Source organism: Callospermophilus lateralis, chromosome 14, assembly GCF_048772815.1.
Source record: "Callospermophilus lateralis isolate mCalLat2 chromosome 14, mCalLat2.hap1, whole genome shotgun sequence".
NCBI classification, from domain to species: domain Eukaryota; kingdom Metazoa; phylum Chordata; class Mammalia; order Rodentia; family Sciuridae; genus Callospermophilus; species Callospermophilus lateralis.
In genome coordinates, this window is record NC_135318.1 from 80,095,410 (window position 1) to 80,165,464 (window position 70,055).

The following is a 70,055-nucleotide window of genomic DNA, read 5'->3' on the forward strand; positions in this document are numbered from 1 at the left end:
TCACTTTGCACTGCGACTCCACAGCACTGTGAAAGCCGTCCGCAGGTGCTCTGTGTAGTTCTCTGGCCTGTCACCTACACGCCCCGTTGCCTTGGCTGGTCCCCATCTGAGTGTGTCAGGTGTGATCAAGGAGGAGCGCGTGGTGGCTGAGCAGGCGGGCAGAGCCCTGTCGCAATCCGTTCCTCTGATTCACGTGACCTCACTATGTGCGTGGCTTTCTGTGCTCTATGAAGTAACTGCTCCACGTGTCCCCTTGGCCACTAATAGTCCACCTGATTTAAATGTCCTTAATAAACTCGCTCCTCTTGCTGGATGTATGGCACATCTCGAGGTCCTCTGTTGGCGGGTGACATCTTTTACCTTTCTCCTGACCAATAGATGTTACTTAACTTGGGTCCCAAAACCATTACCTTTATCCCACGTGGGAATTTACAACCCCTAATAGATGTCCTTAATTAAAGTACTGTATGAAGTTAAAGATTTAAACATAATTAGCAATAATTAAATCAGCACAAAACACATGTAAATTATGAATTAGTCTGCACTAATTGACGTTTCACATTTAATAATTTCTGACTCTGATTATTGGCATGATTTTCTATTTCCCCAACTGCACGATGACATTTTTCTGCTCTGTTTAACCCTATTTGCTTTAGTGTTGATCTCACTTTGATGTTGTGATATGTATCTGTATGTTAGGATCTAAAGAAGGGCTGTACAGATAAACCCCAAATAACCGTGCTGGCCAGCTTCCACCAAGGGCCTCTGAACTGTCCTGACAATGCCTCTTGCCTGACCTCTCCCTCGGGAGAACCCCCAGACTCAGGCCCTCAATGCCCCTTTCCAGCCAGAGTGGTAGCCAGAGTGGCCCCAGCTCCCAGTAGTAGTCGGGGTTTCCCCTGAGGGGGGATTGAGGGAGATGGAGAAGGGCCTAGGCACCCAGGCAAGAGGCAGTGAGGAGGTCAGGGCAGGGCCAGAACCAAGGCACGTGGACAGGTTCTCCTGGTGAGGTCAACTTCCCACTTTACGAAAGTCCTCATGGACACAAGCCGGGACCCAATCAGAAAGGCACCTCAGTACTCGTGCCCCCAAGCCAGGGATCCAATAGAAAACCTTAATCAGAGGCATGGGCAGCAGGGCACCAGTCAATAACAGTGAGGAGCACGTGGACAGGGCAGGAGACAAGGACAGGAGGGAAGTCCAGAGACCATAAGAACAGGCCCAAGCTCCCCACCAGAGTTCCAGCTCTGGGACCCCTTCTCTTGGGAGAAATCTCTCTCTATCTCTATCTCTGCTGTGTTTCCAATAAAACTGTTGCTGGCTTGCTATCTCTGTGTCCTGTTCCTCAATTCTTTGCTGAAGAGAGACAAGGAACCCAGCATCCAGACAGCAAGAGAAAGCTCCCTCTTGCCCTCTCCCAACACCCTGACTGTTCTGATTCCTAACACTCTTGATTTTTGCCTTCTCTGGGGTGTGGTGTAGTGGAACTGCATAGCACACGGGCATTTGTGTTGTCCCCTCCCACCTGCAGGATTCCCTGGAGCCTTTCCTCTCTGTTGAGGAGGTATCCATTGTACACATCCTCTAGATTTGTTTATCTTTTCATCTGTTGATAGACATTTGGATTTTTCCAGTTTCTGACTATTAAGAAGAAAGTTACACTGGGCGCAGCGGTGAACACATCTAAACTCAATGGTTCAGGGGAAGAAGGCAGGAGGACTGTGAGTTCAAGGCCAGCCTTGGCAACTTAGTGAGGCCCTAAGCAACTTAGAGAGATCCTGTCTCTAAATAAAATTGTTATAGTTAAAGCTTTGTCCCAGGATTTCATAAACTGACTTCCAGACCACTCACGTATAATCGAATCAAGCCTTTATTGAAGCACACCGGTGGCGGCTGACCAGAACATAAAGCTGTTCCCTCGATCAGGCCCGAACAATTGCAAGGGCACTCCTTATAAGCCTGAAAACCGTAAAAGGGATGTTCAGGGGGTCTAGCCAATGCAAGAAAGCCAGGTTACAGAAGCGGGACAGTGCAGTCAAGCAGAGGGAAGCCTAACCAATCACAGTTAGCCCAGTCACCCCAGTTACAGAAACAGAACCCCGTTACCCTAGTTACAGAAACAATACCCCATTAGGTAATTCCGTGTTCTTAAAGGTTTCTATAGCAAAAGGAAAAGAACATCTTGCTCCACTCATGACTCTTCTACTTGGTATGGTTGTTTTACAGGATGAAGTCATAAAACAAAATGGAGTCACATTTGCTCATACTATCACAAAATATAAAAAGGGCTGGGCATGTGGCTCAGTGGTTAAGCACCCCGGGGTTCAATCCCTGGTACTAAAGAAACAAATGAAAAATAACCTCACGGGAAGAGGATGGTGGTGACTTTATTGAAAATGACTGTCACTTGCTGAATCAACCATCTCCTGGTAGGAGTCCCAGAGGGCTAACTGTGGCCTGCACCCAGGAAAGAGCTCCTTCACATTCCTGGGAAGTGTACTAAGCCACACAGCAACATCAAGGTTTGCTGAAGGTTAGGCTGAAAGGTTCACTGCATTTCCAGAGTTTTGCCTGAGCTCAACCGACTCCAACTCAGCAGAGTGACATTGAGAAGATGAAGTGGGGAAAGGTGGCCTTTCGAAAAGCTCATCTGAATTCTGAATCTTCACTGCTGTAAACTCGGTGTTTTCCTTGCCAACATACACAGCATTTTCTGATTCGAGGGCCTCATTGTCTGCACCCTCGCCCTCTCAGAATGTCTAAGCTGCATCAGTGATTCCTGAATAGAGACTGGCATCATGGAGACTTTGTCTTTTGGGGGATGGGAATGGGCAGGCTCTGACACTGGCTGGGCCTCTGGGGATGCAGCAGAGGAAATGTCTGCGGGTCCCCGCAAGAAGGAGTCCTTGGAGGCCCCGTTTCCCTTGGCAGGACCTCAGAGGAAAGCCTGAGGGGCGGCTGGTGGGGCTCCAAACAGGATTCCTGGCCTCAAAAACTATTGTGAGGCCGGGCCAGCTTGGCTACCACCTGGAGAGCAGGAGCCTCAGCACCAGGAAGTAGACCAGGAGTGGTGCAGAAACAGCAGGGGCAGGGGCTCCGGGAAGCCTCGGTGGGGGATCAAGGGCAGTGCTGCCTTTCCCAGAACTGCTGACCTCCAGAAGAGAAGGCTCATTGTTCACAGCTGAGACGCTTCCTGTGTAGGTCTTCACCCAGTTCCTGTTCTGTGACATTGGTAGCCAGCTCCCCACAGCTTGCAGAGGGCCAGGGACCAGGCCGGGGAACAACCCAGGCCCCCCAAATCCAAACACAACATTCTTTTTCTTACCTTGCACACGTGCTTACTCATCAGTGTTCTCTTGGGGACTCCCACAGGTGGGGGTAGGAGAGCAGTTACAGAGGGATGAGGAAAGAACAAGAGAAAGCCAGGCGGGGAGCATCTTGGGGAGAGCAGGCTGTGCCTGCCCTACAGACTCTACGGTGTTCAGGACAGCAGTCCTCAGGCTGCACCTGTATTAGGTGGTTCCATGGTGTGTAAAACAGCAGTCCTCAGGCTGTTCCTGCCCTAGGTGACACCATGGTGTGTGGAACAGCAGTCCTCAGGTTGTGCCTGCCCTGGTGACTCCATGGTGTCTAGGACAGCAGTCCTCAGGCTGTGCCTGCCCAGTGACTCCATGGTATGTGGAACAGCAAACCTCAGGTTGTGCCTGCCCTGGGTAACTCCATGATGTGTAGAACAGCAGTTCTCAGGCTGTGCCTGCCCTAGTGACTCCATGGTGTGTAGGACAGCAGTTCTCAGGCTGGGCCTGCCCTGAGTTACTCCATGGTGTGTAGGACAGCAGTCCTCAGGCTGCACCTGCCCTGGGTGACTCCGTGGTGTGTAGATCAGCAGCTCTCAGGCTGTGCCTGCTCTGAGTGACTCCATGGTGTGTAGGACAGCAGTCCTTAGGCTGCGCCTCCCCTGGTGACTCCATGGTGTGTAGAACAGCAGTTCTCAGGCTGTGCCTGCCCGGGTGACTCCATGGTATGTAGAACAGCAATCCTCAGGCTGCGCCTGCCCTGGTGACTCCATGGTGTGTAGAACAGCAGTCCTCAGGCTGCGCCTGCCCTAGTGACTCCATGGTGTGCAGAATAGCAGCTCTCAGGCTGCGCCTGCCCTAGTGACTCCATGGTGTGTGGAACAGTAGTTCTCAGGCTGTGTCTGCCCTGAGTGACTCCTTGTTGTGTAGGACAGCAGTCCTCAGGCTGTGCCTGCCCTGAGTGACTCCATGGTGTGTAGAACAGCAGCTCTCAGGCTGTGGCAGCCCTGTTTACTCCATGGTGTGTAGGATAGCAGTTCTCAGGCTGTTCCTGCCCTGAGTGACTCCATGGTGTGCAGAACAGCAGTCCTCAGGCTGTACCTGCCCTGGGTGACTCCGTGGTGTGTAGAACAGCAGTCCTCAGGCTGTACCTGCCCTGGGTGACTCCGTGGTGTGTAGAACAGCAGCTCTCAGGCTGTGCCTGCCCTGAGTGACTCCATGGTGTGCAGAACAGCAGTCCTCAGGCTGTGCCTGCCCTGGGTGACTCCATGGTGTGCAGAACAGCAGTCCTCAGGCTGTGCCTGCCCTAAGTGACTCCTTGGTGGGGAGAACAGCAGCTCTCAAGGCTTTTCCCCATACTCCTAAATTACTCCAAGGTATATAAAAAAGCTTTTTTCCACTCTGCCTAACCCTGAGTTCCCCATTTTGTAAAGCGGAGGTTTGCCATAAACTAGTCCATTTTAAATGCAAGCCTCAATGTAGGACGACTGTTTGTACAAATAACCACCATTTCCTAAGGACAGCTTTAAGGAACAAACTGGTCAATGACTTACATGTGCCAATGACTTACATGTGCCAGTTTATCAAACCGATTCAGGAACACCTGGACATTCCAGATGATATCAGGAACACCAGACAGGGAGGCTTATCAACATTACCTCAGACCCGTAAAAGGAGGAGCCCCCAAGCCTGGGCACGGCAGCACCCTGACCCCAGCACCTGGTCACTCATCATGAACCTTCCCCAGGAAAACTGCCACGGGGACAAATCTCCCCTTTCCTGTCCTATCAGGAGGCAGCAGAGCACAGGTTCTCCTGCCATAGCGACCACACGGCCCACTCCAACCTGACACCCTGAGTGGACACACCAAGCTGAAGCTCTGCAACTGAAATTGCCACCCACCGTGACTCTGCCCCTGCCTTGCTCGGGCTCAGCGTGCTGTAGCTCTGCAGCCATCGTAACCCTTCTTGATCTTTCTGTGACCTATGAACCTGGACATCATTATGTGAAGGCTGGTGTGTCACTCACGTGTATCAGGTTTAAAATCAAGGTTGGGATAAACGAGTCTGTGATTGCCTACTAGTGAGTGCAGGTGACCCACGGTCTGATTCAGGACTCAGACAAGCTTTTCCAAGGTGCCCTTTCCACAGTGTACAGCCTTGTTCTCTTCAGCATGGAGGAAGTCAGTCTTCAACTCCAGCCCAACGTGTGCGGCAGAGACTCTCCTGGCTTTCAGAGGGGAAGAGACGACTCCCTGTGTTCACAGAGTTTGGGCAAAGAAGGGCAGGAGGGGGACAGGGGAAGAGGGCAGGAGAGGTTTTGCTTCATCCTCTTAGAGATGACCCAAGGTGCTGGGGATGGAAGCCAAGAAAGTGGGGAGGCAGAGGCTGCAGGCAACCGGGGCCCCAGAAGAAAGAGGGGCATTGCAAAGGCCACACGCATGCTGGACAGTGTAGTCACTCATGCGAAACTGTGTCTAACAGTGTCACCCACAGGATCTTGTGTCCCGACAAAGTGGGCTTCAAGTAGGTAGGCACCAGGGCCACCCACTGGCTGCACCGTGGGGCCCCTTACACATGGTGTGCTCCAGGCCCTGGCGCCACCCAGATGCCTTGGCCATTGGGATTCCAGTCACGTGGCTCCATCTAGATTCAAAATGCCAGTGAGGCTCAGCTCACACACCTGCACTCCTGTCCCCACAGTTCCAGGGTAGCATCTCAGCACCCAGGGGTGGGGTCCTTCCCAGTCAGGAGAGCAGCCCCGTCTGTACCTGTGAGAACCGGGTAGCAGTGCGGCCCTCAGCCCGGCCTCTCTGAGCTTGGCAGTGCAGGCAGACGGCCTCTGGTCCCCGGCTGCTCCACCTCCGGCACAGCCTTCCTCCTCACCTCCACAACACAGCCAGGCAGCCACTCAGAGTGACAGCCACCAGGGATGACATCGACACCAGCCACCTGAGTGAGGCGACTCGCAGGATAGGGCATGGTGCCCAACAAGACTACCCCTCCCTGTGAGCCACATGCCGGGGCCTCCAGACATCTGTGCTGCTCATCACTGGCTACAGATTCAGGGTCCCCACCACCTGCTGCTCCGTTTTCTAGACCAACTCAGAACTCAGGCAAGTACTTGGTAATTTCAGTTTTATCATAGAAGACAAGATCAAGGTCAAATGAAGAGGGCGTGGGGGGCCTGGGGAGGGTCCTGAAGAAGGCACAGCACCTCCCAGCACAGGGATGCGCCCACGACTGGCTCAGGTGTGGTCAGGAACTTTGGCCACCCTACCTTAAGGCTGAATCACATGGCTGCACCCCCACCCCTGCAGTCTCAGGACTGCAGCCCCCACCCAGGAGTGTTGTGGCCACCAGGGGTCCCCTTGTTTATCTGAATGGAGCACTGGTCCTGGGGTCCTCAGTGAGAGGGGAGACTGGACACTCAGGGAACCCAGGACAAAGGCCAGACAGTGCTGTCAGCTGGCTATCACAGGCTGAGCCGCCGTGGGGAGGGTGCCTTGGTCCCCACCTTGTTCCTAGTGACAGATGCTGCGTGTGGTGGCTTCTGGGTGTGTGCAGTACCAGCTAGTCCGGAGAACCCTGCACAGAGAGGGTGGGAAGGCAGGCGAGCAGGTCTCCTCACAGGTTGCCCACCCAGGGTTGGGGATTTTTTGTTTTTTTACACAATAACTTTATTTTATTTGTTTATTTTTTTATGTGGTTTTGGGGATCGAACCCAGTGCCTCACGCATGCTGGGCAAGCGCTCTACCACCGAGCCACAACCCCAACCCCTGGAGTCTGGGGATTAAAAAAGGAAATAAAATTTGATTAGATAGTTATAAAATGTCCCTGCTGTTTCCAAACAACCACTTGCTCTTGGGCATGAGACCCACTCCCTGTTAGCTCCAGTCCTCAAACCGCGTGTCCCCTGGAACTTCTGCTGCCAGAGGTGCGTGTCTCTGGATGGTCACAATCCACACTCAGCATGGACACAGGGTCATCTGACCCCTCGCCTACAGGGTCATCTGACCCCTCGCCTGCCCGCTAGCCTCTGCCCTTTGATCCTGGTTTCAGCTGGTAGCACTGGAGGCCGCTCCTCCTTAAAGACTGAGGCACTTCATGCTGGTGGGTGGGTCTGCTGTCCCCGGGCCCTTCCCCCAGGACATGAGAGGAAGCTCCTCTGCCCCATAGTGCGGGCAGTGAGTGGCCTTGAGATTTGAGAGTGAAGACTGGGGCTGAAGGAATCATGGGGATAATGTGGAGCCTGCTGACCCATTAGTGAGCCAGGCGCTGGCCAGAGACCGACCAGAGGAAAGCAGGAGGGGGACTCGGGCTGGGGGGGTGCCGTGTGGGCTGGGCAGGCCGCTTCCCTTTTCCCAGCCATGTGCCTGCCCCTGAGGCTGCCCCGCTGGAGGGAAGAACCCTCTGCCCTGGGTCTGCTGCCCTAAGGCGGGGCTCCGGAGGTGGGGGTCCACTTAGGAGATAATGGGGGACCTGCTGAGAGTGAGTGAGCTTTGAGAAGCAATTTGAAAGCCAGGCACTGTGAGAGGTGGTGCCAGACCACGACAAATGAAGCGTTGAGTGTCTGTTCACAGGGTGCAGAGGCCGTGAGAGGCCAGGAGGTGGGAGTGCTCCAGCCTCGGGGTTAAGCCCTTTGGTTGGGAGACAAGAGCTCTGATGGCAGGCGGGAGCGGGGGACAGCAGCCAGACTGTGGGGCCAGAGGCCATCATCCTAGGACGAGGCATAGGTAAGTCTACTGCCACCCTCAGCAGGCCCTCATTGAGGGCCAGAAAAGAATCCTCTTCCCTCCCCACCCCCGGGGGGCTTTCAGTCCCCTGCCCTGCCCCAGGCTCAGCTGTGCACAGGGAGGGAGCTACTGGAGGGTTCTGGCCAGGGGCTTGTCCTTGGACACTCCTCCATTCAGCCTTCAGCAGGAGGACTTCCCTGGCACAGTGCCAAGGCCCTTCCCCTTAGGACAGAGATGTCAGGCCAGCAAAGTGTACCCAAGGAGGACCCAAGGACCCAAGGACCAAAGGCACCCAAGGAGGACCCTGAGCTTTCCCATGTGCTCCTATGCCGTGCACACCCATGTCCCCCTTTGCATGCCCTGCTGGTCACTAGCAGGTCCAAGGCTGCTCATCCAAGGACTTCAGCTGCAGACCCAGGATGAGGACATGGCCACTCCTCCTCTGGCCTTGCCACAGACGGGGAAGTCCCACCCTTGCCGACCTTTGACCCATACCATGTCTCCAGCATCTACTATATTTAAAAATAAATATCATTAAGAATTAGGGCCAAATGCCCACGTGTGACCCACAAAGCACTTTTCATGCTCAGGAACCCACTGCATGCTGAGGGCCTCCCAGAGTGGGGCTCGGTGGAGCTGGGATGGGAAACAGAATCCACTGTGAGCAGAGCAGCACGCAGGGTGCTGGTGGAGGGCAGCAGGTGCACTTGAAGCCAGGGCTAAGTAGTCATCGGGAGGGGAGAGGATCCCTGTCACAGTTACAACCAGGGCCCAGCAGGACACCGATCAGGATGGGACGGGAATGTGAAGGAGAAGGATTGGTAAGAGGACTTGGCTGTACTGGACCCCTGGGCGTGGTCATCAGAACTGTGAGGGACAGAGTCCACAGTGAGAAGTGCATGGAACCAGGGTGGCCGCTGCCAGCCCTGCTGTCTTGGCTGGGGTCTTGGGGAGGGAGAGTGCGCCCGCCCCAGTGGTGTTTGATACTGCACTCTTCCCAGCAGAAAGCAGGTGGCCTGAATGGGGACGTCAAGGAGGGCTTACAGAAGGGCCTGTTTGTAGAGAGTGGCCTGAGGGAGCCTACAGGGACGGGAAACACAGGAGTCCGCAGCAACAGCCACCGCAGAGCCATCAGCACTCCTGGACTTGAACTCCAGCAGGAAGAGGATGAGGCACCACTGAGGGGCCCGGAGGCTGGTGGCCACAGCAACAGACCCCGTGGGTCTCCTCCAGGGCCTCTCACTGCATGTCCAAATACCAAATACCAGAGGGCGGGTGTGCAGGCAAAGGGGCCTGCGGACACCCCCTCTTTCATGGAGCTCTGCCAGGCACAGGGTGACCCAGCTGCCATGTGATCAGCATCAGGGTGTTCTTACTTCTAAAGCCAGTTCTACCTGGTGGACCGGATGACTGATGTTGGCCTCTAGTTTTAGAAGTGCCAGTAAAATAGGTCAGGGGGCCTGCTTCCGGCCCATGGTTGGTGTCTAGTTACTGTTTACTTTCATGCCTGGCACTGGATACCTGCTACTCCGGTCCAGAGATGCCTCAGTCACCCCAGCCAGGCAGGGTGTTGACCACAGGGCTTCCAGCTTCCCGGGTGGGACCATGAGAGCTTCCTGGAGTTTACACCACGGCCTGCCTGGACACTTCAGCAAGCTATGCCTGCAGAGGACATCTGGGGCAGACCTTTCCAGCTGAACTTCTCTCCACCCGCCAGGGTTCCCACGTGGTCCCCCTTGACCCTGCAGAAGTCATGGGCCCTCAGGCCTCGCCCCGGGGAGTTCTGTTGCACCCACACAGTGTTCATTTTCCTTGAAGTTGAATTTTTAATTTTTTTTGTGTTGAAACATTTAGAAACTGGACAAATTCACCCCCAGATTCCAACTCCTGGGTTTGCTTGGGAGCTCTGACGACCTGGAAACCCAAGGTGCTGAGAGGCTGCGACAGCACCGGCAGAGGTGGAGCACAGGCAGCCCCTTCCCTGGGGCTGCAGCTGCCCACCTCCTGCTTCCTACCCCCTTGTGCCCCTCGCTGTGCCCTTGGTCTTAAAGATGACTCCTTTATTGTATGAGCTGAGCCGACAGCCGTTTCCTCCCCGGACGCTGCAGACACTATCTCCTCTCTCCCAGGAGGCCTTGGGTGGCTGCTGCTTCTCTGCTTGTCTCCTTACTCCGGCTGCCTCGAAGGTCTTTTCTTTTTTTAATATTTTTTAGATGTCAATGGACCTTCATCTTACTTATTTATTTTTATGTGGTACTGAGGATGGAACCCAGGGCCTCACACGGGCTAGGCAGGCACTCACCACTGAGCCCCACCCCAGCCTCTGTTGTGAGATTCGTCTGCTCACTTTCTGCCTGTGAACTGCTGTCTGCCCTCATCTGAAGACTGTGTCTTTCATCAGTTCTGGAAAAAGTCTTCTGTCATGGCTTCCTCAGTTCTTGCCTCTATATCATTTGCTCTATTTTTTGTTTCTTTCTAAAAGTCTGGTCAGGCATGTGCAAGCTTTTTCCTTACTCATTCTGACCCACCTCCCAGCTGCTGAACCACACACCCGGGCCTGCTACTCCCCACCAAGAAGCCATGGCGGAGCCAGAGCAGTGGAGAGCAGCCGGGGCGGGCTGGGGCATGAGTGAGGAAAGGACAAGGCTGCAGGGAACCAGCCAAGCAGGCGCAGGCCTGGGTTCAGTGAGCCAGGCCAGGCAACCCAGGGTAGCCAACCTGGTGCACTGCAGTGGCCCAGCCCAGGCTCAGGGTTAGCCCTGACCCTCTCGGCATCTGCAGTCCACCAACCTCAACCTCCTGCATCCTGGTGAGCGTTGAGAGGTGGGGCAGGCCTGAAAGTTCAGGCTTAAGAACTAACCAAGTGCTGAGCCCTGCTGTAAACCCCAGGCTAGTGCACTCAGCCCGCAGCCCTTAGGCCCCTCTTGCCCTAGGAGAGCTGTCTCTCTTCTTCTCATGTGACTAGATTCTACTGTTTTACTCACTCTTCCTACTCTGTAAATTTGACACTTCGAATTTGTGAGACAAGAACCCAGAAAGAAGTTGCCAGTGAGTTGCTGAGGTCTGTTGTAATACAGAGGGGGCACAGCCCGCCCTCAGGGGCTGCAGCATGTTACCCTGTGGTCGGGAGGAGAGTTGGCCTTTGCCAGCTACAGCCTCAGAGCTGGGGCAGGCAGGCATCCCCTGCCTTGGTTAACTGCTAATGCGGCCTAGCAAGTCCAGACACAGGCTTTCCTGACTGCAGAGGCCTGCAGCTTACGCAGAACCCACCTGCCAGTAGGAGGGGAGAAGCTCTGGTTTCAATCCTATCCTCGGTATCTATTTGTCTCATTTCTATTCTCTGCAGTACTAGTCTCAGTACTGCATTTGGGGTAATTTCTCTGTCTCTCTGCTTCTCATCCTGGGTACTGAGTCCCTGTAGGTGGCCCCCTGCTTTTCTTATCCCCCTGTTATACTTTTGACATCTGTCTTTCTAGAATCACCATGAACAACCTCACTTTTTCACTCTCCTGACTCCATTCTCTGAGCCTTTATTCTATTATTTATGCTGGCTCTCCTATATAGGGGCTTCCCCTTATGAATACTGTGAAGTTTTAAATTGCAAATTCAGATTCCTTGGAACCTGGGATGGACTATCCTAGGCTTAGGTCCAGAAAGCTTGCCCCTGGAGGTGATTTGCTCTTTGCAGGTGCCCAGGGGAACTACCAACCTGGACTACTTTAAAGTAATGTTCAGCTTGAAAGGTTTTGAGTTCCAGAGGTGGTATGAATTTCAGCGCCAAGCCTGCAGGAGAGTGGCCTTGGGTTAGGGGAAATTTACAGGGGAAACTTTTGGTTTGGTTTTGGTTCCACTTTGAGCTCACAGGGGGCATCTCCACGCAAGCTGCCATCTATGGTGCACTTCCCCTGTTTCCTTGAGGATCAAGGTCCCAATGCCACCTCTGGAGTTCCTGCCCTTTGGGGCTCTGGGTGTGCGCTGAGATCTCCAGTCCCCCCAGTGCTGGCTGCCAGGCTGTCTCTCCTGCCTCAGAGCTTCTTCCCACCCTTCAGCTCAGCCCTACTATGTAACATGGAACTTTTAACAATTTCCCCAGCATCTTAGAGATTTTGACTCAGCAGATTTTTCCAGAATCTAGTCCACCATGTTGCCACCAGCACGGCGCTCACATTCCTATCTTCATTCCCAACAGTCTCTCAAGAGTTCTTTGCTCATTCTGTTTCCTCTTCCTCCTTTGCATGTCCGTGTCTTCTGCATTTGCTGAATTCTACTGTAGCAGGCAGGGTTCCAAGATGGCTCTCACATTCCTGGCCGGTGCACACACACTTTCTCCCGCTCTTTCAAGTGCTAACCTAGATATTGCTATGAAGGAAGTCTGCAGATGTAATTAAGATCCTAAATCAGTCGACTGCAGAGGAAAAGATTATCTGCCTGGTCTCAGCTAATCATGTGAGGATGTTGAGCCGAGTCTTGTCTAACAGGTGGTGAAGGGAAAGCCATAAACCATGCTGCCTGGTGAAAAAGCAAACATCCACACCTCGAACTTCCTTTGGGGCCACACGACAAGGAAATATGTATGGGCAGCTCCCAGGAGCCAAGGGCCCTCTGCCAACAGCTAGCAAGGAAATGAGGGAAGAAATCTGAGGAAATTGACTCTTCCCAAGACCAGTGAGCTTGAATGAAGACCCCAGGGCCCAGATGAGAACCCCAGCCCAGGCCACCATCTTGGTTTCAGTCCCTCCAGACCCTACAGAGTCCAGTTGCACCCACAGACCTGGTCTGTGAGATAGCGCTTTTGTGTTGTTTTAATTTAGATTTGTGGTAATTTGTGACACAACAGTAGAAAGTGAATACAACCCCAAAATAAACTCCCTTGGAATCACCCTCAGAAGCCTCCTGGAGCCCTGGGCAGGTGCCTGTGCCCTGCCCTGCTGCCGATCTTGGTCAACAGTCCTTCCCTCTGTCTGGCTGAGTTCCTGGGCTGGCTATTCTGTTTTAAAGTGTCTTCTCTTCAGTGAGGCCATTTGGACCTGTCAGTAGATGGGCTCTGGGGTCCCGACTTTGTGACCTCTTAGCTGTGTGACCTTGGGCAAGTTATTCCACCCTCTAAGCATCTGAGTCTCAACTTCCTTACTGTAAGATGCAGGGATAAGAGGACTGTGCCTCAAAGGGGTGCAGAGAAGACAAAATGAAATGACTTAAGGGAGCTAAAGAGCTGGGATAACAGGCACAGAACAAACCTTCCTGCAATGCACATCCGGGTGAGGGAATGATCCTCCACCACCCTCGAAGCCTGCCCAAATCCGGGGACATTGTCTGTGCTTGCAGAAGGATCACATTCCTGCGTCCCTGCGGCTGTGCCCAACCCCAACCTGTGCTCAACCCCAGCCTCCCACTGCCACAAGCCTGCCCTGCTCTGTCTGCTCCCCTCCTGCTTCAGGTGGCTGCTCGCAGGAAACATTCCCAGAAAAGCCTCAAGGGGCCACTTCCTCTGTTCCCCAGGAAGCAGACAGTCTGCTGTGTCTGCAGCTGGGCTCCGGTCCCTGGGGGCCTGAGCAACGGTCAGCAGCTCAGGAGGAGCCAGACGGCACAGAGGGTGCAGTGCCACCACAAAAGACATCAAAGCACCTCAGCAGGCCCCCGCGGAACCCACAGGGAGGCCTGCAGGGGCCAGGGCCCTGTATGCAGCCCCTCTGACTGCCTTGGCACCCTGCCCCCTCACTCCCTCTTCCTGGGGCCTCCAGCACCACCCCTCCTGCTCTGAAGGTCCCAGGCCCTGAGGGAGGCTCAGCTTCTCCTGGCGTGGGTGTAGGCAGGGAGCTTTTGGTAGGCAAAGAGAATAAGGCCATCTGGAAGCCTGGGGCATCAGTAGTTTGTAGCAAGAATTCCCTCATTTTATTTATTGTTAAAAACAACATTGTAACAACATTGAAGAAGCTTTTTTGAAAAGGGGGAATGAACACCCCATTCCTAGTTCCCCCACCCCAACACCCCACCGTGGGTGTCATTTCTCCAAGTTCCCTCCCAATTGGGGGCTGCAAAAGAGAAGGTGGCATGCCATCTGTGTCCTCCCCTTTATTCTTTTCACTGAGTGTCACATCCCAAGCCTTTGCCGTGTTGCCCGAGATCTTCATACTGCCCTCTTTTTCTTTCAACTGCAAAATTCCAGCCAATTGCATTGAGGCATAATTAAGAATTCCTTAATCCATGGCATCTGGCTCCTGGCTTTGATGTCCAAGGTGGGGTCTTGGCAAAGCTGTAAGTAGTTTGTTTGGGGGGCCACCTGCATCCCTTTCCCATTTTTATTCCCTGCTAGGCACTGTAACCTAGGAGTTCTCTTGCCCTACCCTGACCCTCAGAACCTGCTTCTTGAGATTGTGCCCTCAGGAAGGTGCTGTTTAAAAAGTGACAGTAGAGGTTCTATTTGTTCATCATGTAACAGTGATGCGTGATTCTCCAGGTAGGCACTGATGGGGGCCCAGCAAGCCTGCAGTGGGGAAAGCAGGACTCTCAGGATTGTGGTTATAGGGGGTGGGGTGGGGGGGGGTGGAGGTGGGGAGGTAGGGGTGAAGGTGGGGGTGTGGGGTGGGGAGAGGTGGGGTGGAGGTGGGGGTGGAGGTGGAGGTGGGGGGTGGGTTAGAGGTGGGGGTGGAGGTGGAGGTGGAGGTGGAGATGGGGGTGGAGGTGGAGGTGAAGGTGGGGGGGTGCGCTGGCCACTCCCCACTGAGTCTCAACTTTCTTACTGGAAGATGTGGAGTGTACTCACAAACCCCGAGGAAAGCCACAGCACAGTGGGCATGCACCCTGTCCCATGAATCCCCCCAGGAAGCAGGCACGTGTGGCCCTCTGCTGTGTCCCACTGCCCCCAAGGAGCATGAGAAGAATGTCCAAACCTCTCCATGGGTCCTCAGTGCAGCAGGGCATGTGCAGCCCTATGCTGGACAATGCTCATGTTTCCAACTTGTAAACAATGAAACACTACAGATCAACTCTGCTCTAGTATGCCAGTCAAGCTCAGAGTGCCCACTGGGTCCCCCTGAGCCCAGTCTCAGATCTGCACTGCCATGATGACAGCTGAATGTGAATCCCAGGGATCCTGAGGTCTACTGCACTGGTCTAGGTAGAATACAGGTGAACAGGTACACAGGGCCTCACATGCACCTGAAGCTCTCTGGTTTAACCCATTATCTCCTATAACTGGAATGCATAGAGGCTGTAGGAACTGTAGGACTGGTTTGATCTAGCAACTCAAAAATGTCTTAAAGGAAAAGGTTTCTTTCAAATCTCTCTCCTCTGCTCCCAGCTTCCTTCCTTCCTGGGGTTAGGTCCTCTTTTAGACTGTATGGTTTGGCTAGAAAGTGGCCCCCAAAGTTCCTGTGTTTCTGCAGGAATATTCAGAGGTAAAATGATTAGATTATGAGAGCTGTAACCTAATCAGTTAGTCTTCATTTAAATGAATGGATAGTAACTCTAGGTAGGACGGGCGTGGCTGGAGGAGCAGGTCTCTGGGGGTGTGCCCTGGAAGGGTGTATCTTCCCGGTGGCCCCTTCCCTGCCCCAGTCCTCTCTGCTTTCTGGTCCCACCATGAGCTGAGCAGCTTTCCTCCATGGGGTCCTTCACCATGATGTGCTGCCTCACCTTGGACCCAGAGCAAGTCAACTGTCTGTGGACTGAGACCTCTTACACTGTGAGCCCCAAATAAATCTTCCTCCTCTAAGTTATTCTTTTCAGGTGTTTTGTTCACAGTGATGCAAAAGCTAACTAAAGCAGAAATTGGTCCCAGGAGTGGGATCATTGCTGTGATTAACCTGACCATGTGGTCCAGGAACTTTTGGAACGGGTTTGTGGGAAGAATTCTGAAAAGATTAGAGACACAGACTGGGAAAAGCTTTAGAATATTGTAAGCAGAGTATAATAGATGATTCTGGTGGGAGCTCGAGAACCAGGATACTCATAGGAATGTGGACTGTGCTCATGAGGTTTCAGAGGGAAATGGTTGCTACCAGGAATTGAACTCATGTTATATTCTGGTAAAGAACTTGGTTATATTTCACCCATGTTCTGAGACTGTGGGACTGAATTTAAAGGTAGTGGACTAATAAATCTGGTGGGGGATATTTCAGGGCAGCACAGCCTTTGGTCAGTGGCATGGATAATGCTGGCAGCTTTTAGTAAGGTTTACTGTGACAATTAGGAGCAGAAAACAAATCTAAAGGATTTTTAAAAACTTGCAGTTTGGCCAGAACAGTGCATGAAAAGCTGGGGCCAATGAAAGTGTGCTTTTTGAAGAGACTACAGACCCTAAAGAGATGCTAAGTAGTTTGCACAGAGAAAACAGGAAATATGGTTTGAGAGCATCCCAGGAATTTACAAGATCACACTCACTGAAGGCTCAAGGGTGTAGAAGGAAAGTTCCTTTGAGAAGAGATCACAGAAGACCCTGCTTGCCTAGGGAGGCCTAGGAGTTGTTTTACTCATCATGCTGAGTTGCACAGGTATGCAGAGACCACTGCAGCCAGGGTTCCAGGGGGTCCAGGTATTGCACAGGCTGGTAGCAGACCTTGGACTCCTCCACATAGTGCTGGTTCAGCTGCCCCTGAGAGGGTGACATGTGAAGCTGTGAAGGTGAGATGCCAGTAATGTGGGTGTCTGCTGAGAAAAGCTCCTGGCTGCAGAGAGGGCCAGGCTGAGAGAGAGCCCACGTGCACTGCAATGAGCAAGGCCAGTAGTGTGGGCTGCTTAAACCCTATGGAGAGCACATCACGTGGCCATGTGTTCTAGGTGCTGTATAAGGAGCTACAGACAGAGTTCTGTAGTGGATAGTTCTCAGTGTGTTTCAGGCTAGCTTTGGTCCCATTCTTTCTTCCTGTGCCCTTATACCTCCCTTTTGGATAGCAATGTTCACTCTATGTCACTGTATATTGGATATATGGAACTTGTTTTCTACAGGTGCTCACAGTTTGCTTTGACTCTCAGAGGAGACTGGACTTGAACTGGATCTGTGGGCAATGCTGCAACTGTTAAAATTATGGGGCCCTTGGAGATGAACTAATGCATTTTGTATTGTGAAATGGACATGAGCTTTTGGGGGCCAGGGATAGGATGCTGTGGTTTGCATATGAGATGTCCCCTAAAGTTTCTATTAATGCAGGAATATTCAGAGCTGAAGTGATTGGACTATGAGAGCTGTAACCTAATTAGTCCATCCTAGTTTGAATGAACCACCTGGTAGCGTAGGCAGGTGTGGTGTCACTGGAGGTGGGTCTCTGGGGGCATGTCCAGGAAGTGTGCATCTTCCTTGTCTCTCCGCTCCCTAGCTGGCACAATTAGAGCAGCTCTCCTGCCCATGTGCCATGACATGCTGCTTCACCTGAGGCCCACAGCAATGGACTGAGACCTCTGAAACCTGAGTGTCCAATAAACCTTCCCTCTTCTAAGTTGTTTGTATTGGGTATTTTGGTCACAGTGACAAAACATAGTTCCTGTGGCTACCTTATCAGCAGCTCCAGAGCCCACTTACTGCCTGATTCCTCTCTAGCAGGAAGTGGAAGCATCTCTCATCCTCTAGCAAATCAGACCTGAGATTTCCTTTGATTGGGTTAGTCTGGCTCCTGTGGTCACACAGATGGCACTCTTTCTGTCACTTGGACAGTGAGTTTCAAACTGGCCTCAGGACCCCTATGTACTTGTAGAGATTAATGAAGATCTCAAAAAATCTTTTTTTTTTTTTTTTTTTTGGAGGAGGGGGAAGTGCAGTACCGGAGATTGAACTTGGGGCACTCGGCCACTGAGCCACATCCCCAGCTCTATTTTGTATTTTATTTAGAGACAGGAACTGAATTGCTTAATGCCTCACTTTTACTGAGGCTGGCTTTGAATAAAAAAAAAAATATTTTGAATGTAGTGTTTTATCTCTTGAAATTTGTCAGATTAGAAATTAAACATAATATATTTTTACAGTATTTATTTATTTATTTAATATATATATTTTTTAAGTTATCGGCGGACACAAGATCTTTGTATGTGGTGCTGAGGATCGAACCTGGGCCGCACGCATGCCAGGCGAGCGCGCTTCTGCTTGAGCCACATCCCCAGCCCTACAGTATTTATTAACTCACTAAAAATAATAAACCTAGGGTTTGGGGGCATAGCTCAGCAGTAAAGCACTTGCCTAGCATGTGTGGGGCCCAGGGGTCCTTTCCCAGCAGCACTGAATAACTAGATAAACCCATCACATGTTAACACAATAAATTGATTTTCAAAGCTGTTTTCCAAAACAAAACTATCAATGAGAAGAATGGATTTTGTGTCCTTTTTGGGCACATTTGCAAATCTCTTTTAAGTCTTGCTTAATATAATACAGCTGGCTTTTCATATCTGCTTCTGCCTTTAATCTGTTGCAAATTGTTTCCGCAGAAATACATGAAGAAAACCCGGCCTTACATGAATATGTAACTGGAAAGGACAAGAATATTTCAATACTCTTTTTTTTTTTAAAGTTGTTGATAGACCTTTATTTATTTATTTATATGCAGTCCTGAGAATTGAACCCAGTGCCTCACACATGCAAGGCAAGTGTGCTACCGATGAGTCACAATTCCAGCCCTCAATATTCTTTTAAGCTAACTGTGGATATTTTTGATATAACACATCTACAAAAGCTATACATCTCTGACGGAGGATTGCAAGAGGTACCTTCTGAAAGATTTGATGCACTGTGGGAACCTGAAATTTATTATGAACTGTGTTATAAATGTGACCCACACCTGTGATCTCCGCGGCTCAGGAGGCTGAGGCCGGAGGATCACAAGTTCAAATCCAGCCTTAGCAATGGCGAGGCATTAAGCAACTCAGTGAGCCCCTGTCTCTAAATAAAATACAAAATAGGGCTGGGGATGTGGCTCAGTGGTCGAGTTACCCCTGAGTTCCACTCCTGTACCAAGACAAAACAAAACAAAAAAAACAAAAAACCCAAACTAAAACAAACAAACAAACAAAAAAAAAGCACAACACTGTCTGCCTTGTATTTTAAATGGAACTTTTCCCACATATGATTTTGTAACATTGTACATGAGCCATCTGAAAGTAATAGTTTGCTGAGCAAACGTAGGTCCTCCAAACGTTGACCTGTTGTACATCATCCAAAATCACATTTCCCTAACATCACCATTGATCTCAACAGAAAAGTCCCTAAATGCTGGGAATGTGTCAACTCATGATGATACAAGTTTTCCAAAATTCTAAGCTTCTTTCAAAGTCTGAATATTTTCATCATTGGCAACAGTCGACTGGCTTCCTGAGGACCACAGGTGGATTTAGTTGATTCTCAAGAAAATAGCTTCCAAATTCTTAAGTCAGAATAACCACAGCTTGGGAGGTTTTCTCAAGTAAAAGTTGTGTTCCACGTAGAAAAGTGACTATGCTGCCTGCCACACAGACGTGGGCAGCACCCGCACTGCCCTCCGACCACTCTGCACCTCAACTCGACAGTGTGTCGTGTGGACATTCCCTTTTGTCACCTAAAGTGTTAAGAAGATGGGAGCTCAGTGGTAGGAGCTGTGATGATCTTGGGCCTTCCTTTACCTGGTGGAGGCTCCAGTGGCCTCTCTCACCTTTGTTGCTGCATCTTTATGAAAAAAGTAAGAAACAGATTAGTGTGAGACAGCTTTGGCTTCAAGGCCTCAGGACCCCCAGGGGCCCTCAAATGGGACTGTGAACCCAGTGGCTCATACCCCTAACGTTAGATTCACTCAGCACTCAGAGGGCACACCCACCTACGTGGGCCTGGGCCCCTGGGATGCCTGCTATCAGACTGACCCAAGTAATAGGCCAAGGAAATAAAAATTTAGGAAACCATACTTGCCATCCCAGATTTCTCCCTCTTGCAAGTCAGAATCTAGAAGCTTCTCTGAGTTCAGACACTGACCTGGAGAGACACCAGCTAGGCTCTGAGACCTGGCAGCTGACCCCATTTAGGGATTTTTTGGGGCAGGGCTCATTTGGCAGTTGGAGTGAGTCAATTCACTCCTTGCCAAATGTGAGTGAGTGAATGGGTATTGGGTGCTCACAAGAGGTCCTGGGGGCTGGAACGGGAGACGTTCAAATTCCTTTCCTTCCTCACCCTCCTTATACCCATCCTTCCAAGCCAGGGTGCAGCAGGCACCCACGGCAGCCAGGACCTGGGAGATGGGGGGCCTGGGAGGGAAGCAGAAAGACAGCTGACCAAGCAGGCAGGCCTCAGCTGTCCTCCAACAGGGACAGGGTGAGGTGCTGGCATTCTCCTCGCAGCCGCCACTGCCCAGGGCAGCTGCTCTGTCTGGCTAGCTGGGGCCAACCCGAGGCCATTAGCTGCCAGCGACAGCTCTTCCTCCATTTTTGTTCTAAATGTTCCCACGTCCTCACTTTAGGATAATCCAGAAATATTTTTACAGCACACCCCCTTGGGAGGCAGGAAGCAGAGTCCTCCCCACTTCCTTCAGTGTCTGCTCTTGACCTTGGTCACCCAGATAGCAAATGTCCCAGCAACCCTGCCCCACCAGAGGAAGAACAGATAGCTTCAAACCAACTGCTCCTTACAGGCTGCCCAAGGTTCTGGGCTCATGCAAATGCATTTGGATAAGGGCTAGGATCTTCCTTTTCATCCGAGAGGGGTGTCATGGGCACATAATGAAGCAAAGATCACATGAAGAATACATACACTCGTCCTCTATGACCGCTAGCGATTCTGCAGAAACCTCTTCACTCCTTAGTGTGGTTTAACAGCAGAACCAGGAGCGGGGGCCTGGGAGGGACTAAGGGCCATCGCAGACTAACCCTCCCAGCCAACAGGAACCCCAGCCACACGGGGGAGGGGTTTTATTTCATACATGTTTTATTTCATGTATGTGGCCTTTGCTTCCTAGCACTAATGCTGGGGGAGCAAAATGCACACACTGATGCGTTAAAGAAGTACAAGTCAGAACTCTAAACTTTTTATTAATTCCAGTTGAAGGGAGATCGGTCACATAGAGGAAGGGAAGGGGGAGGAGGGGAGGGAAAGGGGGAAATACTGGGAATGACACTGGCCAAATTATATTGTTACGTTGTGTGCACGGACGAATATGTAACAAGAAATCCCACCATTATGTTCAATTGTAAAGCCCACCAAAAAAAACAAAACAACAAACAAAAAACCCCTTTTTTAGTTTCTGAATTTTGGGGCTAATATTTGTGCTTTAAAAAACGGTATGATCTTTCTTCTCCAGAATCAAACACAGGTGAGGAGGCCTCTGGAGTTGTGGAAATGAGCGCTACCGAAGCCCAGGTCCCGACGCGGCAATGACTTAAGGTCACCACGTTCCCAGAGCCTCAGAGAGTCGGCTGGCGGTAATCAGCGCGCTCTCTCCAGCACGTGGACCAGCACAAGGCGGCCGTGTAGCCCCACGGACACCTACCCCATCCCAGGAAGCCAGGGAGGGCTGCGGAGCGGCGCCGGCGGGCACGGCACGTGACTGCGTGAAGACCCTGGTCCAGCGGCCCAGCAACCACCCACCTAGGAGTCGCACGAGCCCCTGTAGTCCAAGCACCTTTTGTTCCTGTCTGCGCTCCACCACGTCACCGCGTGGAGCCCTGGGAGCTGCGGGGCGCTGGACACCCGGCGGGTCGCACGCGCCCCCAGCCGTCTCAGCGGGCGCCCGCCCCCGAACGGGTGGGGGCCCCGGGGCGGGGCCTCGGACTCCAGCGCCCCGATTGGCCGCCGCGGCCCCGTGACGCCGCCCCGCCCCTCGCGTCCACCGGCCGCGGGCGGGCGTGAATGGGAGCGCGGCGCCGGGGCGGGCGGGGGCGCGGGGCCGGGGCTGGCGGCCGGCCGGCGCCCGCTCCCTAGGATGCGCGCTAGGCGGCGGGAGGCGGAGCGGCGTCCCCTGCAGCCGCGGGCCCAGGCGGCGGCACCTGCTGGCCGAGGTACGTGCGCCGCGCTCCCGGCGCAGCGGTCTGGGCCGGGTCGGTGGGGGCGGCCTTCTGCCTTGCGCGGCTGGCCGACGGCTCCTCCCAGCCCGCGGGCGGCGTCGGCTGCGCGCCGCGGACTAGCCTGGCGGGGGCCGCGGGTGGGGGTCGTGGCCCGGGCCGCGCAGAGCCGGCCGCCGCGCAGGTGTGGATGCGGCGGAGGCAGAGGCTGGCGGCAGGTCCCGGTCCAGCCGCGGTGGCCTTTCGCCGCCGCTCCCCTCAGCGGCTCTGGATTCATAATTCATTGCTGGAAGCTTCCGAGCTGGCGGAGCCGAGTTAACTCGCTCCTCAGAGGGTGCGGGGCCCTCTACGGGGCCACCGCAGCCCCGAAGCCGCCTGCTGCCTGGTTCGGTAGGCGCGACGCGTGGGTCAACGATGCGGGTCCACTGCAGGCCCTCCCCGCCCCCTCTACGGACAGCCCTGTGGAGGAGGCACGATTTGGCAACCTTTTGGGTTCTGGGAGCCGTGAGCTGTGGCTTGACACGGGCATGCCTTCGTTGTGCGCCTTTTGCAAGGATTTCGGGAGCGTCTCCCGGATCTCAGCGATGGACAGGAGGGTTCCTGCCCCTACCTACGCTGCTGGTGACCTTGGCGCCTCCCTCCTCCCCCGTGCCGCTGGGGTTCCTGTCAGCTGGGAGGCTTAATCTGCGGTGGCCGAGATCCCTCCCAGGTCCGGCTCCTGGTTCTGCTGTTTAACCACACTAAGGAGTGAAGAGGTCTCTGCAGAATCGTTAGCAGATGTAGAGGATGAGTGTTTGCATTCTGTTTACTTCATGTATGTGGCCTTTGCTTCATTATGTGTCTTTCATTTAAAAGGGAAAACGGTTTTGTGTGCTGTATGTAGCACCCTTGGGTTGCCTGCCCCTGGTGGCTAGGGCCGGCTGGGCTGGGGTCACAAAGAGAAAGGAGACTCATCTCCTGTCCTCTGGTGTTTAGCAGAGCCCTCCCCTTGGCTTAGGACCCTTAAGCCTCTTGAGCGGAAGAAAACTATTCTGAAACTGGGAAGAGGGATTCTTTTCTCTTGAGTAAAGGGCATGAGCTCCCACACAGGAAAGGTAGGGTTTCCCAGGGTAACTGAAGGCCCAGGCTCAGAGGGGCTCCAACAGTCCAAGTAGCCACAAGGAATCACCTGACTTCCAGCCTTTGTTTGGACAGGAGAGATGGCAGTGAACCTGAGGGCTTAGTGCTCAGAATGTCCTGTCTTTTCACACATGTGTCCAGCATGTGGGTGCTGCTGTTTGTGTAGGATGAGATGACCCTTGCAGCCGTGGTGATGTGTCACATTCTTTCTCTGGGCAACAAAAGGAATGGGTTTGATGAGAAGGCACAAGGGTTCTGTGGAACAGAGGGTGGCCTGACCCAACTCTGAAAGCTCACATTTGTGGAAGATTCTTACAATTTGGGCACACATTGCAGATGGTCCATGTAATCAAAGTAGATGGTGTGGTAAACATTAAGGGTGCATTCAAGGCAGACTGAGGACAAACCTGTTCTTCCGTTAGCCCCCCCCACACACTCTTCTGGCTTCCCACATGGGCTCTTCCTAGTGGGAAGGGAGGCTGGCAGTGAGTGGCAGATAGAAGAGGATCCCCCCCTACAGGCTTGCTGCCTGTGGGGACAGGAGGGTTGAGATCACCCAGAGGTAGGCTCTGTGTCTATAGTCTAGCTAGGATGCTTTGGCAGGAATAAAACAACTGAGAATTGGCACGTGTAAGTAATAATGCAAACACTCTAAGAGCTGAGGAATGGGAGGCCGGGTCTGGATCAGCATGAGTGGCATAAGGTAGCCAAGGCAGGAGGGGTGGTGAATCTCAGGCCTGGGTGGAAGGAAGCCATAAATACAGATGGTGGCACAGGCCCTCCCAGGAGAGAGACCACGCTGAACCATATGTGTCGCGGGGGGAGGATGAACAAGGGGCAAGAAGACACTGCACGCCTGTCCTACCCTGACTCCAGACTGGGGAGCTATTTTATGTTTTTTTAGGTATAGCATAGATACCAGAAAGATAGACATATCCTAGCGTACTGCCCCGGGGGTTTTCCATGCTGAACCCACCCATGCAGTCACATTCAGATTCAGGACCCTGGGATCTATCTCCCTGTTCTCCCTCCAGCCATTGCCCCCTGCCCTGGGTCTACCCCATCTACCTGCCTTCCCCAAGTGTCATGTGACTGGAATCCTGCAGGTCTGTGTGTGAGTACCAGGCGTCTGTGAGCCCCTCCTGGTGTCATTGTGGCTGTGGCATGTCCACACTCATTGCGATGGAGGCCGATGGTGAACACGTAGGTACCCACGCATGGTCTTGAGCTTTGGACCCTTCTAGCGTCTGACTGTTGGTGCTGCAGCTGTGGCTGCATGAGTGTCTGGCTTTGGTAATGCGCACTTCCAGTGGGTCCGTGCTGAGGAGTGGGATTACTGGGTCCTGGGCATGTATTGCTCCTTCTGGGGACTGCAGGCAAAGCTGTCACCCAGTCCTGGGGTAGCCACATTGGTAGGTGCTCACTACCAGATGGAGCGGCAGTCTCCAGGGACTGAGGCAGGATCTCCCAGCAGTCTGGTAAGGTCCAGGAGAGGCAGTCCCTCCAGCTGCAGGCTGCCCTCAGGTGGACAGCAGGCTAGCTGCACGGGGGGCCTCTGGCCCTGATACCCGCTGGCACGAGGGAAGAGTTTCTGCTGCCCTTCGCCTTATTCCTGGCAGCTCCTGCCCCTCTTGTGCAACAGACCATACCCTGGAGCTGGTGACACGGTGGTACTAGGTGCCTTGTCAACTTGCTGTGTCCGCAGACCCCTGGGCTCTGCTCAGAAATTCCCCTGACCTAGAAGGAGAGCCACTTCTTGTTTGGGCTTTTGAGCCACACAAGACCCTTCTGTTCTGTGACAGGATGGAGAGACATCCAGGAGCCAGTGGTGAGATGGCCACCAGCTCTTGGACCCATGAAGTCACCATTTTCCTTCAGTTTTAAACATCTGGAATTATAACAATTAAATATCATGTGATAGAATTTGGTAGGCTTGATAAAAATAGCCAGTTAACTTTAAAAGGCCTACCCTGGTGGGGTGTGCTTACGTCTTTGAACGCTAGGCTGTTTTTAAGACTGTTATCTTCATGACAGGCTTGTCGCCACCCGGGCAGAGACGGTTTTTTATTTTAAACCCAGAGAGTTTGTTTTTTTTCTTCTCCTGGGCCTTAGCGTTGCCTCCCTCTCGAGTTCTGTTCTTCGCCCTCTTTCAGTTTTTCACAAACATCTTGTTCTCCTTTCTTATCTGGATGTGAGCAACAAGAACGTCAGGAGGCCAGTGTGGCCTCCGATACTCTTCTTGGCTTGTCATTTTCTGAGTTCAGATTCTTGGTCACATGGGCTTGGGCTTCTTGCTTGTCCTTCCACTAGGTCAGTGCCATGCAATGGACATACCACCTGAGCTCACCTGCAGTGTTAAGAAAGAAAGCGCAGATCCAAGCCTGAACGTTCCAGGAAGATGCAGGCTCCTGGCGCTCAGCCCTGCTGCTGCACAAGGTATTGAGTCCATTATTGATGAGCTACTTTGTATTCTTCTGTATTCTTCAGACTAAGTCTTCACAGACTTCTGCAGACCAACCTGGCTGGCACAGGACAGGCAGGGCAGGAGACTGGGCTGGGCAGTTTTACCGTGGCCTGTTGTGGATGTGTTGGCACCAGCTCACTCACTCCTCAGCACAGCCCTGAGCTTGGTACCATTGCTGCCCCCCTAGTTGGGCGGGGGGTGAGTCAGAGAGGGCCAGAAGCTTGGAAACAGTGAAGGCAGCATGGCCTTCAGGCCTGGAGGTGGCCAGGCGACTGGGCCATGTCTGTGCAGTTGGTCCCACCACTCACCTCGGTGAGTCCCAATGCCTGGTATGTGGCGGGGAGGGCCCTGTCCTGTCTAGGGATGAGGGCTGGGCACCACTTGCCACCCCTGCATGGCAGCCTCCTCCCAGTCCAGCCCTGCAGGAGGACTTCCTACCCCAGTTCAGCCCCGCAGGAGGACTTCCTACCTCAGTACAGCCCGAGGTGGTCTCTCCAAACCCCAGGTCCAAGTCACAAACCCTGTACTGTTCCTGTTGCTTTTCGGGTCAAATCCCAGCCTGTGGTGGGCACTGCCTGCTTTCCCAGCGTCCTCCCAGCATCTCATGCCCTCCTGGCTGGTCCCTTCTAGAGCTCTGTGCTCAGACTTCTCCCCGTGTGCCTTTTGGCCCTCCCTGTGCCAGTGACGCCTGCCTCCTCCTCCCCCCAGATTCCTACTCAGACCACGGCAGACTCCCTTCCCCAGAGGAGCCTCTTCTAGGACACGCCCTCCCCAAACCTCTAAAGTGTCTTGTGACACTTGGGTGCTTGTTCTGTTCAATGTGGAATGAGAAGAAAAACCGTGGCTGGGCACAGAGGTGGCACCTGTCGCCCAGCTCCGAGGAGGCTGAGCCGGAGGATGGAGCCTGGAGCCCAGAGCTTGAGGCCAGCCTGGGCAGCACAGTGAAGCCCGTCTCAGAAAAGAGGGTTACACTCTGACACACTGACAGGTCTCATCCTGCCCTTAGAGGGGGACCCTAGGAGGAGGGGCTGTGGCTGCTGCTCATCACACCTGCTCAGTCGGGAGCCTGCCAGATGCCAAGTTCCCGCATGTGTGGAGCCAAGTAGAAGGGCTGTGTGACTAGTGTGAGAGGAAGGCACTGGCTGTGGTCACTCTTCCCACAGGCCCGGGAGCGTGTCAACTTTGTGTGTTCGTGTGGGAAAGGCATCTTCCCTGTCTCCCTCTCCTTCAGCCCCCAAGCGGCCAGCTGCTGCCTACCCCCTTGTTCTGGTCACCTTCCTTCCGTGGTTGCTTTCTTACTTGGGTCCTTGTCTACCTCCTCTGGGTCTTTCACTCATTCCCACAGGACAGGAGGACTTCTGAATGCTATGGTCATTGCCAGGCTGCCTCCCACCCCAACCCCTGCCCCCAACCAGCTGCTCCCCGAGGACTGATTCTGAGGCCCACTGGCAGTGTCACTGCCAGACGCCAGCACCTTGTGGCCCTGGCCTCGCCCTCTTCTGGCGTGTGGCATCCCAGTCACTGGGATTTCCTGCAGATGACTCCCCTTGTCCTGTCTCGAGTGCCCACTGGGCTGTGGCTGAGGCAGCCTTAAAGCTGGAGCCCTTTCTGCTGGTCATGCCATCACTCTGTGGACTGCCCATCCTCCTGAGGTCCTCTTTCTCCCTTCAGGTCCTGACTGTTCAGCCCAGGGACTTGTCCTCTGCAGATTAAGAGGGAAGCCTTGTGCTGAAAGGTCAGCTGGTGCCTGGCTTGTTGGGGGCCTTGTGGGGCTGCGGTGACTTGTTCTTCTGCATCAGGTGGCCATGGCATTGTGCTGTGCCATCACAGCCCCCATGGGCAGCTCTTTCATAAGGCACTGGTTAAGGCTATGGGGACCCCAGAGTGGGGAATCCTGTGGGCAGCTCCATCCGACCCCTGGTGCCCTGTCCTGCTCCTCTGGCCTCTTTCTGCCTGAGGACTGCGCAAGCAGCTCTGCCACGAGCACTCCCGAGCCTTCTTCCTGCCTCTTAAAATGTTTCCCTTGGTGACCTGAACTTGCTCTGCAGCAGACCTTGGCTGCTCTGGTGCTGAGAGCAGGCCCCAGGCCCAGCCCCCAGGCCAGCATCTTCCTCTTCCGTCTCTGCTTGGCCACCCTGGCCCTGCTGGCTCTGACTCAGCCGCTCTGTCCCTCCGGTGACCATGATGTCAGTGGCCCTGTGACCCTGGTAGGGCTTCACCGTCTCCTCCCCGAGCTGCTGTTGGGAGGCCCTGCTTCTTCTTAGCTGCATCTCTGACCACTCCCTGTAAGCTGCGGTGGGGGCAGCCTCAGTGCTCCTCAGGTACCTCTGACTGGCCGCCCCACAGGGGCCATTCACATATCACCACCTGGGCAAGGCCCCTGGTTCCTGAGAAGGCCCAGGCTGAGCCGCAGCCCCTGTTCGATGTTTCCAGAACACAAAGTGTTTGGGTGCTTTGACTTTCCTGGTGGATCCTTCATCTGAAGAGGAAAGGGGCTGCGTCTTACTACTTCTTGTATTCTCAGTTCCTGGTATGTGAGGATTGCTGTGCTTACTAAATAACCTAAATGATCATCAGGTGAACAAGACAGGTTACACAGTGGCATAGATGAGCCCTTTCTTTGAGGCCCGAGTGCCCCAGGCTGCCTGTGTTGTCAGGAATTAGCTTTCCCCAGGTTCTGAGATGATCCTCAGGCACTGTTGAAAGGAGAAGGAAGAAAAGAGACGCCCCGTCCTCTGCTGTGGGCTCCTCCCCACTAGCCCTGGGCCTACAGGAGGTGGACAGAGAACAGCACGATCCCTGTCGCCATGGGGTGCGTACATTTGGAGGCAAGTGGTGGGTGTCACCAGGTGGGAGGACAACAGGGCCTTTTAGGGGTCTTGCTGCCTTCGTGCACTTGTGAGGCTCCTAACTTGCTCTAGCAGTTTTTAAAATGCTCTTGGATCAGGCCAGTTGGAGTTCCTAATCCTGTCCTGCAGAGAGTCTGAGACGCAGGGAGTTCCTGCTTTTAAACTCAGCCCCACGGGCTGTGCAGTGGCCCAGGAGTCACCGAGTAGAGCCACCCTGTTGTCCCTGGAATGCTGGGCATTGGTATGACCAGGGGCTCTTGCTGCTGGAGACACCTGCCCCTGAAGGGCTGGGTTTGTAGTAGTCGGGAGCACCAGAGGGCCACTGGCATGCTCCTGACACAAGCATGCTCCCAAGCAAGCCTAGAGCCCTGTGTTTGCTTGACTCTTCCTGCCAGGAAGTTGGGGTTGTTGGCATTCAGTGGATAGGAGTCTCACTTCCTCTCTCTCCAGCCACTGCGTCAGCCAGCCCCAGTTTTACTCCTAAGTGACCTTGTCTGACCCTACACCAATTTTACCTTCACCCAAGAATCTACCAGCAGGCGCCCAAAGACTCAGGCGTGATGAAGAGGGCACTTCCTGGGCCTTTGTGTCTTCCCGCAAGTCACCTGCTAATTACGAAGGGAAAGCAGTAGCTGGACTGGGAGAAGCATGGCCCCTTTAACTTCCCATCAGACCAGGCGTCCCTGAGGTGGGGACGCTCAGCAGACATACCTGGACAGCGCTGCGGAAGGCACGGCCTCTCTCTGGCCTCATCCAGCCAGGAGGGCCCACCTCAAGTCAAACCACGGGAGCAGCAATGGACAGCCCAGCTGGGAGACTGTCCATGAGTAGGTGGCCTGCACTCTGCAGAAGGACAGGGTCAGACAGATAAAGGAATGGCCTCAGACATGACAGTGAATGTCATGTGTGGCCCTTGACTGCATCCCAGAGAAGGAAGAGCCTCTGTTGGCAGTTTTGTTCTAAGGCCATCAGTGGAGCTAGTGGAGAAGTCTGGAGGAGCTTTCTGCTAGATTCCAGCGTCAGATCCACCATCGTTTCCTGACTTCGGTCACTGCTGTGGTAGTCTAAGGAATGTCCTTTTTTTAGGAAATATGGAATACTTAGGGTAGCTGTCACCGTGTTGTCCCCTCACTTTTAAGTGGCTCAGTGATGGGTGTTTTTCACATTGAAGGAGCTGCAGGGCCGGTGGTGGACAGTTGGGCTGAGGCTGGACGAGACTTCTTTGTTCTCTTTGTGTAGGTTTTATGTAAATGAAATCATTTCACAAAGGAGTTTACAAGCTGGGTGCCCGCCAGGTCCCAGTGCTGCACATCCCGTGGGAGTGATCATTCCCGGTCATAGCCAGCGTCCTTTCCCACATTGTCCAGCTCCCTTGACTTGTGCTTTGCCTCTTCTGGCCTTGGCAGGACTCGGGCAGAAGGCCTGCAGGTTCTTCTTCCGGCTTGCTGCGGCCCCGTTCCTAGATGCCATTGCCCGTGGTTGACCTAGCACCTGGCCTCTGACGAGACCTGCCCTGTCCTGGGAAGAGACTTCCCATGCAGGCACTGAAGCACATTGGAGGTGTTTATTCACAGAGGTCAGGCCTCCTCTGAGGCTAGCATTTGCTGGTAAAGGGTGGCCTGTCCCCGGCCTGACTTCCGGTGTATGCTTAGGCTTGTTCTGCCTGGGGACAGGTGCTTTTCTAGCCTCTGCTCTATAATGCAGTGTGGGCAGGCGTCTCTGCTTTTGGCTGGGCTCTCCTGTGGAGACAGTGGCAGGGGTTCAGGGAGGACATCTGGCTGGGCCTGGTAGGTTTTTGGGTGGGTCTGCTTATCGCAGTCTGCAGGGCTCCAGTGATACTGACCAGCCCCAGGGAGCAGCCTCGGCACCAGTGCAGGTGTGGCCTCTGCTCCTCTGTCCTTCCTGTCCTACCACCCTGGCTCCTGTCCCCATCACTGTGTTCTCACTCCCGTCTCCCCCTCCTCCCATCCCCCCCGACTCCCCCCCCATCCCCCCGACTCCCCCTCCCATTCCCCCTCTCATCCCCCCCACTCCCATCTCCCCCCACTCCCATCTCCCCCCAACTTCCGTCTCCCCCCACTCCCGTCCCCCCGTCCTATTTCCCCTCTCCCCGCCACACTCCTGTCCCCCGTACTCTTGCCCCCCTCCTGTCTCCCCCCACTCCCATCCCCCCCTCCTGTCTCCCCCCCCTCCCCCCTCCTTCATCCCCCCTATTCCTGTCCCCCCACTCCTCTCCCCTCACTCCTCCCGCCCCCCCCTTCCCCATCTTCTTGGGTGCCCTCTTTCTCTTCCACGGGGGCCTGAAGTGCTGGTGCCTGTGGGACTGGTGAGCTTTCCTCTTTCTGTGGAACAGTTGGTGAGTGAGAATCTGCCATTTGAGTGGGGCCAGGATGGTAGAAGTGTCTCTTCCAACACTGCTTTTCACAGATTAGCAAACATCCTCTAGGGTTGAGTGACTTGGCCGCTATGAAATCGCCCACAGTTGAGCATTTGATCTCTTCTTTTGTTCTTAAGGGGAAAAAAAAAAAAATCAAACAGTGGCAGCTGCTGCTTCTCCCCGAGGTGGTGGGCAGTTGGGGGATTGGCTCTCCTGCCCTTCCCACCACAGGCCCACCCCGTGTATCTTGATTGAAAAGGGGCCTGAGCCCTGTTCTCCACGAGCCGGTACTGGTGGGACCCGTGTAGACACTCAGGAGTCTGGGCCTCCCGCCGGCCTCGGCACATGGGGTGCTTTGGTCAGCTTCCTGTGGGCACCCGGTGGCAAGCTCTGGTGCCAGCATCGGCTCACATATGCCCCAGGTACTTGTTGGACACCTTTTCCACAGTGGGCATGGCTTTAGGTGCCGAGTTAGTCTAGTGAACAAAATAGACAGTCTCTGCCCCTGGGGAACATGTATTCAAGGGACAGCAGTGCCCAGTAGTGAGTGCTAAGGAGCAATGGCTGCTGGCTCTCTGCAGAGGGCCCTAGAGGAGGACAGGCTTGTGCAGACACCAGGACTGATGGTCGGGGACATCTCTAGAGGGCAGAGGCCTGCTGTGGGTGTGTGCCAGAGTGGAGCAGGGAAGAGAAGGTGAGAGGGTGGGAAGATGAGGGGGCCCTGAGAGCCCCTAAGGAGAGAGCTGCCCGGCGCAGAGCGCGGTGGCTTGGTGGGTCAGGAAGAGAGCCATGCGGGGTCGCTGGGCCAGTTCTAATGTGGGGGACATTTGTGTTTCCAGGGGCTCGGAACCTCTCCCCTTTGCGCTTGATAGTGGTGATGGGGTCCCAGTCAGAGGAGCACCAGTTGGATGAAAGGCCTCAGTCGGTGAAGCGCTGTCATTTTGGTGGATGGTCACAGTGGGCTCCGTGGGGACTATAGTGATGGCATCACGGCGGGCTCCTGGGGACTGTGGTCATGGTGTCACGACAGGCTCAGGGTGGACTGTGTATCTGGACAGCAGCACCTTCACTCTCCATGCAGAGGACTCACCCTGACTACTCTGCCCAGTGTGTGGGAGAACTTGGATACCTGTGGGCTGAAGCCTGTTGCTGACCACTTGCTTTGTCCCTGGGGAGAGCTAGCTGGGGAACAGGCTTCTCAGTGGTGCCCATCCCTGGCTGGAGGGACCCTGTTTACCCATGCCCGCTGGGTGTCCTTGCCTGGCCCTGCCAGCTAGGAGTGGGCCTGGGGATCTGCCCACTTGCCAGCACCCTGCAGTGGTCTTGTGCATGGTCGGGTAGGACAGACCCTGCCAGGGATGGTGGCAGATGCATCTATAACTGAGACTGACCCAGGTTTCCTGGGCAGTGGTGGGTCAGGTCTCGGCACCTCCTCTGTGGTTTTGATCTCCTGTGTGATTTCACACTCCTGAGAGTGTGATGCTGCCACCCAGTGGAAAAGGGGAAGGGTTGGAATAGTGGCCTGGGCCTACCTTGGTGGTGGGCTGAGGCTGCCAAAGGCACTCTGCTGGGGTCCTGGGCGCCCAGGAGTGAGCCTGGGTCTCCGTCCACCACAGGCCTGCTGCTGGGGCCCCACCTGGCTCAGGGCATGGACTTGGGCCTGGCCGTGCGGTTGGCTTGCATGCCCCCAGCAGGTGAGGACAAGACCACACGTGTGATGAATCGGGATTCTCCAGGTGGTGGAAGGCAAACAGACCTCGGGAAGGTTAGATACCGAGACTCAAAACCCTGATCTCAACCCTCGATCTCAGTCTTGCTGTGCACAGTCACCCATTGACTTTAAAGTAGGACAATGTTGAAATTTTAATGTACATGATGATGATCTCAGTGGTCAGGGCTGGGTGATCTTGTCCCCATGAAACATTTGTGGTGTCTGGAGACATTTTTGCTTGACACCACTAAAGGATAGGTGGGGAACCAGAGGTGCTGCTGGCATCTTATGGGTGGAGGCCAGGGATGGACAGCCCCCACCTTACAGAACTGCCCGGCCTGAGTGTCGGGAGCCCTGTGGTGCAGAAGCCCTGCGGTGCAGAAGCCCTGCAGGAGGGCCTCTGGGGTCCTGGGAGTAAGCCCCGTTGCTATGTGTTAGGATTCTTGGTGAGCAGTCATAGGAGAGTTCTGATGACACCAGTTGGCACGTTGCCAGTGCAGTGGAGGATGGAAACCTGCCTGTTCAGGGTGGGCTTGCCCTGGACTCCTCAGAAGTGCGTGTGAGGGGCTGGCAGGCCTGGGGCCAGGCCCCACGTGGGCAGGCACACTGCTGCTGTTCAGGTGCATGTGTGTGGCTCACGCGTGATGCTGTAGGACGCGTGTAGGTGCAGAATGGTTCTGTGGTGAAGCAGGTAGGTGCCTCCGTTGTCTCATGTGGTTCCTTTTGGGGACAGCAGCAGCTGCGACCTAACTTCTCAGAAGGCCCTGCCTCGGCAGCAGCATCAACCCTGAGATCTCTGGGCTTCTCACCCTCAGCCTCCTACCTGCATCTCCCCACTTCCTCCTGCCCACGCTAACCCCTGTTCCACTCTGTGTCTTGAGCTCTTTAAATTCCACATAAAGGCAAGCTCATGCAGCCTTTGTCTGTCTGTCTGTCCGGCTTACTTCACGTGGTGCCCTGTTCTCCACGTTGTGGCAAATGGCAGGATCACTGTCCCTGTCCCACCAAGCAGCCTGTCCTCTGGGGCAGGAGTGGACCTGGGCCCCAGGCTGCTTTCATGCTGGTGCCCTCAGGGGGGCATCTGCTGGTGGCAGCCACACCCTGGGCACAGCTTCTCTCACACCCTCCCTCTGTGTCCTCTCTTGGCCGTAGGTCTCCTGAGAGCAGGGACCAGTCCATCACCTTGTCTCTGCGTCCTTACAGAGCACAGAGCACGGCACAGAGCCTCGTGAAACTTAGAGACCAGCCCCTGTGTGAGCCAGTGAGGCACTGAGTGGCCATGTGATGGGGGAAACTTCAGAGTGTCCTCACAGTCGCAGGTCTTCTTGGTCTCCCTCCTCAGCCCCTTCGGGGTGGCTTTCCCAGGGCAGGGCTCATGGGTACTTCCCTCCTGCTTTTGGGACCTTAGCTCTCTGGGTAGCCATGGCCCACCCTTCCACTTGGCCTTCCTCTGGCTGAGCAGACTTGCTGTGAGCCCCCTCCCTCCTGCCCTCTGGGCCGGCTCTGCAGCTGTGCAGCCGTGGTACTGATGACCAGAGAAACCTAGGTGGATGCAGTTGGGGTCTCCAGGCAGGTGCCCTCCCTTCCCATCTTCCTTTTTTCCTATCTGGAAGGGGGAGCAGAGAGGTCGGCCTCAGGCTGATGCTGGAGGAGCCCAAGAAGGCAGGGTTTGGGGACACTCAGACATGGCGGAGCTGCCTGGTTTGTGGCGTGGCCCAGGACCTTCGCGGTCAGGTGTCTGGTGTGCAGCCAGGACAGCCCCTGGCTGACACCTCAGCTCTTGGCCAGTCAAGGCAGCCCGGGGTTCCTGCTGTCTCTGCCTTGTTGACCTGGAGGCTGCAGGTGTTGGAGACTCCTGCATGTCCTCCTCTGCCTCTCTCCTACCCTCTTGCCTGTGTGGTCCCACCCCCAGCCCTGCCAGAGCTGCAGCCAGAAGCCTTCTCTCACTGGGAGCTGTCCCCCAGGACCGCCCTGTGCTGCCCTGTGATACTGGAGCTGTCCCTGCGCTCACCTTCCCAGACGGCCCGTCCCAGCCCAGCACCGCTTTGCTCTCTCTCAGCATGTCCTGGCCTGCCTGTTACTCAGCCACACACCCCTGATCTTCCCCAGACGCAGGTGACAGGCAGGGTGTGAGGTGGACTTGGAGTGGACGGCACGGGCCGAGCGCTCAGTCCTTCTGCTCTCCCAGGTGTCTGTCGCCAGGCTGAGTGCCCCCACAGTGCAGGGGGCAGGTGTTCTGGGACTTGGTGGGGCTGTGTGCAGGGGAGTCCCTCCCAGCAGAGGCTCTGCCCGCCACTCCTGTGCAAGCGCCATCCAGTCCTGTCGTTCCTGCTCGTCAGTGTTCATCGTTAACTTGTGAAAGGTCGGTGGTCCACAGAGACACGTGCCGTGTGCTTACCAGGGCCGCAAGGGGCCGTTTCCTCATCAGATCTGCAGGCTCCTGAAGACCCCTGGGTGTCTGTGGGTGGAGTAGACAATACTTCCCTGCACAAAAGTGGCTGGTGCAGCCGCGACATGGGGGCTGTCGCCCTGGTGGCCCCAGGAGAGGGTCAGAGTGATGTGCCGGGGCCCAGCACTTAGAGAGGGGGAGGAGAGCAGGAGGACCAGCCCACTGTCCCTGCCAGCAGAAACCCTGGGGCAGCGCCCACAGCCTGAAACAGGATTTACTCAGTGAGTAAGTGTGGACACCCAGTCCCTGCCTGTCAGCAAGGGACCACAGCAGTGTGCACAGCAAAGACCCCACTGCAGGAACAGGCATGGGGGGCAGAGACTATCATGAAGTGGGGACAAGTGTCTCCCAGGAGTGTTAGGAAGACAGTAAACCTGGGACAGCCACGTTCCTATTAGTCCAGCCCAGGCACTTTCCTGTTATGAAAATTAACTGAGTTGACTCCTGCTGTTAATTGAATTGACAGGAAGATGGATGGGGCTGTGTGCACGCATGGCCTTGGTCAAGGGGTGGCTTTGGAGTGCGGACATGTGTGTGACAGCTCCTGCCCCAGCTGGCCCCGTGATGCAGTCCATGTCGGGCGGCCATGCAAGCCCTCTGCAGGGAGGGCCCATCGTTCTCTGTTGGCCAGCGCTTTGGAAGCCCAGGAGGCTTTGCAGAAGAAGGTGGGCCATCTCTGCTGCCCAGCAGGCTGGACTTGCTGGTGTCCAGCGATTTTTTTCTCTTTAGATGGTCCTTTCTTAATGAAGCTCCCTCTGAAATCCAGGAACTCAGTTCCTGCTTCTCCACTCCTGAGATGCTGTCCCTGACATTCTGGAGGTGCTCCAGGGTTCCGAAAGGCATTTTGTTTGGGTGATTTTTGTATCTCCTGATAGCGTGGCATCAGTGGTAACTTAAGGATTCTCCCCCCAAATGAAAACGTTTTAATCTTCTAGGAATGAAGATAGGAACGAGCGGGATTCAGTAGTAGCATTGAGAGGAAAAGGTGAGATGTGCTTCCCGCTCCTCGTACCCCTGTGCCTGCTGTGAACCATCGTCCTGATCATAGTCCTCAGCTCAGAAGCTCGGCTCTATGTGCGCTGGCTGTGGGTAACAGGTCCCCACGCTTGGCTGCACTGCACCAGCTAACCACAGGTCACGTTGTCCCATGCCATGCCTTGGGTGTTCTAAGTGCTCATGGGAGAATTTGGTAGATTCTTCAGCAGAGGGGTCCTATTAGGTCTTGGGCGCTGTATTTCAAAACTACTCAAACAGAATGACAGTCTAGAATTGGTAACTCTTGCTTCTTAGTTAGTCTTGGAGTTGAGATTGTTTTTAGTGAGGAAAAATAAAAAGAAATACTTGAGTGTTCGTTTAGTTTCAGATTAAAAGGTTTTTCCCCAAAAGAAAATGGCAAAATCCTAATGGGGAAAATAAAGAGAGTTATGAGACATACTTTGAGTGTATTTACTCTTTATTGGGTCTAATGGTTAATTTGAATTGTCAACTTGATTGGATCAAGAGATGCCAGGGATTAAGTGGCTTCTGGGTGTGTCATTGAGGGTGTGTCTAGGAATGACTGGCATGTGGAATAGCCAACTGAAATGGAGACTCTTCCTGAGTGTGGGCAGTACTAACCAATAGAATGGTGCCTTGGATGGAACAAAAGTTGGGAGAAGGGAGCAGCAGCAGATGCAAGCTTCATTCTTCCTGAAGGGGCTCTTCATTGCTGCTGCGATCATCTGAGGGTATCAGACTCTCACTTCTTCACTTGTCCAAAGTGGACCCTGCCAGTGATTCTCCAGAAAGCTTGGGTCTCAGGCCAGGGCAGCACCGTTGATCCCTCTTGGGGCTTCAGCCTCTTGGACTGCGCAGCTACTGGTTCCTCCATCTCTCCAGCTGCAGATGGCCATGTGGACAGTCCAGCTTCTGGTCACATAAGCCAACCTAATAAGTCCCCTTTTATAACCATAATTCCTGCTGATTCTGTTCCCCTGGAGAGACCTGACTAATACAGACCTTGGTACAGGACTGGCTCTGGAGAAGCAGAATTGTAAGGATGGTTTTCCTTAGTTGGTTCTGTGGGTTTTGGAGTTGGTTGTCTAAATTGTTCAGACCTAAAGTTACTAAAGTCTCTCCTCCTGGTACCATGGAGAGCGCTGATAATCCATGGTGTGAACTGTTGGAAGAGATTTGTAAAGTAAATGCATTGGATGCTCCCAATTTGCCACTTGTAAAAAGTGAGGCATTTAGTGACTATACGTCACACCTTTGAACAGTTCTGGAAAACTAAGAGATATGATGACGTTGGTTGGCGCTCCTGGCTTCCCTGGACAAAGTCACAAAGGAGAACAGTGAGCTCAACATGTCAGTTTCTCAGCTGAAGTCGCGCACGACTGATCTGAAAGCTGCTCAGTGTGTTCTGAAGGAGACTCTTCCCTCTTGTCGTCGTCACAGGGCTGAGGTTGCTGAAAACCAGACACAGACTCTAATCCTGCAATTGGTGAATTAAAACAGAACTTTAATTCTCAGCCTCAGGAGGTGTCTTTGGTCAAAGTGAGGGCGCTGCTTTGGAAAGAAGGGATCCTGCAAATTGGGATGGTGAGTATGGGAGGAGCCTGAAGGCGTGGGTCGTTGAACTCCCTATTCTGATGAGTTTATTTGGCCAGAAGTTGTTGAGTCTCCACCCTTAGCCAGGACAGTCACTCCTACCCCACCCTCTGTGGCACTGGCTTCTCCACCCTCCCTGGAGGGAACTAATCCTGCTTTGCTTATGGAAACAGTAAAAACCTTCCTTGATCCAGTTGCTCAGCAGGAGAATGCTGCTGCTGCTGCTGCTGCTGCTGCTGCTGCTGCTGCTGCTGCTGGGACCCAGCCTCACCACCCCTTTTGCCTGAGGCCAATAACTAGAGCCTAGTCTAAGCAGCCCCTAGAGGTGAGGTACTGAGTGTGACCAGCAGGAGCTTAGCTCCACTCCAAGAAACTTCTTGAGTTTTCTAATTCATACAAGCAGAGGTCCGGTGAACATGTGTGGGAACGGATTTTAAGGGTGTGGGATAATAGCGGAAGGATCATCAACTTGGATCAAGCCGAGTTTATTGCTATTGGCCCATTAAGCAGAGATTCTAGGTTTAATGTACTAGCCCGCAGTGCTAAAAAGGGTACTAATAGTTTGGCTGGTTGACTGAAATATGGGTCCAAAGATGGCCCACTGTAAATGAGCCGGAAATCCCTGACATTCTTTGGTTTACTGTTGATGAGGGAATTCAGAGTCTCAGATCAGAATGCTGGAATGGGTCTGTCCCATGCAACCTTCTCCTCCATTCTTGCAGTGTCTGCGCTTCACCAGAACTGCAAGAAACATTTGGAAAGGGAGCCCCAGCATCCCTGAAGGGCTCTGTCATTGCTCTTTGCATGCCAGGCCTTACTATGGAAGCTGCCGTCAATCAATTGGAAAACTTCAATGCGATGGACATGATTTGATCTCGGGGAGGAAGAGGCCAAGGGGCAGCCCTCACTTGCCAAAGACAGCGTGGTCATAGTTACCATAATGGACCACAAAGGGGAAGAAATGGACACAATATCCTGACTTCTGTAGATCTCTGGCATTGACTACTTAATCAAGAAGCCAAATAGATGGAAACCCACCACATTCTTACTTGACTTATATAAGCAGAAAAACTCCAGGGCAAACGTCCAACAGTCTGCCCCAGATCATAAGAGCAGAGAATCACGACCTTTCATCCACTTCCCGGATTTGAGTCAATCTACTGATCCGGAAGCTCTTGAATGAAGGGAAGGCCAGGTCCTCTTGAGGAAGGACCTTGGTACAGTACCACAAATCTTTCCTGTTAATCTGTCTCCCATCCTTCCCTAAGGGACCTAAGGCCTTTTACCAGGAAGACCGTGCACTGGGGAAAAAGGCAGTGATCAGACCTTTTGGGGACTACTAGACACAGGCTCTAAATCGACACTGATTCCTGGAGATCCGAAACGTTCTTGTGGCCCTCCAGTAAAAGTGGAGGCTTATGGAGGTCAGGTGATCAATGGAGTTTTGGCCAAGGTCCGACTCACAGTGGGTCCAGGGGACCCCCAAACTCATCCAGTGGTTATTTCCCTAGTCCAAGAATGTATAATAGGGATAGACGTGCTTAGCCCTTGGCAAACTCCCACACTGGTTCTCTAACCTGTGGAATGAGGGTTGTTATCTTGGGCAAGGCTAAATGGAGCCTCTGGAGTTGCCTGTATCTGGGGAAATAGTGAATCAAAAGCAGTATCCCATCCCAGGGATTGCAGAGCTTAGTGCCACCACCAAGGACTTAAAGGGTGCAGGGGTGGTGATTCCCACAACACCCCACTTAACTCTCATCTTTGGCCTGTGAAGAAGACAGATGGGTCTTGGAGAAGGACAGTTGATTGTCATAAGCTTAATCAGGTGGTGACCCCAACTGCAGCTGCTGTACCAGATGTGGTTTCTTTGCTTGAGCAGATAATGCATCTCCTGGTACCTGGTATGCGGCTACTGATTTGGCACATACCTTTTTCTGCATCGAGGTGCATAAGGACCACCAGAGACAATTTCCCTTCAGCTGGCCAGGCCAGCAGCCCTTCACAGTCCCTCCTCAGGCGTGTCTGTGTTCCCAGCACTAGTCATAGCTTAGTTTGCAGAGACCTTGCGCGTCTTTCTCTTCCACAAGGGATTACACTATTATACCAATGACATTGTGTTGTTTGGGCCAACTGAGCATGAGGTAGCAACCCCTTTGAACTTGCTAGTGAAGCGCTTGTGTATCAGAGGGTGAGAAACTAATCCCACTAAAATTCAAGGCCTTTGAGTAAAGTTTGTAGCAGTCCAGTGATATGGGGCTGTCGAGATATTCCTTCCAGGTGAAGGAGAAGTTGTGGCATCTGACCCCTCCTACAAAAAAAGAAGCACCAGGTCTGGGGGGCCTGTTTGAACTTCGGAGTCAACACATTCCTCACTTGAGTGTGTCACTTAGGCCCATCAAGCGAGTGACTGGCAAAGCTTCTTGCTTTGAGTGGGGTCCAGAACAGAAGGCTCTGCAGCAGGTCCAGGCTGCTGGGCAGGCTGCTCTGCCACTCAGGCATGTGACCCAGCAGACCCAATGGTCCTTGAGGTGTCAGTGGCAGATAGGGACACTGTCTGAAGCCTTTGGCAGACCCCCATTAGCGAATCACCGAGGAGGCCATTGGGTTTTGGAGCAAGGCCCTGCCATCATCTGCAGACAGCTACTCTCCCTTTGAGAAACAGCGCTTGGCCTTCTACTGGGCCTTAGTGGGAACTGAACGCCTGACCTTGGGCCACCAGGTTACTATGTGACATGAGTTGGGTGGTATCAGACCCACCAAGCCATGAAGTCAGACATGTGCAGCAGTACTCCATCACCAAGTGGAGGTGGTACCTACGCCATTGAGCACAGGAGGGACCTGAAGGCACAAGTAGGCTGCATGAAGAAGTAGCCAACTGTCCATGGCTCCTGCTCCTGCCGCAGTACCTTCTGTCCCTCAGAATGAACCTGTGTCTTCATGGGATGAACCTTATGCTCAATTGACAGAGGAAGGGAAGACTGGGGCTTGGTTCAGGGATGGTTCTGCATAATACCCAGGTACCACCCAGTAGTGGACAGCTGTGGCATTGCTGCCCCTTTCTGGAACAGCCCAGAAGGACACTGGTGAAAGGAAAACTTCACAATGGGCAGAACTTCAGGCAGATGTGGTAGCATCTGGCTGGGCATTTTATCTAGAAGGAAAATGGCCAGATGTGTGATTAAACACTAGCTCATGGGCCACAGCCAAGGGGTTGGCTAGCTGGTCAGGGAAGTGGAAAGAACATAATTGGAGAATTGGTGACAAGGACATTTGAGGAAGAAGTATGTGGGTAGACCTGTCTGAACGGACAAAGGATGTGAAGATATTTGGGTCTCATGTGAATGTCCACCAAATGTGATGTCAGCAGAGGAGGATTTTAATAATCAGGTAGATGGTATGACCTAATCTGTGGACAGCAGTCCACTTCTTTCCCCAGCCACCCCTGCAATGAACAGTGGTCATGGTTGCAGGGATGGCGGTTATGCATGTGCTCAGCAGCATGGACGTCCACTCACCAAGGCTAATTTGGCTACAGCCACAGCCGGTTTGCCAGCAGCAGAGACCAACGCTAAGCCCCCTAGTGGCATGATTCCCCTGGGAAATTAGCCAGCAACCAGAGGCAGGTTGAATATAGTGGACTGCTTCCATCACAGAAGGGGCAGCGGTTTGTCCTTACCAAAATAACACTTATTCTGGCTATGGATTTGCCTTCCCTGCACGTAGTGCTTCAGCCCAAACTACCATCCATGGACTTTCAGAATGCCTTATCCATTGCCATGGGATTCCACACAGCATTGCTTCAGACCGAGGAACTCACTTCATGGCCAAAGAAGTGCGGCAGTGGGGTCAGGCTCATGGGATTCACTGTCTTACCGTGTTCTGCTCCATCCTGAGCAGCTGGTTTGGTAGAACATATTGGAATGGACTCTTGAAGCTGCCGTTACAGTGCCAGCTAGGTGGCGATACAGTGCAGGGCAGGGACAAAGAACTTCAGAAGGCTGTCTATACTCTGAATCAGCATCCACTCTACGGTACTGTCTCTCCTATTGGTAGAATTCATGGGTCCAGGAATGAATTCATGGATGGAGATGGAAATGGTACCTCTCACCATCATCCCTAGGGACCCACTAGAAAAGTTTGTGCTTCCTGTCCCTGCAACATTATACTCTGCAGCCTGGAAGTCTTAGTTCCAGAAGGAAGAATGCTTCTGCCTGGAGATGCAACAGTGATTTCATTAAAGTGGAAGTTAAGCTCCCCTCCCCCGCACATACATGACACTGAGTCAGCAAGTTAAGGAGGGAGTCACCGTGCTGGTGGGATGACTGATCCAGAGTCCCAAGGGGACATTGTCTGTCACTCCACAATGGAGGTAAAGAAGCACACTCCTGGAGTGCAGGAGATCCCTTAGGGCGTCTCCTGGTACTGTTGTTAAGTACTTGGGAAACCACAAGAACCCAATCCAGGCAAGGTGACAAAAGTCTCAGACCCTTCAGGAATGAAGGTGTGGGTCCCACCTCCAGGGAAAGAGCCAAGACCTGCTGAGATACTTGCTGAAGGTCCAGGGAATACACAGCAGGTGGTAGAAGGTAGTCATAAATACCAGCTGTGGCCACGTGGACAGTTACAGAAACGAGGATTGTAATTGCCACTAATGACTCTTCCCTGTTCCATTAAGAATATGTTCAGGTGTACTTACACATACATTAAGAGGAAATGTTGTCACTCTCCTGTTATTCATCATGTAATGTAATACTGTAATGACTTAACATCAGTAATGTTTGTGTTTTTTCTATTCTGGAGAAAGAACTAGTGTATTCAGTTATAGGAAGGATAATTATGTTAGGCAGAATTATCACCTGGCTATTGTGTTTACTTGGAGATTAAGTATAATGTAAAGAATCATACTTGGATATCAGATTGAAAAGGGGTGGAAAAGTTAATTTGAATCGCCAATTTGCTTGGATTAGGGGATGACAGGAATTGAGAGGATTATGGATGTGTCTTTAAGGTTATGTCTAGGAATGATTGGCATGTGGAATAGCCAACTGAAATGGAGACCCTCCCTAAGCTTGGGCAGCATCGACCTATAGGATGGTAGCTTGGATGGAATAAAAATTGGAAGAACAAGGAAGCAGCAGCAGATGCAAGCTCGGTTCTTCTTGAATGTTTTCTTTTGTTTTTAATAGTTTTTAGTTGTTGATGTACCTTTGTTTTCTATTTATTTATGTGTGGTGCTGAGGATCAAAACCAGCACCTCACACATGCTAGGCAATGCTCTGTCACTGAGCCCCAGCCTGAATGGGTTCTTACTGCTGCTGTGATCATCTGAGGATATCAAACTCGGGCTTCTTCACTCTTCCAAAGCGAACTCTGACAGTGATTCCCAGAAGCCTTCCCTCTCAGGCTAGGCACCGTGGATCCTCTTGTTCTGGAGCTTCAGCCTCTTGGACTGTGCAGCTACTGGTTCTCCCATCCTGCAGACGGCCATGTGGACTGTACAGCTCTGGTCACATAAATCAACCTAATAAGTCCCATTTTATAATCATACTTAGGTGATGGCGAGATTACAGTCAATCACTGAGTGAGATGGAAACTTTATTCACCATCCCGTGGTCTAGATCCACCAGCTGGTGGGCCAAGGGGTAGGCTCCAAGTCTATACCCTTCCACCAGCTCCCAGGGTTAGAGCACACCTTTATAGTCCAAACCACATTAATCATAAGTGGCTGTTGCTGTGATTCAAAATCATAAACAGACATCAAAAGATCTAAAATCATAAGCAGAAGGGGAAATATGCTGAGAGCCACAACCAAGTCAAGATGGTGCCTGGCACTTTGCCAGGAGGAATGGTTTGAGAAGTAACGCCAGTGAGCCATTAAGATGATGGAGAATCCTTAATGACTGACTGCTGTATCTAATGATGTTAATTAAGTTAAGCTGTGTATAATTATTAAGATGATGAAGATTCCTTAATGACTGATTGCTGTAACTGGATAATGCTAAATTGAAACAAGCTGTGTATTCAGTTATGTATAAATACCTCAACTGTCTTGCAGTAAAGTGGCTCCCACTGTATCAACCTTCACAAGTTGCTTGTCACCCCCCGGTTGAACACAAGTTAAAGAATGATTACTAACATCTAGATAATCGTTCTCTGACAGGGTCTCACTAAGTTGCTGAGACTGGCCTCAAACTTGCGATCCTCCTGTGCCGTAGTCTGGCTGGGCACAAAATAACCGGGAGGTCATGAGCCACTTGTAGATTCAAACAGGAACTACTTTATTCGAGAACTCCACGGGAACTCAACTGGAACTCCGCGAGAACTCAAAAGTAGCGGGCACCCGACATAGCAGGAGCCGCCCTATTGCCGGACAGCAGATGTCCATATTCACAACTGAATACACAGCCTGCCCCAATCCAGCATCATCCAGTTACAGCAATCAGACATCATCCCAATAATTATACACAGCTTAACTTAACCATCATCATCCTAATGGCTCGCTGGTGCTACCCCTCAACCACTCCTTCTGGCAAAATGCCAGGCGCCATCTTGACTTGGTTGTGGCTCTCAACACTCCTGCCTCAGCATCCTGGGTCCCTGAGATAATAGGTATATGCTACCACATATGCCTGAAAGGTCACAAATAAAAAATAAAAAGGTCTGGGTATGTAGTGAGACCCTGTCTCAAGATGGAAAATGGGGGGCAGGAGGCTGGGACTCAGTGGTAGAGTACCCTGAGCTCAAGCCCAAGTACTGAGGTAAAAAGAGTAAATGTTAACATTTTGGAATAATCGTAAATTCATGAGATACCTCGGGGTGCCTCCGTGCCTTTCCTAGTCCCCCACAGTAGTGCCTGCGAGGCTCCCGTCATAGCTGGGAGGCTACATGGACACAGACAGGGAACATCTTCTTCACTGCAGCCCCCGACACCCCGATGTGTCCCCACCCTCCAGCCCCAGACCCCCCATGTGTCCCTACCCTGCAGCCCTAGACACCCCAACGTGTCCCCACCCCGCAGTCCTAGACACCCTGATGCGTCCCCACCCCACAGCCCCAGACACCCAAACACATCCCCACCCTGTAGCCCCAGACGCCCTGATGTGTCCCCACCCCCCAGTCCCAGACACCCCGATGCGTCCCCACCCCCAGCCAGATGCCCCATCGCGCCCCCACCCCTCAGCCCCAGCTGCTCTGACACATCCCCCCATGCATCCCCAGCCATCTCGACGCATCCCCAGCAACCAATGCATCCCCATCCCCCCATGCATTACCCTCAGCCCCCCCATGCATCCCCAGACACCCCAACACGTCCCCACCCCCCAGCCCCAGACACCCCGTCACATTCCTCCCCATGCATCCCTCCCCAGCCCCAGACACCCTGTCCTCCCCAGCCCCAGACCCCAGCCTCAGACACCTGATGCATCCCCATCCCCCAGCCCCAGACATCTCGATGTGTTCCCCCCCAGCCCCAGCCTCCCTGATATGTCCCTAGCCCCAGACACCCTGATGTGTCCCCCTACCCAGCCCCAGAAGCCCCAACATGTCCCCCCCACATGTCTCCCCCCAGCCCCAGACGCCCCCATGGATCCTCACTCTGCAGGGCTGTCATTCTGGAGCTCAGGAATCATGGCCTGCAGCACTGCTGTCAGCTACCGACCCCCTCTAACTGGGCCCAGGTGGCACCTTCCCCAGTTTGTCCCCTCACTGCCAGCCCAGCTCGGCTCACACACCCTGTGCCTGCTGTGCCCTCTCCTGCAGCAATGCCTAGTGAGTGCGACTCTCTGAAGCCCAGGAGTGACGGCTCAAGGACCCCCCTGCAATGGTACAGTGGTGCCCAGAGCAGGATGCGGAGACCCAGCCTGCTGCTGAGAGACGTCATCAAGTGAGTGCCCGCCCAGGACCGGCCAAGGCGTCCAGAGGGGAAATGGGGCAAATAGGAGAGGCCTCGGGCACTCACCCCCACCCCTCAGCAGGACCCTGGGGGCCAGGAGACGGACACCCAGATCCCAAGGCTTGAAACTCAGAATACAGCACAGGGACTCCACAGTTCCCCCAGCCTGCTCCCCATGTCCCCTCCACCCTTCAGGACCACCGTGCTGCCGGGTTCTAGTGAGTGCGTGTGTGTCTGTGTGTGCTCTCTCCTGTGTGTCTGTGCCTGTGCCTGTGTGTCCTGTCCTGTTCCCATACAGCAGTGGCAGAATCCTGGTCATTCATGTTCTTTTGTCTCAGGGAAGAATTCAGATCTGTGCCCAGGTGTCCACAGGGAGCCTGAAATGAGAGAGAGGACCCTGACTACCCAGTGCGCTGGGCAGCTGGGGGTATGGCACTTGCCCATGTGCCTGGGGCTGGCTCCACTCCCAGCACCGGAACCAGACCAAAACCTTGCCTTCCACGCCTCCCGCCTGCGCCCAGCTCTGCCAACGTGGCACCTGCAGAGGGCGCGTGCTGGGTGCTTTGCTCTGAGCTGCCCCTCACCTGGAGCAGGGACCATTCCCCGTGGCCCGGCCCCCTCCTTCCCCATCAGACGTGGGTCATGGAAAGCTGTGGTACTTAAACCTTGAACCGGTGTGGGTGGTCTTACCTTTAGTTCATCAGGGCCCTGGGGAGCTCGTGAAAAATGAGACCCCTAGAACCTAGACCCAGCTCTTCCTCCAGACCTCTGTGAGTGTGTGTGTGTGTGCGCGTGCGTGCGCGCATGTGTGAGTGTGCATGTGTGTGTGGACATGACAGTGTGGATGCTCACATCTCTGAAAACAGTTTTTGGGTGGTCCTAGGGAAATATCCAGTGCTGTCTCCCTCCAGTCAGCCTCATTTCCGGGTAGAACTTTCTAGAAGTATTATGAGTAGATTGTTTCTTTCGTGTTCCTGTTTTTGGAAGGACTGACAGTATTTTAAAGAAGCCAAAACCCGGAAGCTCAGATTCTGTGGCCCTGACCCAGAGTGTGCTTCTGCCCAGTCTCTGATCTGCACTGTGGCCTAGGTTTTATCAAGGTCCTTGGACGGCCGGGTGACCAGCTGGCTTTGAGGGAAGTGGCACCTTCCACGAGCTGCGTGGGAGTTGGTGTCACTGCCTGCCTGGTTCTTCCAGGTGCTCACTGCTGGTGTTAGGAGTGTGGCTCCTTTACATCCTCAAGTTGAGCTACACCTCGGAGGAGTGCGGCGGCCGGAAGATGCAGTACGTGGACCCTGAACGCATGAAGGTGAGCTGCCATCCCCGGGTGATGGACGTTGGATGCAGGAATCCACCCAGATGCCTCCCCACAGGCCTCGCTGCCTGCGAGCTGCCCAGCTGCCCCTCACTGCAGCTGCAGGGTGAGGGTGGGGGGGTCCACTAGTGTGCCAGCGCGGGGGCCGCTAGTGTGGTACTGCCCACCCGTTCTGAGCAGAGGGGAGCACGCGCCAGGGTAGTTCTCATCCCTCCGGTGGTCTCTTCCGTTCTCACAAGATCCTGTGTTGAGTTCTCTCTCCATCCACTTTTCTAGCAGGTAATAGATTGATGGTTCAGTGGAGATCCCGCTGGCCATGGGCAGATCCCGCTGGCCATGGACGAGGTTGGATTAGCAGGCCTGGGGCCTGCCTGTGGGAAGAGGCGCCTCACTAGGGGGCACGTTAGGGACAGTGGCTGACACGCTGGGCTGTGTGGCTCTCTCCCGAGACTATCACTGCCTTCCGCCAGGGAGGCCAGACCTGGAGGCCTGAGCTACTTGCCCAGGCCACACTAGTCAGTGCTCGCTGTATGCTGGACCTGCCCTGCAGTGGTCAGTGGTGCTAACTCACTCTCCCATATGCCATGTGGAGCAGGTGTGTGACCTTGCCCCTCACAGCCCACTACAGTTGATTATGGCCCTCTGCCTCCTGGGTTCACAGTGAGCCACAGCACCAGCACCCATGCCCTGTCTCCCCTCCCTGGAATGTCTGGGAGGTGTGACCAACTGTGACCAAGGCAACATTACTGGTCCCAAGGCTCTGGAACGTCCCCCCACCGTGTCTGCCAGATGTGGTTTCCTTAAGAGTTGGTGATGGTAAACTATAAGCAGTAGGTCTCATTCCCTTGATGAGAATAAAGGTCACTTATAGGGTCTCGCCCCTATGGCCGCAGTTAGGCTGGGGACATTGCTTCACGCATGTCAGTCTATGATCCCTCACAGTCAGTCCTCAGCTCAGCCCCTGGCCCAGGCAGCTGGCCAAGTTTTCACTGTAGTATTCTTTCTGTGACTTGGTCATTTAGATTGTGTTGCTTTAAACCTGGTGACGTTGCAGAAGGTGCGTCAGTGTGGGCTCATGACTCAGGAGCTCCAGCCCTCCCTGTATCAGGCTCTGGGCAGGTGCATGGGGCGTCTCCCCTCGAGTTTCCAGACAGGGAGAAGGAAGTGGATCAAGGCAACCGAAGCCCCAGGTCACAGTGCCCGGCAGGTGGGCTCCCTCCTGTGGTTGCCTTCCTCCTGAGCACTGTGCCCTCTCCTGAGTGCTTTTTTTGAAGCGATGACCGTAACAGAATCTCACCTCTTACTAACAAATATGCCCGGTGCCTATGCTCTTGAGAAGGACGATCCTGAACGTCACGGAGTGGAGTGAAGTGAAGTGGAGGTCAGGACCTTCACCCTGGTTCTCCGTGGCAGACTACCTCGGCGTTGACCTCACAACTGGAGGTGCCAGGCATTGGCTTAGTTTTAGTTGTGAGCATCCTGAAAGACACTGAGGATGGGATGGACAGGCATCATGTGTCCTGCATGAGCATCGCCATTCCCTGGCCGCTGCCCAGGCCCCGCACCAGCTCCTCCCGGGGGTGCCCCTTGCTGGCTGCACTAGCTTCCAGCTCTGGAACCATCAACGGCAGAGCTCATGCAGGTGCCTCTCCCAGGTGTTCTCCTCGGAGCTTTGGGCCCAGGCAGCAGTGAAGGGGAGCCCGGGTGGAGCTCAGGGAGGAGGCCCTGACCTGGTCCTTCCCCACTCTTTACATGTTTGAGTTGAGGTGGATGAAGGGAATGGCACCGGCTGTCTCAGCTTCTGTGGCATTTAGAAGGCACATTGGCTCCGTCTGACTTCCTGCACCAGCTTGCACCAGGCCCACGAGGGCAGCAGCCAGAGGTGACTGCTGGGCCTTGCACTCTGCTCAAAGCCTAGAAAATGTGGCTTGGAGCCTGATATTGAACTCTTGGACAGAATGGAAAAGGAATAAAGTCTTACCCCTTCCAATGAAACTCCTAGAGCAGGCTCGCAGTTCCAGAGCTGTGCCCCTCCCTGGCCTGCGACCTCGCTTTCCACCACAGGCAGGGGAAGCTTCCCAGGTCTCTCTTGGTGCTTCCCAGATATTCCCTCCACCCAAGGAGATGTGCAAAGCCAGATGCCTGGGATATCACTCTGATGGGAGGTTTGAGCCTTTGTTTTCTAAAAATCACTGTTTACAACCTTCAGACCTGGAGTCTAGGGATGAGTGTATATAATATGATGGGATGTATACAGTAGGGGTGAGTGTAAACAGTATGGTGGGGGATATACAGTAGGTGAGTATATACAGTATGGTGGGGTGTATACAGTAGGGGTGAGTGTATACAGTATGGTGGGGTGTATACAGTAGGGGTGAGTGTATACAGTATGGTGGGTGTATACAGTAGGGATGAGTGTAAACAGTAAAGTGGGTGTATTCAGTAGAGGTGAGTATATATAGTATGATGGGTGTATATAGTAGGGGTGAGTGTATACAGTATGGTGGGTGTATACAGTATGGTGGGGTGTATACAGAAGGGTGAATGTATACAGTAGGGGTGAGTATAAACAGTATGGTGGGGTGTATACAGAAGGGTTGAGTGTATACAGTAGGGGTGAGTGTATACAGTATGGTGGGTGTATACAGTAGGGGTGAGTGTATACAGTATGGTGGGTGTATACAGTATGGTGGGGTGTATACAGTAGGGTGAGTGTATACATTAGGGGTGAGTGTAAACAATATGATGGAGTGTCTACAGTAGGCCGGGGTAGCAGAGAGATGGAGAAGCGCCCTGGCTCAGCAGCTGCCCCTGGCTGACACGAACCACACAGGTACTGCTAACAGGCCACTGTCCCCAACCATGTTTCAGGTCACTTACCCCCCAGATCGTGCACAGCTTGTTACCCCAACTGCTAAAGAAGCCTTTTCCTTATCCTGTAGGATGGGAACCTACAAAATGAAACCTTTTAAAAATTGTGGTCAAATAAAAACTATGATTGGTCCCTCTTGGCCACTCTTACACCTGCAGTTTTGCACCTTAGCATGGTCACCCGGAGGCCAAGCAGCTCTCCAGATATGGGTCTTACCAGAATAGCCCTCTGCAGCTGTGCCAGCTCCCTCTCCCCGCAGGCAATGTCCGTCTGTGTGTGACCAGATGGGTCACGGAGGGGTCACGTGTGCCAGCTTTCCCCGTGGGCTGCGGCACGTGCCCCTGTCCAGCACATCAGCCTGCTGGCATTCCTGGGTGCTTTCTTCCCCGGGTCCTCTTCAGCTAGACTGGCAGGAGGCAGAGCCCTTGCCGCCTCCGGGAGCAGTGAGATGGGCACCCTCGGACTGTTCCCCATAGGGGTGGTGCCCCCGGGAGGGGCTGCCCCCCCTCAGCCTGCGCTTGCCTTGCAGAGAGCCCAGAGACACGCCCATCAGGTCCTGCAGAGGGAGTGCCGGCCGGCGTTTGCCAAGAGGGCCATGGCGCAGCTGTTCGAGGGCCGGTACAGCACCGACCTGGCGCCCTTCGTGCAGAAGGCCCCTGATGCCAGCGGGGCCGAGTACAAGTACGACCCTCCCTTCGGGTTCCGCAAGTTCTCCAGCAAAGTCCAGAGCCTCCTGGAGACGCTGCCTGAGCACGGCTTTCCCGGACACTGGGAAGCCAAGGCCTGCCGGCGCTGCGTGGTCATCGGCAGCGGAGGGATACTGCACGGCCTGGGGCTGGGCCCTGCCCTGAACCAGTTCGACGTAGTGATAAGGTACCTGGCTTTCCAGAGCCTCTTGCTGGGGTTCAGGCCACTGCTGGGGACAGTGAGGGTGGAGCTCGGGTCCACGCCCCCGAGGGACTTACCAGCACCCAGGCTGCAGGGGCAGCAGGCAGGGGCCGCAGTCAAGGCGGGGGTCTGGAAGAATGGGCAGGTCCAGGGGAACAGAGGCCCCGGAGGTCAGAGCAAGGTGGGGACCTTGTCTTCAAGGCAGCGAGAGGCTGGTGAGGCCGTGGGGCTGGCAGGCAGGACCCGCAGCGAGGAGCTGGCGTCAGGTCTCTGCTGGGGTTAAAACTTGTTTTCTGGCGGGGTAGCTCAGTGGTAGAGCACCTGCCTGCCCTCCCCAGCACCACAGAAAGAACAAATGAACAAACCTGTTTTTCCAATTATACTAGTAAAATATATTCATTATTAAAATTCAGAAGAAGAAGGGAGGAAATCGCAGCCGCTGCTTCCCACAGAGTCCCCACCGAGTCCTGAGTGACTCGTGGATTTGCAGGGTGCTTCTGAACTCGACACTAGGAGTGGTTTCTGAGGTCATTAAATTCCTGGCAGGTCTTCCAGGAGGGTGTTGTGAGGGCTTGGTGGTTCTTTGGGGGCACTCGGATAGTCTCAGTTTTCATTACTGTGGCGTGTCCTGCATATCCTTGTCCCTGCATCTCCATGTCCCTCTGCCGTCATTTCCTTGGAGACCTTCCTTAAAGCAAGGTGATGGGTTCCAAGACAGGTGGCTGTCCCCAGGCCTCAGATCACTGCACTCAGCTCCCTGTCTCCATTTTACAGAGAAGCAGAGCCTGGGCCTGGGGGGCCACAGTCCAACTCAATTTGCCCAGCAGCTGCACATGGGTGGGTTGAAGGCAGAGGAGAGGGACCTGCGCATGGAGGGCCGGGCTCAGGATGTGGAGCCTGGGGACAGAGGGAGCCCTCCTGGGAGATAGGGCAGCACTTCCTGACAGTCTGGTGGTGACAGGGGCATCTAGATTTCCAATCTGGGGTCAGAGGCATTAGTGGAATCACTGTCAGAAATGGGGAAAGTGAAAAAGTCTGTGGTTGGTGAGGGACAGTAACAAAATCTGTTTTGGACATTTGAATCCTGAAAGTGAAGATATGCACATAGTGCCCTGTGGTTTGGGGCAAGTTTCTTAACTGCTCTGAACCTGTTTCTTATCAAGAAACGCTGCAAGAACGGCGCAAGGAGCTTCCCTCCCCCTGGTCCCCAAGTCTGGCCCATCGTGAGTGGGAAGCACTGTTAGTGCTCCAAATGCATTGGAGCCACCTGCCCTCCAGAGCCCCCTGGCCCAGACATGTGGTCCACTGGCCTGGCCGGTTTCCCCTTGTTCTGAGGCTGCCTGGAGCTGTGGCTTGCTGCCCAGCATCACAGCTGAGTATTGAACCACGTGTCCTTGGCCTGGGACGATATGCAGGCTTCTGCCGCCTGCATGTTCTTCTGCGCCACCGAGAAGTCAAGGGACTGAAGTTGGGCTGTTGACAGGGACCTACCTGTACTGCCATTCTCTTCTGGACTCTTTGAGAGTTGCAGAAAGGTTCCACCCACGGGCAGTGGAAGTGGGATTGCCCTCAGTGGAATGGGCTGGCTGGGAAGTAAGAGCTAGGAAAAATAGAACGGTGAGAGAGCCACAGGGCACAGAAAATGTTTCCACAACGCGGAGGCAGGACAGGCTACCCCACAGACGGGTCCAGCTTCTGGACTCTGCAAAACGGAGCCAAGCTGCTTTATTTACATCAGGAAACATCAAAAGCCTTTCATAGAATGTTCCTCACCAAAAAAGGCTAAATGTGGGCTGTCCAGTTCCCAACAGGTTAACACCCATCTCCAGAGCTAACAGAGTGGAGATAAAGGTGACGTGCACTGGGCAGTCTGTTGCTGCGGGAAAGCCATAGATAGTCCGCAGTACCAAACCTAAATCTCCCTGGCTACCACACCGAGAGAAGATCCTCCTTTAATCCCCGGTGGCTTCCTGCAGAGAGCAGCCCTCTGCCCCTAGGCAGTGCAGTGTGCTTGTCCTGAGAACAGGCCCCAGCGCTAATATAACGCACTCATTAGGAGACAGGCCTTACCTGAGCCCTCACTCACATTCCACCCATGGTCCCCAAATGAGCTTTATTTAAAACAGAGGAAAGAAAGGACCAGAGTGCTGCCAGCCCAGGACCTTGGCATGTGGTACTGTCATGTCAAGTGACGTGACAGCACACGGGACAGCACATGGGGTCAGGAGTTCCGGAAGAGGAAGTGGCTGCAGGAAGGAGGAGAAAGGTTAAATGCAGGTGTATTCAACACACAGGAAGAAGCAAAGGCATGTTTCTTGAGATTTCAGAACAGCATAGCTGCTTGTGGCGCTGCTTCTGTGGGGTTCGTAGAACTTCCTGGAAATAGCGCCCTGGTGAAGGCCTTGGTGACATGCCAGGAGCCCCACCTGAGCCCCTCCTCCTCGGCTGCTGCACGTTGGTTTGTGCCTGCCTTGTGCTAGGTGGGGGATTGATTCCCTCTGACTTCCTTTTGAAATTCTAGCAAGAATCAGGAATATTCTGAGCACAATGGGAATCTTTCAAGGAAACTTTACTGGCACCCCAAGAAAGCCCAGGATGGAATGAGTTCGTGGGCTCAGGTCCTGGGTGGGTAGAATCACTGGACATTCAGAGGTGAGGTCTGGCGCTCTGTTGTGACTGAAGCTGCGTTTGTCAAACCAGCCAAGGTGGCAGGCAGAATGCCCACCCCAGCACCTGGTCCCAGACAGTGTGGGAACATGGCCCAGGTGCTGTGTGGTGTGGCCAGGTGGTGGCGCTGGCCTCGACACTGTGTCTCTCTTTTTGTTTGAATAGGTTAAACAGTGCGCCCATTGAGGGGTATTCCGAGCATGTTGGAAATAAAACTACCATACGGATGACTTACCCAGAGGGCGCCCCACTCTCTGATACTGAGTATCACGCTACTGACCTGTTTGTTGCTGTTTTATTTAAGAGTGTTGATTTCAACTGGCTTCAAGCAATGGCAAAAAATGAAACCCTGGTAAGCAGCAGAAACCACCTCTCAGGGGTCCTTGGTGGAAGGCATAGGCGCCCCTGACCATGTTTGAGCCCTCCATCAGGAGGGCTTCCTGATGGACGTTCCTGTCTTGTCCAGTGCACTGTTTTTGTTGTTTTGCTTTGGTTTTCTTGTGGTGCTAAGGATTGAACCCAGGGCCCTGTGCCCAGGAGGTGGGCGCTCTGCCAGCTGAGCCACACCCAGCCCTGCCATTCGCCTCTGGGCCTTGCTGTTTTCCCAGTGGCTGGTTCTGAGTGGCTCCACAGTCTTCAGCAGCGGCTGAGCCCTGTGGGTCCTGCAGGTGGGCGTTTGCTCCCCTCTGCTGGCGGGGTGACCTTGTCCAGTCCCTAACAAGGGCTCACTTTCTTTCCTTAGCCATTCTGGGTGCGACTCTTCTTTTGGAAGCAGGTGGCAGAAAAAATCCCCCTACAGCCGAAACATTTCAGGATTCTGAATCCAGTTATCATCCAGGAGACGGCCTTCGACATCCTGCGATACCCAGAGCCCCAGTCAAGATTCTGGGGCCGAGACAAGGTACCCTCCTGCTGCGTAGTTCAGCGTTGTCCACGTTCAAGGGGAGACAGTCCACAGTTCCCGCAGGCTCCACCAGAAACCCAGGAGCCTCCCCAGAGGAGGAGCCTCAGTGGGCCCTGGCTTCTGGGCGCCTCCTGGTGTGGTGACTGCTGGCTAGTGTGGTCAGCACTGTGTCACTGAGGTGTGAGGGACAGGGCTCTTTTTCCAGGACTCCATGCAACTGCAGGACCCTGGAAGGCACTTCGCTGGCCAGAAAAGTTCTCTCCTTTGAACACAGTGAGCCGCTCAGTGCAAGGTGGCGCTCACCATCACCTCAGTGATAGTGATGGTGACTTCGCTCTCCAAGCCTCACTCCTCATGTGGGATCCGAGTCGCTCAACTGCATGTGTAGAACTGTGAACACTTGCATGGAAGTTGTTCTTAAATGAAGTTTAGCGCAGGTGTAATAAGCACTCCCAGAACACACAGAGCTCCTCACAATCCACGAGAAGAGGTGTGCCAGTGACCAGGGCAGACACACCAACAGGCGTCCCCAGGAGAGATTGGCATGAGCAAAGAATACTGTGCAGGGGACTCGGCACTACCAGCCCCGCAGACACCAAGGGGCCGCCTGGCCTTCCTGCCTCCTCCGCAGCAGAGGCTGTGAAATCTGAGAGGTCTTTGTCAGGATGGAGGTAGAATAAGCCAGCACGGTCCTGGAGGGTGGCTTGCAGTGCAGGTCCAGGCTGCCCAGCAGGAAGGCGCCCTGAGCCCTCACTCCTCTTAGTTTCCATGGCAACCATGCAGGCTGGCCATGGGGTTTCTGCCTAGCCCCAGAGGGAGTCTGAGGGAGATGAGCACATCACGCCAGGGAGCAGTTTCTAGAGAGTGATGATGGTCCCTGTGTTTCCTGCCCCCACCTAAATCAGTGCGCGCTGGAGAGAACCCCATTCCCATGTCAGGGTTGTTTATGGCAGCCCCCGGCCCCAGACAGCAGGAAAGCAGCCCCTCTGCATGTGAGAGCCTCACAGCAGAGCTTGAGAGGTCACCCATCCCCAATCCGAAACCCAAGACATCCTGAGCACCAACCCCACACCCCAGGGCAGAGTTCATGGGACCTCGGAGGCCACCACCCTGAGGGTGCTGGTGAGGTCGCCTTCAGGCTGCATGTGAGATGCACAGGAAGCCATGGGTGTTGTGTTTGGACTTGGGTCCCAGCCCCAAGGTGTCTTATGTATATGCAACTATTCCAAGGTCCCCAAGTACCCGAAGCAGTGCTGGCCCCAGCATGTCCAGAAGGGCTGCTCACCCTGGGATTGGCTGCCAGTTCTGTTCTCTGTGTCTTCACCCAAGACCAGGATGGAGGGCGGGAAGCAGAATGCAGAGTCGCACCCTCCAGGTGGCATGGGCCACTCGGACAGGAAGAGGGCAGCAGCCCAGGGAGCCACGAGTGGCCTGGACCTGGGCATGCTAGGCCAAGTGGGGAGGGTCCAGTCTAAAAGGAACAGACAGGAAGCCCTTGATTCAGGTCGAAAACTGTGCTGGCCTGAGCGGAGGGTGGGAAGGAGCTGGCTTCAGCTGGATGTGGTCTGCAGTGTCATCTGCAGAACAGCAGCTGGCCAAGTGGACGTAGAGCAGCAGGACTGATATTCATGGGACAGCCTGCCCCCAACAGGGTCCCAGCGGAGGTCAGGTCCTGGGAGGGACAGGCAGGTCCTCTGGTTGCCTGGAGATATTTGTCACATGAGAAGGTGGTGGGCCTGCCCTGGTTCAGGATGCCCAGCAGAGGCGGAGCTTGGGAAGCAGCTTGAGCTAGGACCAGGAGCCCTGTCCAGCTGCGCCTCAAGAGTGCATTGGGAGCGTCCACAGACTACATTTTGGAGCTGGGCTCCTTGATCCCTATGGGGAGTTGTGCTGTCCAGGTGAAGTAGTGTGAGGTCCACCCCTGCAGCGGGCAGTTTTGTGCCCACGCGGCCCCGGCAGCACCACAGAGCAGTGAATGAGGAACTTTGGTCTTTGCTCTTTTTCAGAACGTCCCCACGATGGGCGCCGTGGCCGTCATCTTGGCCACACATCTGTGCGATGAAGTCAGCCTGGCAGGCTTTGGGTATGACCTCAGCCGCCCCCAGATGCCCCTGCACTACTTTGACAGCCAGTGCATGGCGGCCATGAACTGGCAGACCATGCACAACGTGACCACGGAGACCAGGCTCCTCCTGCGGCTGGTCAAGGGAGGCGTAGTGAAGGACCTCACTGGGGGCGTCCACTGTGAATTCTGAGCGCACCGACCTCACCAGGAAGGGCGCCTGTGCCCCAAGGGCTGTGTCGGGCCTCCTCTGTGCAGTTCATCCTGCAGATAATATGAAGAGCAGTTGGTATTTTTAACCTTAATTTAAAAGATGTCCAGGTCTTCCCACTTCTTTTCCTATTTATTTGAAGTCAGTATTTGTTTTTGCACAACATTTTATAAGTTAAGTTCAAAAATGGGAAGACTTTTCAAAGAGAATTGTATGAAATATTTTATTGGATTTTTTAAGAAAGTAATTTAGAAGAAGCTGTAGAAGCTCTGACCATGCACATGGCACACGGAATACCAGGTGGTGCGGTGGATGGCGGGCTCACTCCTTGAAGACCTGCTGACTGCCTGCCTTCTCGGGTCCTCCGCTCCTTGGGTGGCATGGCAGAGCGGCTCTGAGGAGGGCACTGGGCACTGAGCCACTGCAGCCTGGAGGCCTTGTTGGGGGAGGGACACTGGCCAGGACCCAGCCCTCTGAGTGCTGTGTGGTGCCCAGGGCCGTGGAGGCCACGGTCGTCCCGGCAATCACAGCGACTCTCAACCTTCTTGAGGACATTAGTCCTGCCCTTCCAGAGCACTTAGGTTCTGTGAGATGTTTGAGGTAGCTCATAAAGACCAGCGCTGGTACCCAGCGTCAGGGGGTCATAAAGACTGGGACAGAGCCTCTGGTATCCAGCGTCGGGGGAGACGCCCTTTTCAGGAACAGTCACATTTTCTGAAATGCTGAAATGAAATCTCCCAGTGTTATAATTTCCTTATTAAAACATTTTTTTTAAAGATGTGTGAATGCTCACCTGGTGGGGTGTGCCAAGCAGTGTGCTGGCCAGAGAGGGAGAACAGGAACGAATGAAGTGGGTGAGGGCCAGTGAGGAGGTCCTTGCAATGCTGGGTTACTTGTTCAAGGAAATGAGTCTGAGGCTCCCTGAAACTGTCTGGCTGGGGGTCACTCCTCACAGGGACCCTGGAGGCTGCAGCAGGAGGGACAGGGAGTCGGGGTGCCTTCCTCATGGGCTGCTTGGCCCCAGACAGGACTTTCTGGAGAGGCTGTGGTATCCTCTGGAGGGCCTGGTCCCTGGGGTCAGCAGGCTGGTGCTCCTCTGGCCCCATCTCCACCACGTGGCCTCTGGTGTCCACCTCTCCCCTGTTCTCTGCTGCCCTGCTACGCAGCCAGGCGGCCCTGCCTATTCTGAGTCTGTCCCCCTGCCCCTCTGGGGCAGGGGTGGGGTGGATTAGGGCCACGGTGGATCAGAGCCATTACAGGGCCCCTCTGCCCCTGGGCTCTGGGTCTGGCTCAGGCACAACAGGACACCACACTCTTCTGTAGTCTGTGGCTCTTCTTAAACCTGTGTGGGTCCCGCATTCTCCTCTGTAAGGTGCTGGTTGCCTAGAAGAGGGTTTTAAACTTCCCACCAGTTACAGGACTTCATCTTGGAAATGGGCTCTGCAGGCGATCCAGAGCTCCCTGAGGGCCCCGCTGACCCACAGCCCTCAGTGCTACTTAGAGAATCCCAGATGGTTATTTTTTTTTTTTACAAGGCAGAATTAACCCCCCGTGTCCTTTCTGGGTGCTCAGCCTCCAGACCTCAGCTGGTGGCCTCCCAGAACCTGCCCCACATGTCCCTCTTCTGTACTGTGCTTCCCCCTCAGCCCGTGTGTCCTCCTGGGCAGTAAGTAGAGGCCCTAAGTAAGTCCAAAGGCTTGGTTTTGAAGGCTGGGGTTGTGTCTCAGTGGTAGAATGTTTGCCTACTGTGTGTGAAGCATTGGGTTCAATCCTCAGCACCACATTAAATAAATAAGTAAGCTGGGCGCACACCTGTCATTCCAGCAGCTCGGGAGGCTGAGGCAGGAGGATCTCAAGTTCAAAGCCAGCCTCAGCAACAGTGAGGTGCTAAGCAACTCAGTGAGCCCCCGTCTCTAAATAAAATACAAAACAGGGCTGGGATATGGCTCAGTGGTTGAGGGCCCCCGAGTTCAATCCCCAGCACCCCAAAATAAGTCAATAGGGAAAATAAAGATATTGTGTCCACTTACAACTAAAGAAAATTTACTGAACAAAGAAGGTTTGTCTTGGATCTGTGACAGTGTCCACCAGCCTGCCGGTACTGGCCTGAGCCCATCTTGGGACTTTGGACCCTTGGCGTGTTTAGCTGGACCTTTCTGCTTTGCCCAGAGCTGCTCCCCTGCGCCCAGCACAGATGCCTTCCAGGGAGCAGGCCCCTGGGCCTTGGGTGCAGGGAGGCCAATCCCTGGTCTCTGAAGCTTCATGGTGCCCCTGGCCCCTCCTGCAGCAGCCCAGGTGCCAGCCTCCTGGGGGTAGAGCTGTTCGAGGGTGCCCGCCCCATCTCGTGTAGCTGGACAGAGTCCACCCGGACCATTCCGCCAGCTTCACCTGCCTCGGTGTCCCTTGCTGTCTTCCTTGCTCCCAGTGCTTGTTCATGTTCCCGGGGACCCTGCAGGAGCACGCGGTATGTCCACTGATGGTGGGTCTCAGCACTGGCCACGCTACTGTGAGTCACGGGTGTTGCAGAGCCAGCACTGTGACTGGACTGCCCTCTGGAGACCATCTTGAGTGGCGGAGGCTGCATCATGTCCAGGTCACCAGGGCTCCCAGGCCCACGGTGCTTGGGCAGTGCTGAGTCCAGCTCACGCCGCACCTCACTGGACACGAAGAGGTTGTGGTGTCACCTTGTGCTGGAGCACCTGTGGAGCAGCTCACTAGAAGACAGGACAGCAGGGACCCGACTCCGCTCAGCCTCCGCGCCAGGTGTGGGCACGATCCATGCACCTGTGTGACCCTGGCTGTCTGTTGGGAAGGCTTGAAGGCTGCTGCTGCTGCTCAGGGGTGAGCACTCGCATGGCACGTGGGAGGCTCCATCCTCAGCACCCCATAAAATAGAGAAGTAAAACAAACGCAGGCTGTCCATCTGCACACACTGACCCTCCTGGGGCACCCTGATGGCCACACACTCAGCTCAGGCCCCAGGAAGGAGGCAGACGGGCTCCTGCCTAATGCACAGAGGCAAGGAGGGCCTGTCCAGGCTCCTGACTCGAGCCCCTCCGCTCTCCAAGGTCGGGTCACACCGCACAGGTTTGCCTTGTGCAGGAAGGCGGGTATGGCAGGGTAACCCTGGCCTACAACCCACAGTCAGCAGACACCTGAAGCTAAATTGGGAAGAAGGTCTATTCACCACCCATACACAGATTGATTGACTACAAATTAATGTTCTGAAATGAAATTGCAATCTGAGGGGGTTTTATGCATGTACACACTTCATTAATCTGCATTCTAAGATATGTGAGGCCAGCGTTGCCCAGAAGTTTCTATTATCATTCTTATTCCAAAAGCATTTGTCATGGAACAGTGATTATATGAATCAGTCAAGCAAAAACAGCGTCTGTGGGATCATCTTACTGTATTATTTCTTGTACTTGGTTATTAAATAGAAGCTTGAAATACATGATATAGCATTAGAATGGGAAGAGGGGCCAGGCACGGTAGCATACACCTGCAATCCCAGCAGCTTGAGAGGCTGAGGCAGGAGGATCTCGAGTTCAAAGCCAGCCTCAGTAATGGTGAGATGCTAAGCAACTGAGTGAGACCCTGTCTCTAAATAAACTACAAAATAGGGCTGTGGATGTGGCTCAGTGGCCAAGTGCCCCTGAGTTCAATCCCTGGTACCAAAAGAAAAACAAAAAGAATAGGAAGAAGGAATTTTAATTTGTAATAATAATCACTTTTTTTTTTGAAGGGAGAGAGAATTTTTTTAATATTTATTTTTTAGTTTTCGGTGGACACAACATCTTTGTTTGTATGTGGTGCTGAGGATCGAACCCGGGCTGCATGCATGCCAGGCGAGCGTGCTACCGCTTGAGCCACATCCCCAGCCCAATAATCACTTTTCTATTATTAGACTTTATATAAAAGAAAAGGGGTGCTGTCCAGAAAGTTCAGCTGTGGGTAGCACATCTCTTATCAATTTCAAAACAAGCTCTGCACAGACCTAATGTTTCAGCCCGTTTAAAGAATAGAAACTGCAAATGACTCTTGGTTAAACAATAGAGGAAACCATGTGCCTCCAGTTCTCATGCCACTGGGACAATTCCTGCTCTCTCCTTCCTGGATTTCAAACAGTATTTAAATATCACCACATTCCCAAGGTTCTGTCCTAATAGTTCCACCTGTGAACCAAGAGTGTCTCTAAAGCAAACAATCCAGTGGAGTGAAGGTTGACAAATCTCCTGAAGGACAGAACCATTGTCATTACAGGAGCAAGAACACCTCAATGTGGCTGTCACAGAGAGGACAGATACACCAAGTCTTCTTTAAAATGGCACACAGGGGACAATGACATTAGTTTTGAAGGGTTGTGGGCTTTGCACAGGCGAAAGCAACAGGGGACGAAAGCTTTTGGTGGCTGTGATGGCAGTGATTACGGTTCACAATGAAGGACACATCACATTCTGAAACAGGACTACTGCAAGCCAGGTGAAGTTCCCCACAACCGAGGAAAATGGGTTTCCCTTCCAGCCATTCTATCATCAGCTGTGAGCCTTCAAGGCACCATCTTCCTTTAAAATCCAAGGAGCTTTGCCTTCGAAAGATGCAAATGCAGCAGATTTTGCTTCTTATATTCGTTTAAAAAATGGAACAGGGCTGGGGCTAGAGTTTAGTAGGTAGAGTGCTTGCCTCGCATGCACAGGCCCTGGGTTCAGTCCCCAGCACCACACACACACAAAATGGGACGGCATGATCCTAGCAGGCACTCTGCATGTTAGACAATCCAGCTGCAGCGTCTGAACATGAAAAGGACATGGCACTTTACATGGTATAATTGACAAATAACATGACCAGAGCGTATACTCAGATTTCCTGAGGGGCTCAGCCAGGAGTTTCCTTCTGGAAAGATCAACGGGATGCCCTGCACTTAGGAGTGGCCACAGTGTGTGCAGCTCAGCTGCTTAACAGCAGAATGCACAACAGCATTGACTTCAGCTCCTGGAAGCTTCCTCATAGAGGTCCAACTGCCCCTCCTGTAATGCAGCATGGACACACACTGGATTCTAACTCTGGTGGCACCACGTAGCAAAACACCTGTCACCTCATGTCAAACAAATCCAATGACAAAAAGAAACCAGAAAGAAAGCAGCAACTGAAACAGTGTGGCCTCGACACCCACAGCCTCCTCCACCCCCCACCTTAGGACGGACCCCTCACAGCACGACCACGTACCCAAGCCACCTACGGCCTCATAATGCCACCGAGCCTGGACAGCTCTGAGGACCATGCGCTTTGTATGTAAATGCATTATTCATTCGTTTGTAGATGCTCCACACCTGGTCAAGGTAGGACTTTCCTTGATGACCCCATGTGGAAATAGTAACAGGACTTTATATATTTTATGTAGTCCTCGGACCAGCAGGTTTGGGAGGAGAATCATCAACTGGGGCAGCAAAGTCGTGAGGTCCTGGGGGCCCGGCCCAGGAATCCTGAGCACTCTCAGCTCTCTGACTCACCCTCCCGTCCTACACGCCACCAGCAAAGAAGCAGCAAGGACCGTGACGAAAGTGACGAGACATTCCTTCCCTCTGTGAGAAATGATAAGTAAGCAGCATCTCACACAGGAAAAAGAAACCAAATGATGTGCTTTAAGCTGATGCAGAAAACTAGAAATAATCTGTTCAAAAGCAACTTGCATGGGCTGGGGTTGTGGTCAGAGGTAGAGCACTCGCCTAGCACGCATGAGGCTCTGGGTTCCATCCTCAGCACCACATAAAAATAAAACAAAAGATTGTGTCCACTTACAACTAAAAATAAATAAATAAGTATTTTTTTAAAGAGAGAGAGAGAGAATTTTTTAATATTTAGTTTTCAGTGGACACAACATCTTTATTTCTTATTTTATGTGGTGCTGAGGATCGAACCCAGCACCCTGCGCATGCCAGGCGAGTGCGTTACCGCTTGAGCCACATCTCCAGACCAAATAAATATTTTTAAAAAGCAACTTGCATGGGTCTGGGAAATAAAGATAATGGAAATGATGGAGTCGACAGGGAACAACAACAAAACCTCTGGAGCAAGAGAATGTCTGACCAACTTGATCCCATCACCGCCGGGAGAGAACAGGACAGCTGTCCACATTGGTGCCACGCTTACGCAGGCCCAGGAGCAGGTACCCTTTGAGGCATGAAGGAAAAGCAAATCTTCTAAGTGATCAAAAACCAGTATTTTGAGATGCAGTCTCTAAATGCAAAATGAGATCAGCAAAAGCAGACACGATGGTAGGAAATTAAACTTGAGAGGGAAGAGATCCTTGCCCTCAAGTAACGACATCAAAAGGGCTGAAATCTGTCTGATGCCGATCCTCAGTACGCCAAAGTGCCCTGCCTTCCTCACCTTCCTCACCAAGTGTTTTATGTGGGAAACGGCACTGAATTAAGTTAAAAAGCACTGAATCCAAAACGGTGAAGTCACTTGGGCGAGAGATTATCCATCAGGATGAAGGAGGAGCAAAAGAAGCAGCCAGTGGGTGAGTGAGAGGGTGAGCGTGAGGGTGAGCGTGAGGGTGAGCGTGAGGGTGAGCATGAGGGTGAGCGTGAGGGTAAGTGTGAGGGTGAGCCACTGCTTGGACCACCACCCAGACACCAACCTGAGCTGAGGTCAGACAGCATGCTGGGTCGCGGGCGGCAGGCTGGCTGAGCCCTGGGGGACTGGCTTTCTGTTTCCATCTCACCTTTTCTTTTAAGAGGCCCGAGGACCCTAGGCCTGATGACGTGGGACTCTGACTCCTCCCACTGGAAACCTGACTTGGGTCAGGAAAGGGACTTGGTATTTGTAAGGATGGTGGGAAGTGTGGGGAAGGTGCTGGCGAGCTTCAGGAGGGACCTGGGAGAGAAGACCCCTCCCACAGGCCTCCTCTGCACTGCGGCTTGCCCTTCCCTCTCGGGCAGCTCTGTCCTCTCTTCCAGGCCTCCCTCCTCTGATTTGAAGCAGTCTGTGACTAGGAGCACCATCAGGGACCGTGACAGTACAAGCTGAGGCAGCTCCAGTTGTTGTACTAGGTCCTCTGAGTTCTGAATGTGTGAGGCTGAAAAACCCAGGAGAGGTCACTGCAGCCTCTTCCGCCACCCCATCAGAAGCGGGAGCCTCAGAGGGGCCAGTTGTCCCACGTCCAGGCACCCATTGGGTCCTGAGCACTGCCTGGCAGCCTCTCTAATCCAGTGGTTTCACTTTCATAATCTGAATGATTAGATTTGACTAATTCCCAATACTAAGGGCGATCCGTTTCACAAAGAGGAAATCTCCGTGGTAGCATAATACGGTGCCACAAACGTGCCCAGACTTTCAGTGGCGACTTTCCCAAGAGCAGAAATCTTGTAAGTGAAGAGAGGGTCCTGCCTCCGGAGCTCAGCTGCCAAGCAGGGCTCAGCAGGTGCGGGGGCCACAGGCTGGGTGCCGGCAGACACGGAAGGCGGGTCTCCTGAACCATGCAGGAGCCGTCAGGAGACCCCTAGGGGCAACACACAGACCCTGGAAGGACCTGAAGCCAGATTGTGCCAAACCCTATGTATACCACATCCTTCCGGCACCCACGGACACGGCAAGGCTGGTTTATAAGCGAGGCACAAAGATTGGCAACCGCAATGACAAGAGAGAGCCATCATGACAGTGTGCTGTATTAAAGCTATTTAAAACTTACAAATTGCTTAATTTCCCATTTGCTAATTTCTGACTGTGGTTGACCACAAGAAGCTGAGGCCACAGGAAGCAGAACCCTGGTGAAAGAAGGGACTCCACCACCAAGAGGAGCTCACAACCTAGCTCCTGTCGACGTCACAGAAAGTCAGTTCCAATAAAAGTTGATGACAAGCTCACTGGAATCATTAGGCCCCCTGAATTACCCAACAGCAATGTGACCGTGACAGACGACTAGACGACTGAAGATGGGCAAGGGCCAGGTAGAGCTGACTGAGAACAGTAGCCAAATGAAAGCCATAGCCAGATATGGTGGCCCACACCTGTGATCCCAGTGGCTTGGGAGGCTGAGGCAGGAGGATCGTGAGTTCAAAGCCAGCCTCAGCAAGGGCGAGGCCCTAAACAACTCAGTGAGACCCTATCTCTAAATAAAATATAAAACAGGGCTGGGGATGTGGCTCCATGGTCAAGTGCCCCTGAGTTCAAGCCCTGGTACAAAAAAAAAAAAAAAAAAGAAAGAAAGAAAAAGAAAAGGCTGTAGCAGGCTGGCTCCCCCTGACAACACGTCAAGATGTGACTGGGTCAGTGGGGTGGGGGGGCCGGGGGGGGGGGAGCCGCTAGCCAAGGGGACAGGCCATCATGCACATCTGTCATGATGAGGTCATAGCTCGTGCGTGGCAGTTTGATGCTGGCTTCATCTGAATGCCCACCACAGGTCCTACCTGCTATGTGTCAAGAGTGTGTTTTGATTTGCTTCAATTCCGAGTCTGAAGTGGACTGTGGGTTCTGAGGCTGGTCGAATGGAAGCTCTCAGGTGGAGATACTGGGCAAGCAGAGTCTTCATGCGAGTGTGGGTCTTCAAAGTGATGATGACACAGATACCTTATCTGTAACTGTCCAGAGGTCTGAGTGATGTTTTAAAAGAATGTGTCATGCATTGTTTTTTTTTTTTTTTTTTTTTTTGGTTGTAACCCGTGCTAGGCAAGCGCTCCACCACTGATTCAAAGCCCCAGCCCTCGGTGCATTTTTGAAAACCCAACTCACCACTGGAGTGTACAAAGTGGGCGCACTCCCTGCCCACGGGCCAGAACGCAGGCAGAGGGTCAGCCTTGCAGGCAAGCCCTGAGCCAGAGACAGCCCGTGCACTCATGCGGGTTTTAGGGGTGCAATCTGGACACCACACGCCTCCTGAATCACATGCGTTTCTGCCTTTTTTTTTTTTTTAACCAACCTTGTCTACACAAGAAAGGTCACTTTTACAAGGTGGCGGTCACCGCAGCCCTGGTCAGCTGCAGCCCTGGTCAGCCATCTGTGGACAAAGCCCTTCAGGCACTGGGACCAAGCTAGAGCTGCCTCCCTGTGGGCCGTGCCCTCCGCAGAGCAGCACAAGTGCCCTCCTCCGGCTGGGCTCCAGACTCTGTGTCGGGGCGGGGGGCCGCATGTCCTGATCCATAGACCTGGCCCCTCTGGAAGGGCACCTGCCTCACCAGGGTGGAGGGCTGCACCTGCTGACCCAGGCACCTCCCAGGCCGCCTCCCGACACCACCACACTGGGGTTCTTTTCAACACAGGAGTCTGTGGAGACGCACTGGGGCTGCAGGGGCCCCTTCTCCACCGAAAATCTTAACTAAGCTTCCCCAGAGACCCTCACCATAATTGTTCTTGGACTATCAGCAAGAATCCCTGCAGAAGAGTTCTGTGTGGCCAGGCCTCCTGTTTCCTGTTGCTCTATCTGACAATAACCAAAACTGGCTGCGGGCCTGGGAAGAGCAGCACTGCAGATGCTTTACCAGCTTTCACAGCATTTATGCCATCTCTGTGGCAGATTTTCTAGTCTGAATAATAGGATTGTTTATCAGCTGGGAAGTGCGTTTAGAAGTGCAGACTGTGATAACTCTGGCCTTGGGCTGGAGCTTCACAGGGATGTTTACATTTCAAAGAGAAGAGAAGATGTTCCTAATTAGATCCCCTGGAAACAGCTGGCAGCAGGTGGAGGGGGACTTTCCCTTTCTCAGGCCCTGGTTTTGCAGAGTGCCATTGAGTTGGCATCCAAGCCTGGGCTCCACTGATCTGGAAAGGCTGCTTTTGTGTGGACTTCTGCAGATTGTCAGCTGCTGAGCCTCTCCCCCTATACACTGGGCATAAAGTTCAAACACTGTCTGAACTCGGGGTTCAAGGGGATTGATGGGTGATTGCGGAAGCTGTTTCTCTCTGAACTGGCTGTAGCCAATGACTCTGCTCTGGTCTCGCTGTCTCTGCAAGGCCGCACTTCACACGGTACACACGCGTGCACACACACATGTTCCAATGAGCAGAACTAGGTTCCGACCTCTCCAAGAACCTTGGCCTCCAGCCAAAGGCTGAGGGGGAGGTTGAGACCAGCTCTGTGCAGAGGCCTGGGGCCACCCTGGAGACACTTGGAAGTTGGGTCCCACCTTGGCCTTGCCCTTCCGTCCTTCCTGTGCCTATCCTCCACTGAAAGTACAGTGTTCTGGATGACCTTGGGGTCAGCTGGGGAGAAGTCAGCAGGGTCAGACCCTCTGTCATCGTGCTTGACTCTCCAACTCTGTGATGTGGCCTCTGTGGCCTGGCGTGCCCGGGGGCTCCACTTGGGCACTTGCTCTGGGGGCTGTGCACGGTAACCTGGTGCTCCTCATCTGGAGGCGGCTGTCTGTCCCAGCCAACCTGTCAGGCATCTGTCCTGATTCTGCCTGTGGATGGGAGGCCCATGGGTGGTGCCTGTGCCCAGGGATTCGGTTTGTGTTGTGGAATCACTTCTAGCGGAGTCCTGACCACCTCTGCCTCAGCCTGAACACTTCCAAGCGGCTCCAGGGTGGCTCCAGGGTGGCTCCAGGCCTCTCACAGAGCTGGCCCAACCTCCTGCCCTCTCCTACCCTCTGCCCACACCCTCCCTGGCTGCTTCCTGACCCTAGTGGGCTTAGCCTTGAGGGAGGATCCTCCCTCTCCAGGACCAAGACCCTGAGCAGGGTCCAAGCTCACAGCCCTGCTCTATTCCTCTGTCTCGAGTTCCACAGGGACAAACCACGGTGCTTTTGCCATCCAGTCGTGAACTAAAACAGACACCAAGATCTTGAATGTGACGTAACATCAAGACACGAGTGGAAAGACGGAATGCTGGTTTGGGTCACTTCTCACTCCTGTAGCCTTTGATGTCCCTGTGGAGGGAGAGCAGTGCCGTTCTTGATGAATAAACACATTCAAGTAGCCGGGCAGGGTCCCTCTGGCCCTGGAGGGCGTAGACCCTCCCCAGAGGGCCCCCATGCAGCTGGTGTCCAGAGGGAGGGAGGGGAGCATTTGCAAGGGCTGGTCCTGGAGTTGGTGTGCCACAGCACGCTACTGCTCATCACTGGCCAGTTCCTGGCTCCCTTCTGTCGCTGGGCCCCAAGGTCCACTGGCCTCACTGGGGAAGAGTTCTACCTGGCTGAGATCCACCAGTGGCAGCCCTGCATTTTCCCAAACTAGGAGCTGAAACCGAACCTCCTGGGGGCTTTGTTTTCACGCACACCCACGGTCCTGGAACATGCCCAGCAAGTGGGGCCCCTGCAGCACTCGGCTATGCCGCTGAGGGTCCTGCTAGACCATTCTGTTCCAAACACCACTTCTGCAAACTCTCAGGGAGTGAGTGGATGGTCTGCCCACTCCTGGCTCCTAGTACCCAGCAGGGAAGTCCCAAAGACATTGCTCTGGAGTCCCTGGTTCCCTGATTTCTCTGCCAGAAGGGCCACCTCTAGTCCTCTTCTGGGATTACATCACCGATTACATTCCTGTCTAGCTTCTCACCATGACCTTTTCTGTTTGGTCTTTGGAGCAAGTGGCCAGCCAGGGTGTGTTGGGTCCAGGATTCCACACAAGACAGCACTTAACACTGTCAGATGCAGCAGGACACCCTTCAATCAGCCTGAGCCAGGATGGAGGTGCGGGCTCAGGGTGGGCTAAGGAGATGGAAATGGGGGAAAAGAGAATTTGGAGTCCCCAGTGTGTGGGGGGCTGAGCTGACTCAACTTCCCTGAAAATCACCGTGGGGCTGAGGGTGGAAGGAGGGGAAGAGGGTGGGGACCTGGGAGCAGAGACAGCAGGAGGCTGACCTCAGGGCGGCCGCACTGCAGAGATGCAGCCTGCCTTCTGACCCAGTATCCTGCTGACCACTGTCCTAGACCCTCCCACAGGTGACCAGGGAGAGCCAGGGGGAGGGCCAAGAGCATGAGGGGCCCCTACATGCTGAGGCCAGTCACAGCCTTCCCAGGCTAGGGCAGCACACAGGGCCCAGCCCTGTCACCTTCCCTTCCAAGGAGAGAACCAGGGTGAGTGGCCACTGGCGTGGTCCACAGCGCCATCTGGTGTCGAGAAGCTTGTGCACAGCTCTCACCTGGCTGCCGGCGCCCTGGAGGGCTTGACCCCTCTAGGTTTTTGCAGGGTCCTTACTGCCACTCCCAAGTCCCCCCGACCCCTACTCCAGGGGGCTGGGCCCTCCTGTCCTTGCTGCACCATCTGAATGTTTTTGACAGCTTCCTCCTCCCACATTCCTGCCCTGGACCCTCTCCTCTCCTCCCCCTCGACCCTGTTGTTTAATTCCCATGCCTGGGTCTGCAGTGGGGCCAGCCCAGCCTGCCCACCCCTCGGGACAGAGCCTCCCGTCATGGAGACCTGTTCCCTCCACCCGATGGAGGGCGTCCACAGCAAGGCCACAACCAAGGGGTTTTCTCTGAAGGGGACAAGACGACTTCTTCCTCCAGGAGCAGGAACAGGACAAGGATGTATGCCGACCACTGGGCACTGGGTACAGACTAGCCAGGGCAGCCAGGCCAGGAGAGGCAAGGACAGGAGCCGATCAAACAGAGGAGACACAGCACAGCCATTCAGAGAACATGGTCTGCACATCAACAACTCCAGGAGCCACCAGAAATGATCAGACCAATGTGCAATACAGCAGCCGTGGGCAAACCAAGATGGAACCAGGAAACAGCTCCATTCACCACAGCAGCCAAAGAATAAGACTCCTAGGAGTACATCTCACCAAAGAAGCTACAGAACTTTCTGAAAAAGCTTTCTCTTCCTCAGTTTCAACGTGCTTCAGTGCCCAGAGCATGCCTTCCTTGGTGCCTCAGGCCCCTCCGGCTGCTCCAGCAAGATGCCGCACGTAAACAGGGTGGCTTGAGCAGCAGAGGGCGGTTTCATCACTGCTGAGCCTGGAACCCCAGGATCCAGAGCCAGTATGGTGGCATCTGGCCATGTCATAGAGTCCCACAGTCATATAATTATATATGTTCATAGGTAATAATGACTAATTCATTCTAATGCCCTTCCTACCCTCATACCCCCTTCCCTCCCTTCACTCCCCTCTGCCTCATCCAAAATACCTCTATTCTTCCCTAGCCCACCCCCCCTTATTGTGAATTATCATCTGCATATCAGAGAAAACATTTGGCCTTTGGTGTTTTGGGGATTGGCTTATTTCATTTAGCATGATATTCTCCAGTTCCACCCATATACTGGCAAATGCCATAATTTCATTCTTCTTTAAGACTGAGTAATATGTACCATTGAGGATATGTACCACATTTGCTTTATCCATTCCTCTTTTGAAGGACACCTAGGTTGGCTCTATAATCTAGCTATTGTGAATTGAGCTGCTATAAACAGCTGATGTAGCTGTGTCACTGTAGTATGCTGATTTTAAGTCCTTTGGGTATAAACTGAGGATTGGGTCAATGGTGGTTCCATTCCACGTTTTCTGAGGAAACAGAATATTCAAGTGCTGAAAGAAAAACCACCTAAATTCCTTACTGAAATTGTCCTTCAACAGTGAAGGAAAGGAGCCTATGGAGATTCTGCTTCACCGTTCTTTTCATTTGTTCTAATAGTTATACCTGACAGCAGAATGCATTTGGACACATTGTACACAATGGAGCACAGCTTCTCCTCCTCCGTCCGCACACGTGCCGAGTCACTCCAGTGGGGCAATCAGACAGTGCCCAGGTGATGACCTCAGTCAGGATGCTAG

At 53.7% G+C, this 70,055-nt stretch overlaps 1 protein-coding gene across 3 annotated transcripts; it reads left to right on the forward strand.

Annotated features, from left to right (window-relative positions):
- Nucleotides 1-21,850: 21,850 nt before the first annotated feature.
- St3gal5 (ST3 beta-galactoside alpha-2,3-sialyltransferase 5) lies at nt 21,851-57,117 on the forward strand. 3 transcript variants are annotated; one of them, XM_076833995.2, is made up of 8 exons: nt 21,851-21,970; nt 25,403-25,528; nt 45,290-45,413; nt 46,620-46,731; nt 50,139-50,482; nt 53,330-53,516; nt 53,907-54,065; nt 56,075-57,117. In XM_076833995.2, exons 1-8 carry the CDS (start codon nt 21,895-21,897, stop codon nt 56,321-56,323), a joined length of 1,377 nt encoding a protein of 458 aa, XP_076690110.2. In that variant the 5' UTR covers nt 21,851-21,894; the 3' UTR covers nt 56,324-57,117. The 3 variants fall into 3 exon arrangements, with proteins under 3 accessions (XP_076690110.2, XP_076690112.2, XP_076690111.2); XM_076833997.2 differs by lacking the exon at nt 25,403-25,528; XM_076833996.2 differs by lacking the exons at nt 21,851-21,970; nt 25,403-25,528 and adding an exon at nt 37,454-37,522.
- Nucleotides 57,118-70,055: the final 12,938 nt, after the last annotated feature.

Bases quoted from the DNA above. Each gene is read 5' to 3' on its own strand.
- St3gal5 (XM_076833995.2), top strand. From the start codon at position 21,895: ATGCGCGCTAGGCGGCGGGAGGCGGAGCGGCGTCCCCTGCAGCCGCGG. The intron at 21,971-25,402 runs GTACGTGCGCCG...TCCTTCCACTAG, and splicing joins GGCGGCACCTGCTGGCCGAG to GTCAGTGCCATGCAATGGAC. The intron at 53,517-53,906 runs GTAAGCAGCAGA...TTCTTTCCTTAG, and splicing joins TGGCAAAAAATGAAACCCTG to CCATTCTGGGTGCGACTCTT.